The 72,089-nt window shown below is 40.2% G+C and overlaps 1 protein-coding gene across 1 annotated transcript; it reads left to right on the top strand.

Moving 5' to 3' along the window:
• Window positions 1–41,480: 41,480 nt before the first annotated feature.
• Window positions 41,481–43,622, top strand: LOC142162137 (uncharacterized). Its single transcript, XM_075218453.1, has 4 exons — window positions 41,481–42,289; window positions 42,336–42,630; window positions 42,679–42,939; window positions 43,482–43,622. The coding sequence occupies exons 1-4, from the start codon at window positions 41,481–41,483 to the stop codon at window positions 43,620–43,622; spliced, it is 1,506 nt and encodes a 501-aa protein (XP_075074554.1).
• The last annotated feature ends 28,467 nt before the right edge of the window (window positions 43,623–72,089 follow it).

Raw genomic sequence — 72,089 nt, 5'->3', positions numbered from 1 at the left:
TGACCTTCAAAACTCAAATATATATCTACTCAATTCCATAATCAATTTTGTGGCCTAATCCCATTATTACAAAAATCTATATTTTTCAACATAATACCATAATGTCTACAATTATTATGTTAAATCTACCCATGATCTATGTATTAAACTCATATTATGTAGAAATGACTTACGGCAAGATGCTAGGTGAAAATCCTCTCCAAGAACTCCAAAATCGGCCAAGAGGTGTGAGAAATGAAGAAAATGGCCTAAGTCCCGGTTTTAAATCAAGCTACTGCCTAGGTATCCTTTCTTCACGATCGCGGAGGCAAAAATCTGCCACGCCCAGAAGAAATCTTCGTGAACGTGTCCTTGTCCTCGTGATTGTGAAGGCTAGCCCATCCTAAGCTTCGCGAATGCGTTCCACCCTTCGCGAAAGCAAAGTGTAGTGACCAACTATCCCCCAGACCAAGTTCCTTCTATGCGAACGAGAAGGCCATTGCTCCCAAGACTTCACGAACATGACCCAATCATTGCAAACACGAAGCACAAGATGACCTAACTCCCAATTCTTCATTGCGAATGCGAGACCACCTCCGCGTTCGCGAAAAAGGAAACCAGCACCAGGAATTTCTGCAATTTGGACTAAACTTTGTGTGGCTCAAAATACACCCGAGCCACATGGGACCGCATCCAAATGCACCAACAAGTTCATAAACACGATACGGATCTGCTCGAAGACTTAGAACACATAAAACAACATTAAAACCAAGAATCGCACCCTAAAATAAAATTAATAAACTTATGAACTTCAAACTATTTCAACTAGCTCTGAATGTGATGAATTGTACTTAGTTAACTTAGAACAATGCCAAATTTTACACACAAGCCACAAATCACCATTCGAACCTATTCTTAGGCTCGGTATTGGAACAGACATCGATAAACTGGAAAATCTTCAAGATGCCAACATTCAATATTAAGCATTGAAATGCTTCTAGATCACCCAAAATTTGATTTAAATATATGCCCAAGTCCAAAATTATTATACTAACCTATTGTAACTATTAAATCTAGGTTCTGATATCGTTTACTCAAAATTTTGACTCAAGTCAAACTTATCCACCTTAGGCCACTAATAAGGAACTAAGTGTTCAAATTTAACTCGAACTTTCCCAAAACAAAATTAATCATCCCTACAAGTAATAAAATAGTAAAAGCACATACATGAAGTCTTAAACTGGGAAACAAGGATCTAGAAAGCAAAACAACTGATCGAGCCATTACATAAGGTCTACAAATGAAATTAGCAACTACCTCGATATCTTCAATGATCTGGTACAGGTGCCTCCAGCTAACAATTAACTCTCTCAGAAGTATTTGGATCTGCACATAAAATGTAGTGTGTAGTATGAGTACTATAGACATCATGTATTCAATAAGTAACAAGCCTAACCGCTATGGGTGGAAGCTTATGCTATAAGAGATTATCAAGGTTTGAATTTTATGTAAATGTCCTCAACATAGTAATTTTATGGTTCCAATAGGTTTGTATATTGATTTTGGACTTAGGTGTATGTCTAAATTGGATTTGGAGGTTCCTATGTTGATTTAGTTCTATTTGGTGAAAGTTAGAAATTTGATGGCTTGTATGGTTCGTAGGATTGACCATGAGTTGAATTTGAAACTATTGGGGTCGGATTATAGTTCCCAGACTTGAAACATGTTCATTATTTCATATGATACTTGCGAGCGAAATTTGGTGTTATTCCGAGTTTGTTAGACGTGGTTCGTCATGAGTTTTAAAAGTTTGAAAGTTGACTAATTCATTAAGCTTGAATTGCGGAGTGATTTATAGTTTTAATGTTACTTTATATGATTTAAAACCTTGAGTGAGTTCGTGTTATGTTTTGGTAGTGGTTGGTATGTTTGCATGAGGTTTTTCGGGTGAATTTTGGATCATTTAAGCTTGGCTGGATAGCTGAAGTCTGCTGGTGTCTGATGTGCTTCACTATCATGAAGGCTTATTTGAGGAAATATTAATTTATTCAACGCGTTTGTGATTGGTGTGTCGCATTCGTGAAGCTTTGTGAGCAGTGGCCTTCGCGTTCTCGACTAAGGCATCGCGTTGGCATAGAGTAACCCGGGTTTGGTATTGGTCAGGTATTTGGCCTTCGCATTCCCAGGTGGGAGACCGTGTTCGTGTAGGCCACTGGAGCTCTGTTCATCACGTTCGCAGGCTGGGAACCACATTCGCGAACAGTTACTTTGGTGTGGAGCTGTTTTGTACTTTGTGAACACGAGGCTTGGGTCTCATTTGTGAAGGGTATCACTTGGCAGAATTATAAGTTGTCTAATTTCGGGACTTAGACCCATTATTTCATATTTTGAGCCATAGACATAGAGAGTGGTGGACAATTGAATTCCAATTCGGAGTCGAATTTCGATAGTAACTTGTATATTTGGACTCGTACTACAATGGGTAGTTAGAATAATGACTTTTGTCGGCTTTTGGAAAGCGGTCCCCAGTCGACTTTTGACTTTTTATAATTTGTTAAATATTAGAAATTTACTAATTAGAATCGGTTCCTATATTTGTGTTTGACGTTAATGAGCTATTTTTTAATAGATTCGATCCATTTGGAGGTCGATTCGTATGGGAAAGACTTTTTGGAGTATTGACTATTGCACTTTGAGGTAAGTAACTTGTACAAACATGGTTTGAGGGTAATATTCCCATTCGCTATGTTATTTGAGATATATTGGGGTGACACACGTGCTAGGTAAAAGGAGTATGCACGTACATCGGTGTTATTCATGATTCGAGTAGACCTTAGGCTATTATGTGCCTTGTTTTGCTATCATGCCCCATTATTTTTGTGTTTTCTCTACTTGTATGACAACTTGAGCTATTATTGATGCTAGAAATCATGTCTATGCTAGGTGCTTATCCATTTGAAATATGATAGGGCTATTCTTGCTATATTGAGCTCTTTGCCTTGATTGTAGTCATATTCTCAGTCAAGTTATTACACCTGCATATTATATCTCTTTCTATATGTCACGACCCTGGTTCGTCCTTCATGAACAATTCGTGATGGCACATAATCTCTACGACTAGGTAAGTCTAAAAATGCTGAAGATAAACCAAATTTGCGGAAGAAAAACAATTTAAAACCAAAATAGTGAAATAAAACAGCGTTTAAAAGTGCCGCTCGGCATACACAATATCAACTCTCAAAAACTAATACATTTCCCAAAACCTGGAATCTCATGATCACAAGCCTTTGAAAGTCTACAACATCTAACTCTAGAATATCTAACAAAGACACAAAGTACAGAAGGGCAAATACAAAAGGGAGAGTAGAAAGGGAATCGTTGGTCTGCGGACGTGGCAGATATACCTCGGAGTCTCTACGAATGCCTCGCCTCAAGTGTGATAAGTCTGAGTGGAGGTACCTGGATCTGCACATAAAAAACATGTACAGAAAGGGCATGAGTACACCACAGTAGTACTAAGTAAGTGACAAGCCTAACCTCGGTCGGATAGTGACGAGGAAGGTCAGGGCCCTACTGAGATTAAATAAAATATACGGTATGACAGAATGAGATAAGAAGTATAGTTGAAAGCTAACAGTAAGAATCTAATACAAGATAATAAGGAAGACAGTAACTGGAATAGAGACAAAAACAGTCACCAGGAAATACCACTCTTCACAAGGATAATAACCGGGGATATCTCAGTATTCCGAGGATCTCTTAGTACCCTCAATATATGCCTGGGATCTCTTGGTATTCCGAGGATTTCTTGGTACCCTCAATACATGATAGGGATCTCTTGGTATCCCGAGGATCTCTTGGTATCCCGCACCTCAGCTCAATTCATAATTACGTGCAGGGGATCTCCCGAGATGCCGTCCCATAGTCCCAAAGTAAAACACACAGCAACAACACAAAGAATACTCAATTAAGCTCAATTCTGTACCAACTAAAACAAGTAATTAGAACCTATCATGCTTCACATAATACAACTAAGGCATTTTAAGCAAATAAGCAATTAAGTCGATTAAACACGCTTTTTCTAAGCTAACAGCAAATATCAAGTAGAGTAAGCAGGAAAGGAAAACACAATTAAAGCTACTTTAGTGAAAACAGGTTTTTCAACAATTAGCACAAGTACGCACTTGTCACCTCACGTATCAGGCATCTTAATTACCACAATACCAAATCCTAAGGGGAATGTCCCTCACACAAGGATAGGAAAGCCACTTACCTCGAACCAGCTCAAATCAATTCGAAACCACGCTCTTGCCACGAGTACTCGACTCCAAATCGCCCAAATCTATTCAATTCAATGTCATAATGTTAACACTTCAAGTAACTGATTCTACAAAGAAATTCTAAGCTAATACGCGAAATTAGGTAAAATGACCAAAACGCCCCTCGGGCTCACATCTCGGAATTGGGTAAAATTTACATTTTCAGAATCCTCACACTCCCACGAGTTCAGTCATACAAAAAGTACAAAAATCTAAGGTCAGATTCCCAATCAAAAGCCAAATTCTAGGTCTAAGAACTTTCTTCCAACTTTTCCCCCAATTTTCATCTCCAGTCCAAAATTAAATGATAAAACTAATAATAGATTGATGGAATATAACTAGAAAGGGTTAAAGAATTGTTACCCAATGATTTCCTCTTCAACTTCCTCCCAAAATCGCCCTCTCCCGAGCTCCAATTTGATTTTTTCAAGTTTCGAAACTAAACCCTCGAAATCCCTATTTTCTGACCAGTGAAACTGCATCTGCGGTCCTGGGATGGCACCTGCGGTCCCACTTCTACGGATCCAAGGTTGCATCTGCGACTTTTCATTAAAGGAGGATTTTTCGCACCTGCGACTACCTTACCGCAAATGCGAAGCCGCTTCTGTGGTGCCCTGACCCCATCTGCGGTCAACTCTCTTTGTCTTAAACCGCTTTTGCGGTTGCTCGACCGCTTCTGTGGCCTTGCAAGTGCGGTTATGACAGCAGACTTAAAGCTTCAACTGCAACTTTCAACTCCAAACCTTTCCGTCAAACATCCAAAATCATCCCGAGGCCCCCGGGACCTCAACCAAAAGCACGAATAAGTCATATACCACTATCAAAACTTATACCAATCCTTAGAACACCTAAAACAACATCGAAATGACGAATCAACCACGGATTCAAGCCTAAGAACTCCAAAACTCAAATTTACGCTTTCGATCAAAAAGTCTATCAACCTCGTCCGAATGACCTGAAATTTTTCACACACGTCACGTTCAACACTATGAAGCTAATCCAACTTCCGGAATTCCATTCCAACCCTCGGATCAAATCTCACTAACAAACCGGAAACTTCGAAATTCGACTTTCGGTATTTCAAGCCTAAATTAGCTACGGACCTCCAATACACAATCCGAACACGCCCCTAAGCCCGAAATCACCCAACGGAGCTAACAGAACCATCAGAAGTCCATTCCAAATCCGTCTTCACACTATTCCAACTACGGTCAAATTTTCCAAAATTTAAGCTCTCATTTAGGGACTAAGTGTCCCAAAACTCTCCGAAACTCAAAATCGAATATCTCGGCAAATCAAAATAGCAAAAATAAACACAGGGAAAGCAGTTAATAGGAGATCGGGGCATTAATTCTTAAGACGACTGGCCGGGTCATCACATCCTCCTACACTTAAACATTCGTTCATCCTCGAATGAGCATAGAGACATACCTAAAGTAGTGAAAAGATGAGGGTAACGGTTGCGCATATCCTGCTCGGTCTCCCAGGTCACCTCCTCGTCCGGCTGACCCCGCCACTGAACCTTTACAGACGCAATGTTCTTTGACCTCAGCTTTCTAACCTACCTATCCAATATTGCCATTGGCTCCTCAACATAGGATAGATCCTTGTCTAACTGGACTGAACTAAAATTTAACATGTGCGACGGATCACCGTGATACCTCTGGAGCATTGAAACATGAAATACCGGATGAACTCCTGCTAAGCTGGGAGGTAGGGCAAGCTCATAAGCAACCTCCCGAACACACCTCAATATCTCAAAAAGGCCAATAAACCTCGGACTCAACTTTCCTTTCTTCCCGAATCTCATAATGCCCTTCATAGGTGATACCCGAAGCAGAACAGGCTCTCCAACCATATAGGAAACCTCACAAACCATCCGGTCCGCGTAACTCTTCTATCTGGACTAGGCTGTACGGAGTCTATCCTGAATCACCTTAACCTTCTCCAAAGCATCCTAAACCAAGTCTGTGCCCAATAATCTGGCCTCACCCGGATCAAACCAACCCACAGGAGATCTACACCGTCTACCGTATAAAGCCTCATACGGTGCCATCTGAATGCTGGACTAATATCTGTTATTGTAGGCAAACTCCGCCAATGGCAAGAACTGATCCCAAGACCCTCCAAACTCAATCACACACGCACGGAGCATATCCTCAAGAATCTAAATAGTGCACTCGGATTGTCCGTCCGTTTGAGGGTGAAATGTTGTACTCAACTCCACCCGAGTACCCAACTCATGTTGAACGGCCCTCCATAACCGTGATGTGAATTGAGTACCTCTATCTGAAATGATGGAAACTGGAATACCATGCAGACGAACAATCCCTGGATATAAATCTCCACTAGACGCTCCGAAGAATAGGTAGTACACACAGGAACGAAGTGCGCGGACTTGGTTAGCCGATCCACAATCACCCAAGTAGCATTGAACTTTCTCAAAGTCCATGGAAGCCCAACTACAATGTCCATGGTGATCCGCTCCCACTTCTACTCCGGAATCTCTATCTGCTAAAACAACCCACCCGATCTCTGGTACTCATATTTCACCTACTGATAGTTGAGGCACCGAGCTACAAATCCAACTATATCTGTCTTCATCCGCCTCCACTAGTAGTGCTACCTTAACTCTTGATACATCTACGCGGCACCCGGATGAAAGGAATACTGCGAACTATAGGCCTCCTCCAGAATCAACTCCCGAAGCCCATCAACATTGGGTACACAAATTCGACCCTGCATCCTCAATACCCCATCATCACCAATAGTCACATCCCTGGCATCATCATGATGAACCTTTTCCTTGAGGACAAGCAAATGAGGGTCATCATACTGACGCTCCCTGATACGATCAAATAAGGAAGACTGAGAAACCACGCAAGCTAGAACCCGACTATGCTCCGAAAGATCCAATCTCACAAGCTGGCTGGCTAAGGCCTGAACATCCATCGCCATATGCCTTTCCAATGCTGGTAAATAAGTCAAACTCCCCAAACTCTCTACTCGGCGACTCAAGGCATCAGCCAACATATTGGCCTTGCTTGGGTGGTACAAAAAAGTGGTATAATAGTTCTTCAGCAACTCTAACCACCTCCTCTGGCGCAAGTTTAGATCCTTTTGCTTGAATAGGTGCTGCAAGCTCTGATGATCGGTATAAATCTCATAAGGAACCCCGTACAAATAATGAAGCTAGATCTTCAGGGCGTGAACAATGGCAGCTAACTCAAGGTTGGGGACCGGATAATTCTTCTCGTGAACCTTCAATTGTCTGGACGCATAGGCAACCACCCTACCATCCTGCAGCAAAACTGCTCCAAGGTCAATTCTTGAGGCATCACAATAGACCGTGTAAGACCCCAAACCAGTAGGCAATATCAAAATTGGGGTTGTAGTCAGAGCTGTCTTGAGCTTCTGAAAGCTTGCCTCACACTCTTCCGTCCACTGGAACGGAGCACCCTTCTGGGCCAACCTGGTCATAGGGGCTGCAATCGATGAAAACCCCTCCACAAACGACGGTAATACCCCGCCAAGCCAAGAAAATTGCGGATCTCTATAGCTGAGGATGGTCTGGGCCAACTCTACACTGCCATTATTTTCTTCGGATCCACCTGAATACCCTCACTTGACACCACGTGGCCTAAGAATGCCACAGAATCCAACCAAAACTCATATTTCAAGAACTTAGCATATAACTTCTTTTCTCTCAAGGTCTGAAGCACTATTCTCAGGTGCTGCTAATAATCTTCCTGACTCCGGGAATACACCAGAATATCATCAATAAAGACAATGACGAACGAGTCAAGATACGGCGGAAACACACTGTACATCAAATCCATCAAGGTTGTTAGGGCATTGGTTAGCCCAAATAACATAACAAGGAACTCGTAATGACCATACCGCGTCCTGAAAGCAGTCTTCAGGATATCTGGCTCTCGAATCTTCAACTGATGGTAACCTGAGCGCAACTCAGTCTTAGAAAACACATGTGCACCCTGAAGCTGTTCAAACAGATCATCAATACGAGGCAAATAATAATGGTTCATCATTGTAACTTTGTTCAACTGGCGATAATCAATACACATATGCATAGAACCATCCTTTTTTCTTCATAAACAAGATAGGAGCACCTTAAGATGATACACTGGGCCTAATAAAACCCTTATCAAGAAATTCCTGTAACTGGTCCTGCAACTCAAGAGGAGCCATACGATACAAAAGAATAGAAATGGGCTGAGTGTCTGGCCACAGATCAATGCCAAAATCAATATCTCTGTCAGGCAGCATGCTCGAAAGATTAGCTGGAAACACATCAGGAAAATACTGTACTACTGGGACTGAATCAAGTGAAGGTGTATCAATACTAACATCTCTCACATAAGCTAAATACGCGTCGCACCCCTTCTCAACCATTCGCTGAGCCTTAAGGAAAGAAATAACTCTACTGGAGTGTGATCTAAGGTACCCCTCCACTTAACACGCGGTACACCTGGCATAGCCGGTATCACAGTTTTGGCGTAGCGACAACCAGTCCATATCCAAGATAATATCAAAATCTACCATACTGAGTAACAATAAATTTGCTCTGGTCTCAAAACTACTAAAAGCAACCAAACACGACCGATAAACGCAGTCCACAACAAGAAAATCTCCCACAGGAGTAGAAACATAAACGGGGGAACTCAAAGAATCCCGAGATACACCCAAATGCGGAGAAAAATAAGAAGACACATAAAAATAAGTGGAGCCTGGATCGAATAAAACCGATGCATCTTTGTGACAAACCAATACAATACATGTGATGACAGAATCGAAGGCAACAGCCTTGGTACGGGGTGGAAGGGAATAGTATCGGGCCTGGCCTCCCCCTCTAGGGTGACCTCTACCTCCCCGACCTCCACCTCTAGCTAGCTAAGCAGGTGGGGTAGCAACTGGAGTTCTAACCATAGCCTGAGAACTCTACGGGGCGCGTTGTGGCTAAAATGTCTATAGAGGCACACTCCTCCCAAGTCTAGGGAAATCCCTCACCACATGACATGTGTCAACACACTCAAAACAAGCTTTGGGAGGACGTGGCAGCTGAGAAACTCGGTCCAGGTCTACTGGACTGACTTCTGAAAGCACCCCGCGCAGGAGGTGCGCTAGAAACCGGAAGTGCATAATAAGGCTCCTGAGGCCTAGGAGGAGCTAGAATACCACTGGTTACTGGAAGAGCTGAATAAATAGGGAGACTCATATAACCCCTAACATGATAACCTGCAGCTGGGGCACGGGCACCAGAATAATGGCTTGACTCTCGAGACCTCTTGGCCTCCCTGTCCTCTCTCTCCCTAGTATGCATACCCTTAATTCTCCTAGCAATGCTCACCACCTACTGATAAGAAATATCCACCTCCAACTCACGAGCCATGCTAAACCTTATGCTAGGAATAAGCCCCTCAATAAACCGGTGAACCCTCTCGCGAACAGTAGAAACCAAGGTTGGGGCATGTCTAGCAAAACTAGTGTAACAGATAGCATACTCCGAGACAGTCATGGCACCCTGGCACAAATGCTCAAACTCTATGCGCCATGCATCCCTGAGGCTCTGAGGAACAAACTCCCTCTGAAACATATCTGAAAACCAAGTCCAAGTCAGTGAAGCTGCCTCATCCGGACTGTCTAACTTATAGGTGCGCCACCACTCATAGGTGCGCCACATAGGCGGCTCAACTGGAAGGCAGTGAAAGAAACCTCACTCGATCCTGATATACCCATAGTGCGGAGGATACGGTAACACTCCTCTAGAAATCCCAAGGCATCATCGGAGGCTAACCCACTGAATACAGGAGGATCATACTTCTTGAACCTCTCAAGTCTCCGTTGCTCATCCTCTAAAGCCGTTTCTCTGCCCTCGGGCTGACCTAGGGCTACAGGCTGTATAGGAATAATCTCTGGGACCTGATCAACATGCACTAGGTGCTCAGGAGTGCGGGAGGTGGGAGTTTGTGCTCCTCTCCTAGCCTGAGATGTGGCTGCAGCAAGGGGGAGCAACCCTGCCTGAGCCAAAGTGGTGTACATGCTCATGAACTGTGCAAGAGTCTCCTGGAGAGCTGGAGTAGTAGTAGCAGTAGGTGTATCAGGTGCCTGGACTCCAGCTAGAACTACTGGTGGTACCTCAGCGGCAGCTCGCGCGGGTGCTCTGGCTATACAACGTGCGTGTCCTCGACCTCTACCCCGGCCCCGGCCTCTGACGGCTGCAGTAGGGGGTGCAGGTGCCTGATCATCTCGGGTAGAACATGTCCTCACCATCTGTAAGAGAATAAAAGATAGAAGTTTAGAATTGTGACATCAAAATCTTGCACGACAAGGAAATCAGATGAAGTGTAATTTTCCTAACAATTACATAGCCTCTCGTCGATAAGTACAGACGTCTCCATACCGATTAGCAAGACTCTAATAAATCAGCTTGTGATTCATAACTCCTATGAACCTATAGCTCTGATACCAACTTGTCACGACTTCGGTTCGCCCTCTATGAACTATCGTGACGATACCTAGTCTCTACGACAAGGTAAGCCTAAAAATGCAGAAGATAAACCAAATTTGTGGAAGAAAAATAATTTAAAACCAAAATAGTGAAATAAACAGCGTTTAAAAGTGCCGCTCGGCATACAAAATATCAACTCTCAAAAACTAATATATTTCCAAAACCTGGAATCTCATGATCACAAGCCTTTGAAAGTCTACAACATCTAACTCTAGAATATCTAACAAAGACACAAAGTACAAAAGGACTAATACAAAAGGGAGAGTAAAAAGGGACTCTTCGGTATGCGGACGCTGTAGATATACCTTGGAGTCATTACAAACACCTCGCCTCAAGCCTGATAAGTCTGAGTGGAGGTACCTAGATATACACATAAAAAACATGTACAGAAAGGGCATGAGTACACTGTCTCGCCCCCTGAGCGAAATCGGGTTTATGACATTTGGAGGGATAACTCATTCCTTTTGGGAATTGGGTTTGCATTTGAAGAGTGGCCACCTAATGATTTAAAGTGCATTAGGACACCAAAAGAGTTTGATTTTGAATAACTAGAGTGTTGGCCCAAGTAAAGGTTAGTTTTGAAGACTGACAAAGGAACTCAGGATGAACTAGGTCCATCCCTCAGGTTCATAAAAACTGGCAGATTCGAGTATGTGGGATGCACGTGAAGGAGATAAGATTAACTTGATGTATTTAATATCTCCTGATCGAAAAGGTTGCATAATTGATAAGGAGAGGGAATCCTTAATCAAAGGGAACACTATCCAATATAGGAAAGGAGTTAGAAGTTGAAATCAACTAGAACTCTTCCACCAAGGAAGAGTTGCATCAGAACTCTAGTTATTTCTTCATCTACTAACTCTGTAAATTGCAGGATGTTCTCACATTACAGTGTTGCACAAAAACGCAGAAGCTAAATGTGAATTGAGACCAAAATAGCAAGGCTTTTTGCAAGCAGTTCATGTGTGATTCAAGTGTGCAAACCTGAAGCTACAAGAACGAGATAGAAGAACCAGCACCATAAAGAGTTTTATGTGTCTTTCTTTATTTCTAGTTCAATTGTAGTAGGTGTTTTCATATTGCACTTTTTAGCTTTATCTGGAATCAATTGTAATAGGTACTTTGAGTATTCAAGTTAGAGTTAACTTGAAGTTGTTGCAACAATTAGAGGCTGGTTGCTACAATGGGACTAGAGGTAATCTTTAGGTTTACAAAGAGTTTTGTAAATGCTGTTTTGGCTCAGTGATTTAGTGAAGTGTTGGGAAAAATCCTACTAAGTAGTAGGTCGTGGTTTTTTAACCTTTTGAGCCGGGTGTTTTTCACGTAAAAATACTTGTGTTCTTTACTTTTTATATTTATTATTCCGCAACAGTAGTAGTTGGAACACATAGAAGAACCAGGTCCTTCCATAAATAGTTTAAGCAAAAAATTGGTCACCACACAAATCACCCCCCCCCCCCCTTGTGTGGTATTGACGTATAAAACATCAGTTGTTATCAGAGCAGGTTATCCTTAAAGAGACTAACACCTTAGGAACAGATCAAGATGAGCGCACCACCTAAAAACAAGGAAGGGAAATCCACTGATAGGCCTCCACTCTTTAATGGCCACTACTACTCTTGGTGGAAAAATAGGATGAGAGATCACATCATTGGAGAAGACTATTAGCTATGGGACATTCTCACTGATGGTCCCCTGGCTACCATAAAGAAGAATGCTAAAGGAGTAGATGTGCCAAAAACAAGAGCTGACTACAATACTGAGGACTTGAGGAAATGGGAAAACAATGCTAAGGCCAAGAAATAGCTTGTGTGTGGACTTGATCCAGACGAATACAGTAGAATTCAAAGTTGTACCACTGCTAAGGAAATTTGGGACACATTGCAAGTGGCTCATGAAGGAACACCTCAAGTGAAGAGGTCCAGAGGAACATTATTGTATTGTCAATATGAGAATTTCATCATGAAGGAAGGGGAAACCATCCAAGAGATGTATACAAGGTTCATCAAACTAACAAATAAACTTAAGTCTCTTGGAAGGGTTATTCTTGAAGAGGACAAAGTTGAGAAAATTTTGACAAGGGTTCTGCTAGTCACTTGGGAAAGCAAAATCACTACCATTCAGGAATCAAAGAACATTGTCACTCTTAAGTTGGATGAGCTAATTGGAAATCTCACTGCCTATGAACTTAGAAGGCAAACCATGAAGATGGATGCACCCAAGAAGGAAAGGATCCTGGCATTTAGAATCACTGAAGGTGCTAATCTAGAGGAGGATGAAATGACCATGATCACAAAGGACTTCAAGAAGTACCTAATGAGAGGAAAGGGTCCTTCAAGAAGTGGAAGCTACAACAAACCAAGGGTTCCTAAAAAACAAACCAATAAGGGTGTTACAAGTGTGAGAAGGCTGATCACCACATAAAAAACTGCCCTCAATGGGAAATAGAATGGAAAAAGGAAAGAGCTGAACGAAGGAACAGGTTCAACCCAAGAAGAACAAAGGATCAACAAAGGCTATGGTTGCTGCCTGGGGAGAAAGATCAGATAAGGACTCAGAGGGTGAAGATGGAGATGAACAAGCACTTATGGAAATTAGAGAATCTGATGAGGAATCTGAGGTAAGTATAATTCATCTCAAAGACAAGATTAAATTTTTGTCTAAAGAAAGGCTATCTGAGTTACTCCTGGATTTCATTGATGAATTCGAGGATCTAAACAATGAAAAGGAACAACTGTCTAAGGAGTGTATGATTTTGAAAGCTAAGTGCAAAAATCTGGAACTTAGGGCTAGCGTAAGTGAAAGTAAAAATGCTGAGTTAAAGAACCAGGTTCATGAACTTGACACCACTGTCCTAGAGCTTAGATCTGAAAATCTAAAATTGAAATTAGGAACTGGTAAAAAGAAAGTTGATCACACACAACTCACTTTAGAAGAAAATGTAGGAAAAATGAAAGATGAGTTGAACAAAAGAGATGAGCAGATAAACGTTCTTAAGGAGGAACTAAACAAGGTTAAGCACGAGCTAGACAGAACCTGTAAATGGAATAGGTCCTCCGATGCACTTTCATGGATACATGAACACCATGGTAGCAATAAGAGGGGACTTGGCTACGGGACCCCTGCACCTAAGTGGGATCTCAAAAGAAAGTACCTCACACTTTCTGAGAACATAATTTGCACACACTATGGTAAAACTGGTCACTATAAATTTGAATGTATTGCAAAAAAAAAGCCTAGTCAAAAGAATGAAGAATTTGTTCAAGGGAAAAATAGGCTGCCATGTTGGGATAAAAAGAATTTGATTCACCTTTTTGCCTCTAGAAAGGGACCCAAACTAGTTTGGGTTCCTAAGACTAACCCCTGATTTCCTTTTGCGAGTCCAAGTGAAGGGGAGTAGCCAAATATGGTACATGTATAGTGGCTGCTCAAAGCATACGATAGGAAGCAATAACCAATTCCTTTCACTTAAGGACCTCAAAGGAGGTAATGTCTCCTTTGGAAATGGGAAGAAAGGTGAGATCATTGGGGTTGGAAAGGTAGGTAAGACTGATTCTCACTCTATTGAGAATGTCTACTTGATAGATGGCCTAAAATACAGCCTAATAAGACAATCACTATTGTGTGATAGATGTAACTTGGTAGCATTCATCTCTACCAAATGTTTTGTAATTAATCTTACCACTAACAAGATTGTTTTGCAGGGAAAAAGAGTAAACAATACATACATTACAGATTTGTCCACACTTTTAGAAAATGAACTCACTTGCTTAAGTTTGTTGGACAATGATCCCCTCCTTTGGCACAAGAGACTTGGACATGCAAGTCCGAGTCAACTCAACAAATTAATCTCCAAGGATCTGGTGATAGGGATGCCTAACATCAAGTTTAAGGAAGACAAAGTTTGTGAGGCTTGTGTAAGAGGGAAGCAGGTAAGATCCTCTTTTAAATGCAAGAAAGTGGTAAGCACCACTAGAACGATGGAACTGGTCCATATGGATCTCTATGGTCCCATGAGAACATTAAGTAAAGGTGGTAAAATATATGTGATGGTGATTGTTGATGATTACTCTAGGTTTTCTTGGACATTGTTTTTAATATTTAAAGATGAAGGATTTGACATGTTTACTTCTTTTGTTAGAAAAAACTCAGAAACAACTAGGTAATCAACTGGCATCAATTAGGTCTGATCATGGAACTGAATTTGAAAATGCTAAGTTTGCTGAATTTTTACATGCACCATCATAAATAGTTGCATGACTAGACCTCTTGTTAAGATGATTCCCTATGAGTCACTTAAAGGGAGAAAGCTAAATATATCCCATCTTAGGGCATTTAGATGCAAGTGCTTTGTGCACAACAATGGCAAAGACTCCCTAGGTAAGTGTGATCCCAAAAGTGATGAGGGAGTATTCTTGGGATACTTTTCACATAGTAAAGCTTATAAGATATACAGTAAAGAACTATGTGTGTAAAAATGTATATGTTATTTTATTGAAAACCTAACATTCTTTTCTAAGAGGCAGGAACAAGATAATGAAGAGATTGGGCTGATAAGAAATTCAAATGGTGAAACCACAGTCCATCCTGAATATGCATCACAAGAAGGAACAGGTGATGGAATAGGTCCTTCCACCTAGGGCAACATGACAGAGGGAACTAACTAGAGAGGAACTGATCCTCAAACCTCGAGGGAATCTGTCCATGAACCTATTCCTCAGTAACAAAACCAGTAGGAACATCCAAAGAAATTGACACTCCTATTGCAATATCCACGAAATTGGATATAGATGAATCTGGTTCATCTGTTGATCAGAAGTTGTATAGGGGAATGATTGGTTCTCTTTTGTATCTTACTGCTAGCAGACCTGACATTGTTTTCAGTGTAGGGCTTTGTGCTCAATTTCAAGCAACTCCAAAGGTGGCGATCTTTCAGCCATGCAAATGTAAATAAGGTGGCGATCTTTCAGCCATGCAAATGTAAATAAGGTGGCGATCTTTCAGCCATGCAGATGAGGGTAGAGCTTAACCTCGGAAGGCAGAATGGTAGCCTTATGCAACGCAAGCATGCAGATGGAGATAGAGCTTAGTCTCGGAAGGCAGAATGGTAGCCTTATGTAATGCAAAAATGCAGATGGAGATAGAGCTTAGTCTCGGAAGGCAGAATGGTAGCCTTATGCAATGCAGAAATGCAGATGGAGATAGAGCTTAGTCTCGGAAGGCAGAATAGTAGCCTTATGCAATGTAGAAATGCAGATGGAGATAGAGCTTAGTCTCGGAAGGCAGAACAGTAGCCTTATGCAATATAGAAATGCAGATGGAGATAGAGCTTAGTCTTGGAAGGCAGAATGGTAGCCTTATGCAATGCAGAAATGCAGATGGAGACAGAGCATAGTCTCAGAAGGCAGAATGGTAGCCTTATCCAAGAAGTAAAAGGGCAAAAGTGAAAATATAATTTCTTAGCTGATAGCAGATTGCGATATTGCGACTGCTGGGGATACTGTGTCTGTTGTGGACACTGCGTGCGGACAACAGCTGTGAGTAAGTGCAACAGTTCTAAGAGTTGTATTTCTGAGCAATGTAAGTCTCGTGAGTGTATAGTATATTTGATGATTTTGCAACTCAAGTGCCTACATCCAAAGAAAAATCATGAGTTTTGTAAAGGGGGAAGGTTAGTTCGTATCCCCGCTGGCTCTGCTTGACCTGCTGGGCTTTGATCTGCTGACGTTGTACGTATCGTTGGGGGTAGTGTTGCTAAACATAGCGATTTCAGAAATAAACATGCATGATTCAGTAAGGAAAATGTAACAATAAACACATAATTAAGAATAGCTTTCTTTATATAAACCAACAATTGTGACGTGGTCCAAGACATTGCAACCATCCTTGTTATGGAATTTTGAGGGTCCTCCTCAAAATTCTACCCTAGTTTACTAGGTTGCCGCTTCTGACTGCTGCTAGCAATAATTAGCTGAAATTAACTTTGGAATTTTGAGGGTCCTCCTCAAAATTCTGCCCCAGTTTCCAATTGCGGGGGGGAATAAAAGTTTTATTGAATTGTGACCAAACCCATAGGGCTGCCTACGTATCCCCTCTTAAACGGGACTCAGGTCAGGCATAGTTCAATTTGCATCATATAGGAAATCATAAAGATTACACATAGTAATGTTTGACTGCATCTGAATTGATCAGCTTTGGCCAAACTTCTCCGTCCATTTCTGCAAGTATGAGGGCTCCTCCTGTTAGAACCCAGTGAACCATGTACGGACCCTGCCAGTTGGGAGAGAATTTCCCTTTGGCTTCATTTTGATATGGAAAGATTTTCTTTATTTCCAGCTACCCCGGTGTGAACTGTATAGGCTTGACTCTTTTGTTGAAGGCTCTGGACATTCTGTTCTGATAAAGTTGACCATGGCAAACTGCATTCATTCTCTTTCCATCGATAAGAGCCAGCTGCTCGTAACGACTCTTTACCCACTCTGCATCGTCGAGCTCAGCTTCCTGTATGATCCTTAGGGAGGGAATTTCTACCTCAGCGGGAATGACGGCCTCTGTACCGTAAACTAGCATATAAGAGGTTGCCACAAATGATGTGCGAACTGTGGTGCGATATACCAGTAAAGCAAATGATAACTTCTCGTGCCACTGTTTATGCTTCTCTATCATTTTTCTCAATATCTTCTTGATATTCTTATTGGCGGCTTCTACTGCTTCGTTCATCTGAGGTATGTAGGTTGTAGAATTCTTGTGTCTAATCATGAAGGTTTCACACATGGCTTTCATCATGTCATTGTTAAGGTTGGAGCCATTATCGGTAATAATTGACTCTGGAATCCCGAATCGGCAAACAATGCGGTCGCAGACAAAGTCTGCCATGTCCTTCTTGGTTACTACTTTGTAAGATGCTACTTCAACCCATTTGGTGAAATAGTCGATTGCTACTAGGATAAACTTGTGCCCGTTGGAGGAGGCAGGCTCGATTGGTCCAATAACATCCATTCCCCAAGCGGCGAACGACCATGGTGAGCATGTTGCATTAAGCTCGCTTGGAGGTACCTTTATCATGTCGGCATGTATCTGGCAACAGTGGCATTTCCATACATACTGGATGCAGTCTGTATCCATAGTCATCAAAAAGTAACCAGCTCGAAGTATCTTCTATGCTAAGACGAAGCCATTCATATGCGGACCGCAGGTCCCAGCATGAATTTACTCTAGTAGCCTGGATGCCTCCTTTGCGTCGACACATCTTAGAAATCCTAAATCAGGAGTCCTCCTATATAGGATTCCTCCACTGTGAAAGAAATTGTTGGACAACCTCCGAAGTGTGCATTTCTGAGTAGGATTTGCAAGTTTTGGGTATTCTTCTTTCGTCAAATACTCCTTGATATCATGAAACCAAGGTTTTCTGTCTGCTTCTTCCTCAATATGAGAACAATAAGTTGGCTGATCGTGGATCTTTACCGGAATGGGATCAATGAAGTTCTTGTCTGAATGTTGTATCATAGATGATAGGGTAGCCAATGCATCGGCGAACTCATTCTAGACTCTGGGAACATGTTGGAATTTTGTCTTTGTGAACCTTTTCCTCAATTCCTGTACATAATGCAGATATGGGAGTATCTTGGAGTTCTTTGCCCATTCCTCTCAGACCTGATATATAAATAGGTCTGAATCTCCTATCACTAGCAACTCTTGAATGTCCATGTCAATAGCCATCTTGAGCCCTAAGATGCAGGCCTCGTACTTGGACATGATGTTGGTACACGGGAACCTGAGTTTGGCGGACACCGGATAATGCTGACCGGTTTCTAATACCAAGATGGCTCCTATGCCAACTCCCTTGAAGTTTGCTGCTCCGTCGAAAAACATTCTCCAACCGTCATAGGATTCTGCCATATCTTCCTCTATGAATGACACCTCTTCGTCAGGAAAATACATTTTTAGGGGTTCGTATTCTCCGTCCACGGGATTTTCAGCAAGGTGGTCTGCTAGTGCTTGTCCCTTGATTGCTTTCTGAGTCACATAGACAATGTCGAACTCACTCAACAGGATTTGCCACTTGGCTAGATTTCCAATGTGCATGGGCTTCTGGAAGATGTACTTTAAAGGATCCATCCTTGATATGAGATATGTAGTATAGGCACAAAAGTAGTGCCTCAACTTCGGAGCTACCCAAGTCAAAGCACAGCACGTGCGCTCTAATAGAGAATACCGGGCCTCGTACGAAGTGAACTTCTTACTGAGGTAATAAATGGCCTGCTCCTTCCTTCCCGTTTCATCATGCTACCCCAGAACACAACCAAATGTTCCATCCAATACTGCGAGGTAGAGTAATAAGGGTCTACCTGGCTCAGGCAGAACTAAGACTGGTGGTGTTGACAGGTATTCCTTGATTTTGTCTAAAGCTTTTTGGCAATCATTAGTCCATTTGGTAGCGGTGTCCTTCTTCAGCATCTTAAATATCGGCTCATAGATAACTGTAGATTGTGATATGAACCGGCTGACGTAGTTAAGTCTCCCCAAGAAACTCATCATGTCCTTCTTATTCTTTGGCGGTGGCAATTCTTGAATAGCTTTGACCTTTGATGGATCCAGTTCTCCTCGGCGACTCACAATAAACCCAAGTAGTTTTCCGGTAGGAACCCCAAATGCACACTTTGCGGGATTCAGTTTAGGTTGTACCTCTATTGAAGAACTTCCTCAAATCTTCCATGTGGTCAGTGGCTTTCTTGGACTTGATAATAATATCATCTACGTACACCTCTATCTCCTTGTGTATCATATCGTGGAAGATGGTAGTCATGGCCCTCATGTAGGTGGCCCCTGCATTCTTCAGGCCGAACGACATCATCTTGTAACAGTACATTCCCCACAGCGTAATGAAAGCCGTTTTCTTAGCATCTTCTTCATCCATCCAGATCTAATGATACCCGGCGAAACAATCCACAAATGTCTGCAATTAATGCTTGGCACAATTGTCGATCAGGGTGTGTATGTTTGGCAAGGGGAAGTCATCTTTCGGACTGGCCTGGTTGAGATCCCAGTAGTCGACACAGACTCTGACCTTCCTGTCCTTCTTTGGTACTGGCACAATGTTGGCTAACCATGTTGGGTATTCTACTACCCTGAGAACCTTGGCTTTGACTTGCTTAGTGACTTCTTTCTTGATTTTCAAACTCATGCCAGGCTTAAATTTTCTGAGCTTTGCTTTACCGGCAGACCTGTTGGATCGGTTGGTAGTTTGTGAGCCACAATGGATGTACTCAGACCAGTCATGTCATCATACGACCAAGCGAATATGTCTTTATATTCCCTTAGAAATTCTGTGTATTTCTTCTTTTCTGATGGCGATAAATGGACACTGATTCTCGTTTCTTTGACATTCTCTGCATCTCCTAGGTTAACAATCTCGGTCTCGTCCAGGTTGGACTTAGGTCTGTTCTCAAAATTCTCAATTTCCTTAACAACCTCTTCTGGTATTTCATCTTCCACTAAATCTGTATCTGTTTGTTGCATTGTCCCATTGCACGTTACAGCCATCGGTTCATCAAGATAGGTAATAGTAATGTTGTATAAGTAAAGTAATAAGAGAAAATAATAGTAATAAGTGTTGATTCATAAGGAAAGTAAAAATGCTTTGATAAATTGCATGATTGTTTTGAACACTGGAGATCTTATTGCGGGAATTAAAATGCGAAAGGAAAATCATTTAGTAAATAAAAAAAGTGCATGATTCTTTGTTTTAGCCTTACTATCCCAAGGCTCGTCGGGCTCTTGTTGTCTTGATGGTCCAGTTATTGAGGCGTGCCCCTCTGCTTACAACCGGTATGGAAGGGCCTTCCTCCCCCTCCTCCTCGAGAACAACACAACAGTCCATGTAATTGTCTTCTAGGAACAAATTCTTCACCGCTGCAAGTTCTTCTTCTTCTTCTGACCCATAAATAACATTGGCCGGTTGGAAATTCTGCTTCAAATGTGGTATTGGCTGCTCTAGCGGATAGTAAGGATCGCGCCATTGTGGCGACTAGTTGTTGAATTCTTCTCAAGTATACTCATATCTCAGACCGAAAATGGTGCCGTATTTCTTGAGTTTTATGGGCTTAGCGATTCCTTGGAGATTCTTTCCGAGTCCTTTGCCAGGTTCGTACCCACTCCAATTTAGTATACTTTCGATCTTGTTATCCCACCATTTATCTTTGTCAACAGCATTTACCCGTTCAATGTGATGGTAGGTCTCTCCACCCAGCTTCCTTTTTCCTTCGATTGATGGAATGGTCTGGCGACTATATAGGGTTGCTACCATCGGCGTGAATGATCACCTCCTGGTGATTCCATTCAAACTTTACTGTCTGATGCAGTGTTGATGCTACGGCACCTACAGCATAAATCCATGGCCGTCCTAACAGTAAATTGTAAGATGCTGGTATGTCTATCACTTGGAAATCAACATCGAACCAAGTTGGCCCCATCTATAAGCATAGACTAATTTCCCCAATGGTGGACCTTTGGGAACCGTCGAAAGCTTTCACGGTTTGATGGCTCCATCTTTTATCTCATGCAGTCCCTTACCCAACTTCTTGAGCGTTACCAATGGACAAATATTGAGACTGGAACCCCCATCGATCAGGATACTGGTGATGAAGTAGTCTTCACATTGCACTATGATGTGTAGTGCTTTGCTATGTCCCAGCCCTTTAGGTGGTAGCTCGTCCTCATGAAATGTGATCTTATAACTTTCCAGCACTTGTTGTACCATGTTAACCATTTCTCTGCCAATGATGTTGCTTGGCACGTACACTTCACTCAGCACCCTCAACAGAGCATTCTTGTGTGCCTCAAAATTTTGTAGCAAAGCAAGGATGGAGATTTGCGCCGGTGTTTTGTTCAACAGGTCGATGACCGAGTATTACTTGGCCTGTATCTTTCTCCAAAGATCATTTGGACCCGTTTCAATTATGGGTGACCAATTAGAGGCCTGCTTGCTTGACTCAGCTAGGTGTTTAGGGGTATAAACTCTACCAGTTCTCGTCATACCCTGTGCGGCAACAGTTTCTTCAAACCTAACCTTGCCTTTCTCCTTGCTTCGGCTGTATAGTCCCAGGGTACAGTCTTTGTATGGAATGGCATCACGGCTGAAATTACCACTAGGATTGGCATGGCTATCTTCACCCCGAATGGAGCATGTCCTTTGGGTGGTAAAACTGCAACTTCGAATGGTGTAGGTGCATTTGACGGAGACACGAATTTGACCTCAATTGGTGCTAGTGTCTTTGCATATGACATTGCTTCAAACTCAAGTGGCACAAACATATTTACCTCAACATCCCCAAATGGCTGAATCTGGACTATGATTGGATTAAGAGTAACTATTGGCTTCTTTGGGTCATTGCCTTTTGCGATCAACCCGATGGATCTCTCGGGATCCCAATCATCCTCTATTTTAATCATATGAACATCTCCACCCTTGTGGTCTGGCAGCGGGTTATTGCAGACATTCGGAGCGGGCTCCTTTGTCACAATAATTTTGTTGTCAATCAAAGCCTGGATCTTTAACCCACTGAGAAAGGTTCTTAGGAGTTGCAGTAGGGATAGGGGTTACATAACCAGCGGCTTTGAGTCTCTCGTACATCTGGTCAATAGGTTCATCAATGGTTGTATATTGTTTAGGAGGTCTGCGGTCAAAATTTGGTCGAGGTCTAGGGAAGTTTTGGAGTGCAGGAGGTGATTGATAGTGGGATAGTTGAGTATTGTAGGCTTGGTAAACATGTGCGAGTTGGGAATATCTGGGCAAAGTAAGCTGATATGTGGGAGGTGGAGATGACTGATAAGTGGGTGGTGGAGTTTGGTAAGAGGGTGATGGTGTTTGGTAGTTTGGAGTAGGCTGATATGCGAGTGGAGTCGTTGGGTAGGTTTGGTATTTGATGGGAGATTTGGTTCTCTGTACCACCATGACGGCTCCTGCATCCCTTTTCTTAAATACACCACCGGACTATAAGGCCTTATTTGTGGCTTGTAGGGCCTCAAAGTTTGTAACCATACCGCTTTTGATGCCCTCTTCAATCCTTTTTCCCAGCTTGATAATGTCGAAAAATTTATGGCTCTCGATCATCATTAGTCGTTCATAATACTGTGGGTCCTGAACCCGAACAAAGAATTTGTTCATTTGTTCCTCTTCTAAGGCAGGCCTGACCTTAGCAGCTGCGAACCTCCAGTGAGTAGCATAGTCGTGAAATGTTTCTGTAGGTTTCTTCTTTAGATTCTGAATGTAGAACATATCCGGCACAATTTCTGTGTTGAACCTGAAGCTGTCCATAATGTCGGATGCCATGCTTACCCATCTTGACCACTTCTTTGGATCTTGGTTGATGTACCAAGACAAAGCATCTGCTTTCAAACTTCTCATGGAAATCTTCATGTGGATTCTCTCGTCTTTCCCTACTCCAACCAGTTTATCACAGTATGTTCTCAGATGGACCCTTGAATCTCCTATACCATCGAACATTTCGAACTTCGGAGGTTTGTACCCCTCAAGAAGTTCAACATCGGGTTGTATGCAGAGATCTTCATAGTTCAGCCCTCAATTCCTTTGCTTCATTCGATGCCTTGAATCCGGCTAGTCAATTTCTTAAGTTTTTCAGCCAGATTCCTGATGAGCAAGTCCTTATCATCAGACCCAGGTGTGCTTGAGATGGTTTGGGTGGAGTGTGTCATGGTCTCCACGTATATGAGGGTGTTGTGATGGGTGTGGAAGTGGTCATTTGTGGAGTTTTGGGGTTCCGAGATGAGCAGTGGGATATTGTTGGAAGTATGACAGGTGTGGCAGTGGTGGTGAGGAGCGAGATGGTTCTGCGGCTTCATGATATTTTGTGGAGGTGTGGGGTTCTGAGCATTGGGGAAATTGACATCTGGAGTGGTGAGGGAAAATGACAGATTTGCCAGATTCCGAACATGCTCAAGTTCTTCTTGGAATTTTAGTAGCTTTTGTTTGAGTTGGAATGCATTTTCTTTGGAAACCTGAGTACCATGACCGTGAGTGACCTCTACCTGTTCAGTTAAGTTCTCTTTTCTTGCATTGTTCAAATCTTCCATCTTCTCTTTGTTCTTGTTTTTGACAGGACTAAGAAGAGGAGTGGGTGGAGGGCCCCTGGATCTCGTTGAATAAGATGATGTTGCTAGAGTGCACGAACTAACCTTTGAGGAGGGGAATAAATAAACAAAAAGTAAAAACAAAAAGGTAACAAGTCGGTGAGGATTATAAGAAAATGTTGCGATTTTTAAACACATAGTGCAAGAATGTAAATCGTGTCCTATTTGGGAACCTCTATGTGCCCGAAGTAGGCCTAGTGACAAGTTGATTTGGAGAAATTAGAATGCTAAATGCCTCATTTTATTGATAAAAAGTAGATGAAATCCAAATCGACAATAAATAACAGGAAATAAAATATCACTAGTGGCCGAAAAACAAAAAAGTAAATTCCTATTACATTCATAAAATGAAAAGGTAAATTCCTATCTACTTGATCCCAGAAGGACCTTCCTTAGGTTGAATGCTCTCGTTGATCAAATCCTCCAGCTCGCGTAGGTTCACCAGTAAAAATGCCTTTGCCAGTTGTTCTCCTTCACTTCCTTCAGCGTTCTGGCAGTCGGTGACTCTCTTCCTCACTTTTCCTTCCAATTCCAGTAGACTGTATTCCAGATATTCCACCTTTTCGCTAGCTTTGGCGACCCTCTCTTTCCACTCATTGATCTGGTCATCTGATGGAAGACTCCTCCACTAGTCTAGCAAGAGTGGAAGTTGGGGACCTCGTTCTTCATTTTCTGCAAGACAAACAAGGTTAGGCCCTTACCCCCGCCAGACTCGACTATTTAACATCAGCAATTAGCATAAAGCATTTAGTTCTCCAAATAAATACATAGAACGTGATGGTGTCCGTTTGGGTTTTAGGGAAACCTAGTGGACTTCGGACAAGGATATCTTAAAGAGTCATTATGCGGACAACATAACCGACTCGTCTAGGTTTGACCATGATGCATGCACAGTTTAAACAGAGTAAGGTTTCTATAGGGTTTTAGACTGGTGCCCTTGAGCAGACAACTCAAGGGGGAAAGGCATGGAATCGTCGACTACACCGTTGATCGACTGGTTTTACCACAAATATGCCTTTTTCGGATTTAGGGGTGATAATATCAGAAGAGCGCAACCACTCATTATAAGCGTTGATATGGTATTTTGTTTGGTACGAGTTGAATATGATATTGAGCATGATTATGCAACAATTAAAGCAGGTTGTCACATATTTGCACATTAGGAAAGCAGTAAATACAACAGTTCTTCATAATTTAAAGCGGTAGTAAAGGAAAGCAGTAAAGAAAAGAAACAAAAAGACAAGTCAGTTTTGCAATCGAAAAAAAAAATTGAATGCTTATAAATAGATAATTGCGCATAAAGAAGCATAAATTCACAATAATAGTCTGAAATGATAAAAGCCTAAAAATCCCCAGCAGAGTCGCCAAGCTATCGTGCCCCATTTTTCTCTCTAGAGCGAAATCGGGTTTATGACATTTGGAGGGACAACTCATTCCATTTGGGAATTGAGTTTGCATTTAAAGAGTCACCACCTAATGATTTAAGGTGCATTAGGACACCAAAAGAGTTTGATTTTGAATAACCAAAGACTAGGGTAAGGGCTTGAAATTATTCCAAGGGGAAGGTGTTAGGCACCCCTCAGAATCCACCAGTGTGGTTCCCGGCTAGACAATTATTATGAATTTGGGGTGCAATTATCATGTGACAAATAGGGCTCAAATAAAAGGGGGGGTTCATACAATAGATTGCAAACAAACAAAGCTTGGAAGAGCCAAGGAAGCTAATTTTAAAAAAGGAGTTGAAATGATAAAAGAATAAAGAATAAAGGAAAGGGGGTCCTAGGTTTATAAAAAATATATGGATTACCCCACACAATGTCCGATAATCACTCCTCAATGAGGGACTACACGTGACATTATCGCGTGGTCAGCATATCCATATCTACCCTTCCCACCCCGTTAAGGTATTTAAAGCGTGGATTGGTCTCGTTTACTTATTGCTTGATATTACCCGTCCTATTCCAATCAGTCCCGGAGGCATTTAGGACTACTAATCCTAAAGGGGAAGGATGTTGGGCTTATTTGGAGTTTCAAAGGTAAAACTCTAGGCGACATACAAAACACATATTGCAAATTGGGGAAAACATATAACAAGCAGAGGATCAGATATACCTCCTTAAACAAAGATGCACGTAATTAGCATGACTTACACATACTATTTAGGTCTAATTTTAAAGGTATTAAGGATGAGATAGAGGAAATTGTTGAGACAGTTTCAGCTTATCGCATAACTCAGATAAGAAGTCTGAGTCAGGCCTGCCTGCTAGTTTTAATTATTAACAGAAGCATATTCAGTTTACATTTATTACCCTAAGGCTTGCCTAAGTGTTTGGACAGGGGGTCCTATAGGCATGGTATCTACTGGATTCAGAAAGCAATGAAACAATAAGGCTCGAAATGAACTTTTTGAAATCCTATATGGTAACTTCTAAGTGAGGGACTCCGACTATTAAAAGAGAGGCAAAATTGAATCGATTGTGAGTTCTGCAATGATAACAGCTATTACTACTGGTTTAATATCTAACACTGAGTGAGGCGAATCGGATTTTTATTAGAAACTCCTATAGGCATGCTTTTTAGGCGTTACTGACGTGGTGTCTAAATGCGGACCTTGTTTTAAACCTTATGCAGAATTCAGAACATCTTATAGGCATAATTTCTATATGAAGTTAAATATGCAGAACTCTATAGACATGATTTCTAGATGAAGTTTGAACATGCAGAATTCAGAACATCCTATAGGCATAATCTCTACATGAAGTTAAATATGCAAAACCCTATAGACATTATTTCTAGATGAAGTTGAATATGCAGAATCCTATAGACATGGTTTCTATATGAGATTGAATATGCAGGAATATAGCAGAGTTCTAAAGGGGTGAAGGAGAGGGAAACAGCTACAAACAAGTACACAAAAGGGGTTTAGGGGAATAGGGAAATTGCAAAGAGCCTATGTGCTTAGGCAAGGGTAAGCTTTGGGCATGCACAGCAATAGACAATGATGGCATGCCTATAAGCCTACCAGGACATACAATATTAGAGAAACATAGAAGTAGGGGATCAAGCTTGAGTCATGGGAAGTAATATTCAGTATTGTCATGTCTCAAGCAAACCATAGCATCAAACACATTGGGGTGGGGGTTTGGGATTCATAATAGATTCAGAACAGGCAGAAGGAAATTATAGAATGCTAAAATAAGTACTAAACTAAACACAAGCAGTAGACAGACAAGAAGGTAAAAGTATTAAGTAAACATATTGTTGTGATGCTGGAAATTTAATCAAAACATACCAGTTCAAAGAAGCAAAATACAGCAATAGCAGTACTTGAAAGAAAACAGTCCACAGTACAAGTAACAAAAGAGAAAGTGCTTTTTGAATGTGAGTGTGAGTTCAGAAAACTAAGAGTGTTCGTGTCTTTTTGTGTCAATGAAAGAGCATGGTATTTATAGTTTGAAAACAGGCAGAGAATAAGGCAAGAAAATAACCATGTACCAATTAAAATCAATTAGTAGAAGAACTTCCTTTAATTAAGGAGTTCAAACTTAAACGGTAATGAGCAAAAATTATTTAAGGAAAGAGATCAAGTAAGCATCTTGTGTAAAGTAGGCAATTAGGGGTAAATATATAAGAGTTTAATTAAGGGAAGGATCTTTGAAATACACGATTAAACAAATATGGCAAGAATCAATTAGTACATAGTAAATTAAGGAGTCAGAGATTTGAAATTACTGGTTCATGAATAAACCAAATCAGAAAGGCTAAGGAAAGTTTTCGACTCAAACCAAGTAACAGGGAAATTAGCAAAACAAGGAAAGAAATCAATCAGAGTTACACAAAAGGAAGTATGAAATCAGTCAAAAATTGAAAGTTATTTTAGAGGGGAACTTAAGCACATATAAAGAGTACATAAGTATTAGGCATGCGAGGATGAATTTAGGACAATGAAAAGTGTCATGCAATTGCAAAATCAATAAGCAGTAGACTATAGGATCATGGTAGTCACATAGTAACTCAGCAATGGAGAAAAGAGAGAGTATCAAATGGCATACGAAGGGTCCAGTAGAAAGACCTTAGAAGAGTTTAGCAGGGAATCAGAATCATATAAAGAAACAGAGGTCGAAACAAAGATTTCGAAGCTCCAACGAGCAATAGATAAAATAACTTCAGAAACCCGAAAAGGTCCAAAACAGTTAGGGTTTTGACATTAAACAAGTCCAGAGATGAAGAACAAGCAAATCACATAGCAAATGGTCTCAAAACTCAAATGAATCCCCAAATTTTAGGGTTTTGCCATCAATCGAGTGTAGAGATGAAAGGACAAGTAATTAAGGCAAAAGATACTAATGAAATAAGTTCAAAAATCTCAGAAAGGAACTGAGGTTTTTAACATGCATTCTCCAGTAGAAGAACAACATAAGAAACACAGTAGAAGAAACACATAAAGAAACACAATAGAAGAACAACATAAAGAAACGCAGTAGAAGAAACTCATAAAGAATCGCAGTAGAAGAACATCGTGAGAAACACAGTAGAAGAAACACATAAGAAACACAGTAAAATAAAATCATAAGAAACACAGTAGACCATGCTAAAGATCAGAAAAACCCTAAATCAGAAAAGATAAAGATCTTGAAAGCAGAGTTTTTGAAAGAAACTTTGAGAAAACGTTTAAAAGCTTAGAGAGAACACAGATCTACAACGGATCTAAAAGAATCAGAAGAACCTCAAAGGTTAGGGCTTCAGAAGAAACTCAGAGGGTGAGAAAGCTTGGAAATCATCAATCTAAGCAGGAGAGGTCGAGATCAGTCCTGAATGGCTATAGCTGACCGGAGCAAGGTCGAAGATGGCCGGAGACAGCCATAGCACTGAAAACATTCCAGGGTCTGGACCAAGTCTCTTCAAGGTCTGGCCTTGAAGCCATGATAATCGAGCATGTAGGAGTCGTAGAGGTAGATATAGGCCTTTAATGGCTTCAAAAGCCATGGATTCAGACGATTTTAGGGTGGAAGTTGAGGGAAGCAGCTAGGGTTTGAGAGGAGAGTTGAGAGAGAACTGAGAGAGGTGGGAGTTTGAAGGCGGCTATAGGTGTAAATGACTAGGGTTTGGGGGTAGGTTGGGATTAATTTAGAAAAGGTTAAATGGTGGTCGTTGATCATTTTGATCAACGGCCTGAATTGAATGGGGATCCGAGCGGGTTATTTAAATGGGTTATGGGTCGGGTAGATTTAGGATTTGGGATGGGTAATTGGGCTTGAGATTTGGTTTAATTGGGGTGCCAAATCTGGCTAAAATTGAAATGCAATGGGCTAACATTTAAATAGCTACTTTTCCCTTGTTTATTTTATAAAAAATAGTAAAATAATTTTTGAAAATAAATTAAAGATGCTAAAATGATTAATAGTACATAATTATCAAATTAAAAATACTGGAGTTAGTTTTATAAATATAAACACAATTAAATCTTAAAAGAGACTAATATTGCAATTATATGCAATTTAGCTTTAAAAATACTAAATAAATCTGTAAAAATATAAAAAATTTATGTTAGCTATATTTTAGCATAAATATGAGAATCCATTAAATGAGTTACCAAAAGGATAATTTTAGAAATAATTATTGAGTTTTTTCTTGATAAAATAGGGCAATAAATTGATTTAAAAAATCTTCAAAAATTAAGTGAAAATAATAAAACCTTGGAACATACTTATATATGCATATACATGCTATTTTGAAAGTGGTTTTCATATAAAAAATATACAGGAAAAATTGGATATCAACATACACCACAGCGGTACTTAGTAAGTGTCAAGCCTAACCTCGGTCGAGTAGTGACGAGGAAGGTCAGCGCCCTACAGAGATTAAATAAAATATACGGTATGGGAGAATAAGATAAGTAGTACAATTGAAAGCTAACAGTAAGAATCTAATACAGGATAATAAGGAAGACAGTAACTGGAACAGAGACAAAAATAGTCACCAGGAAATACCACTCTTCACAAGGATAATAATCGGGGATCTCTCAGTATCACAAGGATCTCTTACTACCCTCAATATATGCCAGGGATCTTTTGGTATACCGACGATTTCTTGGTATCCTCAATATACGTGTTAGGGATCTCTCGGTATCTTGCACCTCAGCTCAATTCATAAATACGTGCAGGGGATCTCCTAGGATGCCGTCCCGCAATCCCAAAGTAAAAAACACAGCAACAACACAAAGAATACTCAATTAAGCTCAATTTCGTACCAAGTAAAACAAGTAATTCTAACCTATCATGCTTCACATAATACAACTAAGGCAGTTTAAGCAAATAAGCTATTAAGTCGATTAAACACGCTTTTTCTAAGCTAACAGCAGGCTTAAATATTAAGTAGAGTAAGCAGGAAAGGAAAACACAATTAAAGCTACTTTAGTGAAAATAGGTTTTTCAACAATTAGCAAAAGTACGCACTCGTCACCTTACATACCAGGCATTTCAATTACCACAATACCAAATCCTAAAGGGAATGTCCCCCACACAAGGTTAGGCAAGCCACTTACCTCGAACTAGCTCAAATCAATCTGAAACCACGCTCTTGCCACGAGTACTCGACTCCAAATGGCCCAAATCTATTCAATTCAATTTCATAATGTAAATAACACTTCAAGTAACTGATACTACAAAGAAATTCTAAGCTAATACGCAAAATTAGGTAAAATAACCAAAACTCTCCTCGGGAGAAATCGGGTAATATTTACATTTTCAGAATCCTCACTCTCCCACGAACTCAGCCATACCAAAAGTACCAAAATCCAAGGTCATATTCCTAATCAAAAGCCGAATTTTAGGTCTAAGAACTTTCTTCCAACTTTTCCCCCAATTTTCATCTCCAGTCCAAAATTAAATGATAAAACTAATAATAGATTGATGGAATATAACTAGAAAGGGTTAAAGAATTATTACCCAATGATTTCTCTTCAACTTCCTCCCAAAATCGCCCTCTCCCAAGCTCCAATTTGATTTTTCTATGTTTTAAAACTAAACCCTCGAAATCCCTATTTTCTTACCAGTGAACCGCATTTGCGGTCCTGGAACCGCACCTGTGGTCCCGTTTCTGCGGAGTCAAGTTCGCATATACGACTTTTCATTAAAGGAGGATTTTCCACACCTGTGACTACCTTACCGCAAATGCGGAGCCGCTTCTGTGGTGCCCTGACTGCATCTGCGGTCAACTCCCTTTTTACCTTAAACCACTTATGCGGTTGCTCGACCACTTCTGCGGCCTCGCACTTGTGGTACCCAAGCCACAGGTGCGGTTATGACAATAGACTTAAAGTTTTAGCTGAAACTTTCAACTCCAAACCTTTCCGTCAAACATCCAAAATCATCCCGAGGCCCCTGGGACCTCAACCAAAAGCACGATCAAGTCATATACCACTATACAAACTTATACCAATCCTTAGAACACCTAAAATAACATCAAAACGATGAATCAACCATGAAATCAAGCCTAAGAACTCCAAAACTCTAAATTTACGCTTTCGATCAAAAAGTCTATGAACCTCGTTCGAATGACATAAAATTTTGCACACACATCACATTCAACACTATGGAGCTACTCTAACTTCCGGAATTTAATCACGACCCTTGGATCAAAATCTCACTAACGAACCGGAAACTTCGAAATTCGACTTTTGGCATTTCAAGCCTAAATTAGCTACGGACCTCCAATACACAATCCGAACATGCCCCTAAGTCTGAAATCACCCAACGGAGCTAATGGAACTATCGAAAGTCCATTCTGAGTTTGTCTTCATACTGTTCTGACTACGTTCAAATTTTCCAAAACTTAAGTTCTCATTAACGGACCAAGTATCCCAAAACTCTCCGAAATTCAAAATTGAACATCCTGGCAAATCAAAATAGCAGAAATAAATACGGGGAAAGCAGTTAATAGGGGATCGGGGCATTAATTCTTAAGACGACCGGCCGGGTCGTCATACTATATGTATTCCTTATATGTTATCCCACTTCTTGTTGATGCCCTTATATGTGTGACACGGTTTGATCTGAGTACTAGGAGATGTGAATATTTGAGACATGAGTGGTTAATGACTATGTTTGGGCCATAGAGTCTGATTAGTATTGATTATGAGGTGATGCGTATGTCAGGCCCCATATTGTACTGAGTGGTATTGATTGCGAGGTGGTGCGTGCTCCAGGCCCCATATTGCGCCAAGTAATATTGATTGTTGGCTTATAACCGATCAGTGCTTGGGCAAGGACCCGCCCCTCCGGATTCAGGAATTAACCGTGGGCACATGCACAGGGTCATGTATGTGATTGGGTGAGGGATTTATATTAGGCACCCGTACAATACTGAGTATTGTTATGCGTGGGATTAAAGAAAATTTTGCCATGCACTATACATGTATTGAGATTCGATATACTTGATTTTAACTACGATATTGTTGATTTTGACATGTATACTTGTCATGCAGGTGATTGTATTCTTCCCTCATGTTTATACGTACTTAATGCATCTATTTAATGCGTTGAACTTGAAAACACAATTAAATTGTTAAAACCATATTTAGATGATATCTGTGGAGAATCTATGTTTTAACAGATATTCTTGAAAAGTATGCTCATTTCTTCTCTTAATTTCAAAAGGTCTGAACTTGATATTATGTAAGATATCTTTCCTTTTGCCATTATTATATTATTATTTGCTATTGGTATTAAATATTGGACATTGTCAAGCTCGTCACTACTTTCAGTTCGAGGTTAGGCTTATTACTTATTGAGTATATGGGATCGGTTATATTCATACTGTACTCTACACTTTATGTACATATTCTGGTACTATTGAGAGGGGTGACTACTAGAGTGGGGCACCGATATCAGCTTTGAACGATTTCGAGGTAGTTGTTGTTCCATTCAGGCTTTGAAGCCCCTTTTCTCTTTGTTTATGTTATTATTGTTCTATCTTTTAGACAATTCTATAGTTAGGAATTAGATTTTGTATTTTTAATATTGTTGTGCTCATATACTCGTTGACACCAAATCATCATGTGATGCTTTTAGTTGTATTATTGCTTTGACTTCAGTTGCTTATGATTATTCAACTGTTGAAACTATTTATTTATGTTATTTATGTTTGTACCTGCTTCTGAATGTTGGATTGCCTAACAAGTAGTGTTAGACGTCATCACAGCTTTGGTGGGATTTGGGATCGTGACAGGTAGTACTTTACAAAGTTGAGCTTATTTTACTCTTAATGATTCCATAGACTTAATGTAGTTTATGTGCAGATAAACTTGATGAAATTACCTACATGAGTGTAAAGGTGTTATTGCCTTTTAGGAAACACTTGGGACGCCTTTCTAGAGCGCTCGTAAGACTTAAGGTGTATGCATGATCATAAAAGCACTTTTATGAGTATTGCAGAGTTTGCATAAAATTAATTAAGGCTATAATATGTGTTGTGGTGTCTCAACTAAAGTCTATTCAATGCAATAGCACGTTACTTTGTAGACGTTGGTTGATGTCTCACTTCACTACGTGTCAATTAAAATAGAATATATTGACGCTTAAGTAGATATTCCTTCATCTACCCAGAATTGTTTCTATTCTGATCTTTTCTTTTGGATTAGTGGGGGTTGTTGGTATTATTACAAATAGTTGGTAATGCAAAGTCAAAGATTTCTTTGTGGGTCTTTTTTTTCCTTTCTTGTTTGTCTTATTTGAAAGACAAGCATCACATATGGATTAGTATCACATATGGATTAGGAAGAACTCTCTTTTCCTCTTTATATTAAGTTGTTTTTTATTGGGCTTGTAAAGAGCTAGTAAAATAGAGTGGTCTTGCACACATGAGAAATTGAGCTTGAAGGTAAAATTGGATGATTTGTCCCCCCCCCCCACCCACCCACCCACCCCACACACACATGAGATATACATGAGGCCCAATTCAAATCTGATTTTACTAAAATTACTTTGAACATTTTGAGCCTACCAGAAATATGTTTAAATATATGCTTACCAAAATATATCTCTGTTAATTTTCCTTGAATAAATTTTACAATAGTTGGAGTTTAATTTTTATAACAGCTGAGTTTATTGCTACATATTAGTCCCCTGATTAATCTTATCTTCGGTAATAGTCCAGCAACTTGGATATATAAGCTTCCCTCTTTAGGGATTAGCAGCGTATCAAATGAAAGACAAACATATTCCTCTCATCCTCTCTAAAGTTGTTCTTATCAATTTTATTTTTCTGGGCAATTTTGTTTATGCAAACTTCAAATTTCCAGTCACAAGTGCACGTGTTTGCAAGTGTTGTAAAATCTTTGGGAGCGATCGATTTTAACGATTTACACCCTAATCGGATCGAAATCACTTTCAAAATAGTGGCTTGTGCGACGACGCAACGTTAATGCGATACGTTATTTTCTATTTTCCTTATTCGTGTCAATATTGTCATATATTTTACCAACAGTTTTCTGCCATTTGATATGAGATATTTTCTTTTAGAAAAAATTACTATATTTAGTAGTTTAAGATCATTTGATGACTACATCTAAATATGAGAGGATAGTGATCATCTAACTTTCTATCTAACTTTCTATTCGCATAGTGTTCATTTGATTACTACATCTATTCGCACTGTGTTAATTGGACAGAACAACAACAACAACAACAACAACAATAACAACGACCCAGTATAATTTCACAAGTGGGGTCTGGGGAGGGTAATATGTACGCAGACCTTACCCCTACCCCGAAGGGTAGAGAGGCTGTTTCCAGGAGACCCTCGGCTCAAAAAAGCAATAGGAGATGATATATTAGTACCATAAAAATGCATAATAAATATAACAACAATATATAAGAGATATGAAATACAGAATATGAAATACGAAATACGAAATAGATGGCTGGTATAGCACAACTAGAAGGTAAAGCCCTGCATCAATAGAAGACCAATGACATTCCTAGTCTAACTCCTAACTGGATAGTCTCACTCTATTGTGCTGTAGAAATATTCACACTCTCCCATAACCTACAACCTTAATGCTCGACCTCCATAATTCCCTATCAAGGGCCATGTCCTCAGTAATCCTAAGTCGCGCCATGTCCTGTCTGATCACCTCTCCCCAATACTTCTTAGGTCGTCCTCTACCTCTCCGCGTGCCCACTACAGCCAGTCGCTCACACCTCCTCACCGGTGAATCAGTGCTCCTCCTCTGAATGTTCCCGAACCATCTGAGTCTTACTTCCCGCATCTTGTCCTCCATGGAGGCCACACCCACCTTCTCTCGAATATCTTCATTCCTAATCTTATCCATCCTTGTATGCCCGCACATCCACCTCAACATCATCATCTCTGCTACTTTCATCTTCTGGATGTGTGAGTTCTTTACCGGCCAACATTCAGTTCCATATAACATGGCAGGCCTAACCACTGCTCTATAAAACTTACCTTTCATGCCTTCTTAGTTTCTTGTCACACAAGACTACCAATGCTAACCTCCACTTCATCCACCCCACCCCTATACGGTGTGTGACATCCTCGTCAATCTCCCCGATCCCCTGAATAACCGATCCAAGGTACTTGAAACTACCTCTCTTGGGAATGACTTGAGAGTCAAGCCTCACTTCAACTCCCGCTTCCATCGGCTCAAATCCAAATTTGCACTCGAGGTATTCCGTCTTCGTCCTACTCAACTTGAAACCTTTAGACTCAAGAGCATGTCTCCAAATCTCTAGCCTCTCGTTGACGCCGCCTCTTGTCTCGTCAATTAGAATAATGTCATCAGCAAATAGCATGCACCATGGAACCTCCCCTTGAATATGATGAGTCAGTGCATCCATCACCAGGGCAAATAGGAATGGGCTGAGCGCAGACCCTTGGTGCAACCCCGTAATAACTGGAAAGTGTTCAGAGTCGCCTCCTACTATCCTAACCCGAGTCTTAGCTCCATCATACATGTCTTTAATCACCCTAATATAGTTACTCGGGACCCCTTTATCCTCTAAGCAGCTCCATAAGACCTTCCTAGGAACCTTATCGTACGCTTTCTCCAGATCAATAAACACCATGTGGAGATCCTTCTTCCTATCTCTATACTGTTCCACCATCCTCCTAATAAGGTGGATAGCTTCTGTGGTAGATCATCCCGACATGAACCCGAACTGGTTGTCTGAAATAGACACCGTCCTTCGCACTCTCATTTCTACCACTCTCTCCCAAACTTTCATGGTATGACTTAGTAATTTGATGCCCCTATAGTTGTTACAGCTCTAGACATCACCTTTGTTCTTATACAACGGGACCATTGTACTCCACCTCCACTCTTCAGGCATCCTATTAGTCTTGAATATAACACTAAACAATGCAGTAAGCCATTCCAAGCCTGCTCTACCCACACACCTCCACAGTTCAACCGAAATTTCGTCTGGCCCGGTAGCTCTGCCCCTTCTCATCTTATGCATTGCCTCCATGACTTCATCGATCTCAATGTCCCTACAATTACTTAATTCATGGTGACTGTTGGCATTCCTCGATTCCCCAAGTATAATATCTTGATCCCCTTCTTCACTTAGAAGTTTATGAAAGTAGGTCTGCCACCTCCTCTTAATCTGGTCATCTCCCATCAAAACTTTGCCGTCATCATCTTTTATGCACCTCACTTGGTCCAGATCCCGAGTTGTCCTCTCTCTCGCCTTAGCGAGTCGGAATAACTTCTTCTCCCCACATTTGTTACTTAGTTCCTCATACAGACGAGCAAAAGCTGTCCTCTTAGCCTCCGTCACTGCCATCTTCGCCTCCTTCCTAGCTACCTTATACCTCTGACTGTTCTCTCTCTTCTCCTCCTCGTTAGTGCTCCCTACTAACCGTAGGTAAGCCACCTTCTTTGCTTCCACTTTACCTTGGACAACTGCATTCCACCACCAATCTCCTTTGTGGCCACCATTGTGGCCCGTAGATATCCCTAACACCTCTCTCGCCACCTTTCTTATACAGTCCACCGTCGTCGACCATATTGTGTTTGCGTCCCCACTACTTCTCCAAGCTCCCATTGCCGATAACCTTCCTTCCAACTCTTTAGCTTTATCCTTAGTTAAGGCACCCCACCTAATCCCGGGGCGTCCTTGTACTGACCTCTTCTTCCTCCTTATCCTAATACAAATGTCCATCACCAAAAGCCTATGCTGCTTTGAGAGGGTCTCACCTGGGATAACCTTGCAGTCCTCGCACAACCTTCTGTCGCATCTCCTGAGGAGGAGATAGTCAATCTGAGTCTTCGCCACCGAACTTTGGTAAGTAACCAAATGTTCATCCCGCTTCGTAAAACTCGAGTTTGCAATGACTAGATCGAAAGCCTTGGCAAAGTCCAACAGCGCAATGCCCCCTCCATTCCGCTCTCCGAAACCAAATCTGCCATGCACCTCAGTGTACCCACCTGCAGATAACCCAATATGACCATTGAAATCTCCTCCTATGAATAACCTCTCAGAAGGCGGTATACTACGAACAATCTCATCCAACCCCTCCCAAAAGTGCCTTTTAATATCCTCATCCAAGCCTGTTTGTGGTGCGTACGCGCTAACGACATTTAAAGTGCCCTCACCCACCACCAACTATTAATTGGACAGAACCTTACAAGAAATTCCCTTTTCGAATGACCAATTGAACAACCACAAGTAATTTAACTATTTGTTTGCCACTTAAAACGGATAATAATTAAATTTGTACGTGATTTAAAGGATACGTGATTTAATTTAACACAAATAATCAAAAAGCAGTAAGTAATTAAAATAAAATGAGATAAAATGATCAAACCAAATATGGCGAAGTAATTAAGCCTTGCGTTAGGCTTAAATGCTAACAATCGGTTTCAGTCGAGCCCTCGAGATAGAGCTCGGTTCCAACTAAATGGATGAACAACTGAAGAATACTTAAACAATTGCTAAAAGCCAAAGTCTACTTTATTGCTTTGATATGGATGCCAACAGTCTATAAAAAAAAGAGTTCTCCTCTTTATATAGTAGAGGAGTTTTAACGCTAATACAAATCTAAATAAGGTAAAAATCTTTTCTTCCGTTTCTCCCACGAAAATATGATATGTAGCCAACATCGAGCATGATCCGTGATGCAATATCCGAGTGATGGAGCATATTTTGGCCCCCCAATTTGTCTCATTTAACCATCTTTCTTTTGCCCTCAATTATTCATCTCACTCGAGCTTGACTTTTTTCGGGTTTGGCCATGCACGAGACCCGTTGTATCGTCCGTCTGTCCGTCCTTGGTTCCGATCCATTGGTACCTTCAGTTTCACTCGAGCTAGTGACAAGTAATGTCGTTTCTCATTCTACAACGGGAAATCGAGGGTAACTCTATCCCCGATTTTACCTGTAAATAGATAATCCTTTCACTTCTCGGAGAGTACATTATAGGAGCGATAAGAAGTGACTAATTGAACCTGGCTCCTTCACTGGCACATCATGAGCAAGCTGACAAACCCAAACATCACATTAGTCATGTTTCTCTGATTTTGAACACACATCAGTCGTCGGTTGATCACCCCCGACAGTTACCAAAATTGAAACGTCTCGCAATCATTACTCTTTCCCTATAAAAGCTCCAGTTTTCTATTTTCACCTTTTTACTTTCTGACCGCGAACTTCCTTAAGTTACTCTCAAGTTTCTCATATCTTCATCCGTTCATCTATCCTTCAAATCTTCATAACATGTTCTTAATATCTTCATATTGTTACATCCCATACTTTTGTATGTTGGATTTGTTGTAAGATAATTGACATAAGTTTAAGGAAAAGATTATTTTCGAGGTTATCAGCAATTATGCTTTTTGTAACGAGTGATAAGTAAAGTTGTGGAGGTCAGAGGGTAAACGAATCGAAGCAAATGAGTTTCGTAGAAGTTTGACATTTTGGGATAAAAAAAAGGGTCCAAGCTATAATTTCCCACATTTATATACTAATTCTATACCACATGACCATGATAGTAGCTAGGGTATATGAAGTAGGTTAAAAGTGATTAGTATTTAAGTGAAATGAGATCCATAAATCAATTATATGCGTAGATGGCTAAACGGAAGATTGTAGTGTAAGACTAAAAATTAATTAGGATTATTGAACAAGTAGTATGTGGACATAAGTCATGTGGGATGTGGGCAAGTGGAAGTAAGTATTATACAACCATATATGCAAAAAATATGTAGTATCATCATGTAATGAAAGGTTGACCTAGGGATGACACGTGTAAAGAGAAAAAGGTTACTTTAGACTTTATACCACTTTCTTGGCTTTAATGAAGGCAAACAACTATGTTGAAATGGTAACTTATATTTATATAGCTGCAACGTAAGATAATTTATTGATATAGAAGCAAGGACACTTGCCTTTTTAAGGAAGTAAAATGCAATTTTTCACAAGATCAATATACGGGTTTTGCGCACCACCTCAATCTCGTTATTCTATTTTAATGCGTTGGTTAATCTGTGCTTTCTTCAATGTGAAGTAAGGTGGAATAAGAGTATTTCTTGGAAAATAAAGTAAGAATTTTCCTCTCCTTGGTATTTAAATTCATCTAGGCCATAGCTAAATTATGGAATGGGAATTATGGAGTTAATAGCGAGAAATCATATTTTGATGTTGTTGTTGTTCTATCGATTATCCGGTAATTTTCTAAGTTTTATTGTGACTGGAAATTGTTGGAGTAACTTGAGTATACAATTGGTGTAGGTATTGATATGTATTTTGAAGGAAAGAAAAGATTGTAGAAGTATGGTTGATAATCATAGCCGAGCTTTCCACTCGTTGTATCATTATTTGGTTGTAAAATGTGTCATAGGAATTCCTATTTGTGTTGTTGTATTATCTTGCCTATGGCATGCTTGAGGGAATGATAAAAATAGGGGAAATACTATCCATTTCATTGTAGGATATGTTATCTTCTATTATGTGATTAAGAGAATTGTTCATACGATTGACAATAGTATTATTCTTGTTATCGTATAGATCGTGAAGTGGATTCGAGGTGAGATCTTGGGCCAGTGGGCTAAGATATGTTAAGGCTAATCCTTCATTCTTTTGGCACGATCCAAGTAATAAAACATAAACGTAATGCTATTTCATAAGTGGTTCTACTCTTAGTAGTTAAGGATGTCTTTGTTATTCCTTATTTTAAAATGATATTCAAAGCATGCCTAAGTATATTCCTAAGTTTCTATTGAGGCATTCAATAAAGATGTTTATATTCATAATGTAGTGTTATATGCAACTCCATTTATCATCGAGCGACAGCCGGTTGGGCCGTTATGCATTTATCACCGTGCTACAGCCAGTCTGGCAGCCATGCATTTAACGTCGTACTACGGTCGGTCGGACAGTCATGCATTTACCATCAATCTACGAGTGGTTGGGCAGTCATATATTTACCATCGTGCTACGGCCGGTCGGGCAGTTACTACTAATAAATGGGGCAGTCATGGTACGGTATTGATAATAGTTCCAATGAGAGGCACTAAATATATAAGTATAATTAGTGTGCATATACGGTGACACTTCAGAGGGATCATGTTGTTTTTTATAGCTCTATCATTAATGTTGACTTATTGATAGGTTACAAGTACTCTGGTTACAAGTACTTTACTTTATATTTTGATTATCTAACAAACTTACTATACATAACCAGATAAAAACCTGTTACACATTTACAAGACCTCAAGATCACAAGATCCCAGGATGGGATTCAGCGGAGAATATGATTTAACTCTTCAGAAGTGGAAGGAACAACTGAGGGACCAGGTCCCTATCAGTTTCTTAGGAGACTACACAAAGTCAACTTTCCAGCTGGAAAATTGTTGTCTGCACACGCTACTGTGCAGAACAGTTTTGTAGTCAACTTTCCAGGGAAGACTTTTTACCTACCTTGCTTGCATAATTGTAAGTGAGGTCACACATGTATATATGCATGCAATGGAGGCAAAACAAACACTTGAACATTTGACAAGCTCATTAACGTGACTATCCAGCAAGCAATTTTCAAGTGCTTCAAGAATAAAAAACAAAACAACTACGGACCAGTTCCCACATAAAGTAATTGTATGTCCTTAAACCAGTATGTTTGAGTCTTGGCTAGAGTTAGTGTTGTAAAATCTTTGTAATAGAGTTATTACAAAGTGGCTTGTAATAGAGTATTACAAGTTAGTGAGGGAATAAGAGGTGAATTCCTAGGTTGCATAGATTGTAATCTAAAAGCTGCTGAGTAGTGAAGTTGATATCCTACAAGGGTAGGTTGTGGCTTTTAATCCCGTTGAGCAGGTAATTTTCTACGTAAAATTCCTCTTACCATTTAATTATAGCTCTCTGTGTGTGTACTGTTAGACCTGATAGAGAACATGGTTCTCTATAGAGTTTGGTGGACCCTTATATTATATTAATTGGTATTAGAGCCTGTTATTTCAATTAGGTTAATAATTAGAAAGGATCATCATGGCTACTCCTCCAAACGACGAAAAAGGCCAGTCTACGTACAGACCACCTAGGTTCAATGGACAGTATTATGGATGGTGGAAAACTAGAATGCATGACTTTATCATGGCTAAAGATTCTGAGATATGGGATGTCATAAGTGATGGACCATTTATTCCTACCAAAAACCTTGGCGACCCACTAGTAGCCATTCCCAAGACATGGAAAGAATTCAATGATGCTGATAGAAAGGCCATAAAGAAGAACTTTCGTGCTGAGAAAATTCTGGTATGTGGTATTGGACCGGATGAATATAATAGGAGATCAGCATGTCAGTCAGCCAAAGAAATTTTGGAAACCCTACAGACAGCTCATGAAGGAACAACACAGGTCAAGCAATCCAAAATCGACATGCTCACAATTGAATACGAGCTCTTCAGGATGCTACACAATGAATCTGTCCAAGAAATGCATACCCAGTTCACCTCCATCATCAATGAGATTCACTCCCTTGATGAAACTATTCCAAGAAACAAGCTGGTTAGAAAGATCCTAAGCGTGCTACCCAGTTCTTGGGGAAGACAAGTGAATGCCATTACAAAGGCAAAGGACTTGCAGGAGCTAAATTTTGATGAACTTGTTAGCAATCTAACAACATATGAGATGAAAAAGAAGAAAGACAGTGAAATAAGAGAGCCCAAGAAGGAGAAGAACCTGGTCCTCAAAATAGAAAACTATGAGTCAAGTGGTGAAGATGGTGATATGGCATACCTAACAAGAATATTCCAGAAAATGGTTCACAAGAATGGAGGCATTCCAAAAAAAGGGAAGTTCTAGCAAGCCAAAGAATTATGATCTCTATCATAAATGTGGTAGGCCAGGACATTTCATCAAGGACTGCCCTCTCCTAAAGCAGGATCAGTACAAGATCCACTCAAACAAAGCAGCCAAAAGGAACCTGGTTCTTGACATACGCTTCAATAGAAAAAATGTCGCTGACAATGTTGTGAGACAAGCTCTTGCTATATGGGGAGATTTATCAATCGAATCTGCAGAAGATGATGAACCAGGAAATAGCTCTATGATGGCAGTAGAAAGTGAATCAACCGAGTACGATTCAAGTTTTGCTTTGATGGCCCAGTCTGATGATGAAGATGACGATGATGATGAGGTAAATTTTCTGGATGTTCAAAGAAATCTGAAATCTTATTCTCCTAAGAAACTCATGTCTTTGGAAAATGTGCTAATCGATGCTTATCATAGTCTTGTAAATGACAGATATGTCTTAACAGTTGAATTAGGAGAAGCAGAACAGTCAAGAGATGACCTAGTAATAATTGCAGTCGATCTGAGAGAGTCAATTGAGAACCCGAATAAAGAAAGAAATGTCTTAAAGAAAAGGATTGAAAATGTAGAACAAGAAAGAGATGATCTTCTAGTGGTAGTAATGGACTTGAAGTTGGGAAACCCACAATGGAAAGTAGGGATGAAAATTATCATAAAGGAAAGGGAGTTTCAAGCGAGGCACAAACTAAGCTTGAAAATGAGCTAAAGATAGTGCAGTTTAGTCTGTGTGTTGAACTTGAGAAAAACAAACAACTTCAGGAAGACCTAGTAGAGTGAAGAGTGATCTTGATAAATCACTCAAGTGGACCTGGTCCTCTGATTCTATCACTGCCATGTACTCCAACAATGGGGGAAACAGGTAGGGGATTGGGTTTCAAAGGGAAAAGATCCCTTACAACCCTTATAGGAAGTACACTACTATACCTGACAATTGGCTTTGCACCCACTGCGGTAACAATGGACAACTTAAAGAAAACTGTAAGGCCATATGTCAGTCATAGTAGAAAAACAAAGCCTTTGCTGAAAAAGTAACTACTAGTAGAGAACCTGGTCCCTCATTTAAAAAACACATAATGCCTGCATGGACCAAAAGATCCCTTATTCACCCCTTTACTCATTACAAAGGACCCAAATTGGCTTGGGTCCGTAAAGCTAACTCCTAATCTTCTTGTGCAGGGAATAGTGAAAGGAAGTAGCCTACAATGGTACATGGATAGTGGCTGCTCAAAGTATATGATTGCAAGTACAAATGATTTCCTTTCACTAAAGGCCCTGCAAGGAGGAAATGTATCCTTTGGGAATGACAAGAAGGGATAGATTCTGGGAGTTGGAAGGATTGAGAAGTCTCTCTCTCACTCAATCGAAAATATGTACTACGTGAACAGCTTGAAGTACAGCTTACTAAGCATTTTCCAAATCTGTGACAAGGGAAACAAGGCTGAGTTTGTGTCAAAAATATGCACAGTGACGAACCTGGTCACAGGTGAGGTGGTGCTAGTGGCAAAAAGATACTAGAATATCTATGTAGCTGATTTTGAGTCGTTGAAGAATGGAGATTTAAGTTCTTAAGCGTTGTTGGCGATGATACTAAGCTATGGAACAAGAGGCTAGGTCACGCAAGCTTCACGTTGTTGAACAAATTAGTAAGGAAGGACCTGGTTCGTTGTCTGCAAAAATCAAGCTTCAAGGATCACAAAGTGTGTGATGCATATATAAAAGGGAAGCAAGTCAGATCTTTGTTCAATCCCAAAAAGGAAGTCAGCACTGCAAGGCCACTTGATCTCCTTCATATGGATCTATTTAGACCTATGAGGGTGCCAAGCGGAGGAGGAAAGAAGTATATCTTTGTAATAGTCGATGACTATTCCAGATTCACATGGACCTTGTTCCTTAGGACCAAAGATGAAACTTGTGAAGTGTTTGTTGCCTTTGTCAAAAAGATCCAAGTGAAGATGGGTAATAAAGTAGCCTGCATCAGATTTGATCATGGGACGGAGTTTGACACTGCCAAGTTCGATGAATTCTGCACTGAAAATGGCATCACTCACAATTGTTTTACTCCAAGAACACCTCAACAAAATGGTGTTGTGGAGAGGGAGAATAGAACTCTTGAAGACATTGCAAGAACAATGCTAATTGATAGTGGGATCGCAAAAACATTTTGGGCAAAAGCTATCAACACTGTGTGCTACTTGGTAAAAAGGTGCATGATCTGGTCCCTTCTGAACAAAACTCCATATGAACTGCTAAATGGAAGGAAGCCCAAGCTGACACATCTAAGAACTTTTGGGTGTAAATACTTTGTTCTTAACAATGGAAAGGAAGCTCTTGGGAAGTTCGACGCCAAAAGTGATGAAGGAATCTTCCTGGGATACTCATCTCAAAGCAAAGCTTACAAGGTCTACAACAAAAAGACTCAATATGTAGAAGAAAGCATTCGCGTGATCTTTGGTGAAGCTCACCTCTCCTTTCAAAAGGACAGATATGTTGATCAAGATGGAGAGCCCTTATCTGTGCCAGGTGAAGTAATTGACATAGCAAATGGAAAGGCAGACATAGTGAGCCATGTCAAGGAATTCGGTGAAGATTATGCGAATACATCTCCATCAATGGAGAGGAACCTGGTCCCCCAATTACAACAACTAAAGCTGAAAACATAGTTGTTGATGCAGTCCAAGGAACCCCGCTCGGTGAAGCAAGAAACTCGCAAAAATCCAAGTCAGAAGTGCCTGGTGCCTCTACCAATGAGACCCAGGCACCAAATTGAAAGTTCAAAAGCTCACATCCTCTTGACAACATCATCACTCATGTTGACTCAAGAGTTCAAACCAGATCAAAATCAAGGAACTCACTTGCCTTCTCAGCTTTTCTTTCCCAAATAGATCCCAAAAATATAAAGGAAGCGCTAAAAGATGCAGACTGGATCACAACCATGCAAAAGGAGCTTCATCAATTTGAGAGGAATATGGCACCTGATTCCTTGGCCTGCTGATAAAACCATTATAGGAACCAGGTGGGTATTCAGAAACAAGCTTGTTGAGTTTGAAATACCACAAGAAACAAGAAATGACTTGTGGTTCAAGGCTATAATCAGGAAGAAGGGATTGATTATGATGTAACTTTTTCCTCCTGTAGCTCGAATGGAAGCCATTAGAATTCTGATTGCCTTTGCATCTCATATGGAGTTCACCCTATTCCAAATGGAAGTCAAAAGTGTATTTCTAAATGGCTATCTAAGGGAGGAAGTCTATGTCAAGCAGCCTCCTGGTTTTGAGTGTCACGAACACCTTAATCATGTGTTTAAACTAGATAAGGCATTATACGGTTTAAAACAGGCTCCCAGGGCTTGGTATGAAAGATTGTCAAAATTACTTTTGGAAAATGTCTTTGCAAGAAGGAAGATTAACAAAACTCTTTTCTTAAATAAATGAGGGAGGAACCTACTCATTGTTCAGGTGCATGTCAATGATATCATCTTTGGAGCCACAACGGACTTTCTCTGCGAAGAATTTGCTAAAATCATGGGGAGTGAATTTGAGATGAGTATGATGGGTGGATTGAATTTCTTCCTAAGACTTCAAGTGATGCAATCTAAGAAGGGAACATTCATAAGTCAGCAAAAGTACATCAAGGAGCTGCTGAAAAGGTATGATATGGATGCCTCAAAAGTTATCAACACGCGCATTGCAACAGCTACTCATCTAGACATGGATGAACCTGGTTCCCCTGTAAACCAGACCATGTATAGAGGAGTCATAGGGTCACTATTGTATCTCACTACAAGCCGACCAAACAATATTTTTAGCATGGGTCTCTGTGCAAGGTTTCAATCTAATCCAAAGGAATATCATCTGAAGGCTGCCAAGAGAATACTGAGATATATCTCAAAGGAACACAGGACCTAGCCCTCTATTATCCTTCAGGAGACAGTTTTGATCTTATTGGGTATGCTGACACTGATTATGTTAGATATCTGGTAGACAGGAAAAGAATTTCTGGGATGGCACACTTCTTGGGTTCCTGCTTAATCTCATTAGGTACAAGGAAGTAAAATTCTGTGGCACTTTCAACTAAAGTTGTTAAATGGGTTGGCCGGGCCGGGCAGGGTCCTTTTTTTTTACCTGTCCGAGTTTCGGGCCGGTTCCGGGTTGGTACAGTAACGGGTTTAGCGGGCTGGGTTAATCCGGGTAAAAATTGAACCATAAGGGTTACGGGTTGAGGGGGTCGTGCCGGGCCGGGTTTAGTGTATTTTTAATTTTTTTTTGGAATTTTGTATAACTATTGTAAGTTATATTAATACTGTGTATTAATTAAAAGAATACAAGTAAGATGGGAGAAAATTGCACTTATTGCAAGTGCTACTTTATTTCTTAATTTCAAGTTTCAACTTTCAAACTTACAAAATGAAATGTTTACATTTTTTTCAACAAGTAAACTAGTAAAGTAGTAATTTCAAATGTTTTGCATCGCCCTAGCAAGTTCATCATAATCAATATGAACCAATTGACCTTCTTCTGGCGTGTTAAATTCGGATGGATTTCCATGTGTTAATATATCTCCAAGTTCCTCGTCTTTTGGGCTATCAACATCTTCCTTTCCTTGATTTCTTCGTTTTGATCTAATCCAATCTCTGAAACATACTAAAACTTCCAAAGCATTGCTTCCCAATGAGTGGCGGGTGTCTCCAAGTTGTTGTCTTGCTTGGCTAAATGCACTCTCCGATGCAACAGTAGAAATTGGCACATTAAGCACGTCCCGAGCCATAGCGAAAAGAACAGGAAATTGCTTTCCATTTTCATGCCACCATCCCAACGGTGAAAATTCCTTTGTGCGAGGCTCATTTTGCTTCTGCAAGTAGAATTGAAGTTCATCAATATTCCTTCTACTGGTTTGAGTGTTAGAAAATGTAGAAAAAATATTAAAACTATCAAGGCCTTCTTCATCATCCACAGTAGCAGAAGTGCTACATTGCATAGCAGGATTAACATTGCCAGAAGCACGAGCAGCATTATCACATTCATTTGCATAATAATTATATAGTTGTTGTAAATATTCATTTAGCTTGTTCATAGAAACATATAAATTTGGGGTTTCAGTTTCTCCAATCTCCATATAAGTATATAAAGCATTCATTAATTGGTGACAATCAGACATTTTAATAGAAGGATTTAAAACTGCACCAATTAAGTAAATCGGAGGAATTGGAAAGAAATATTTTTTAAATTTTGCTTGCATTTTTTCAACAACATCCTTATATTTTTCTTTCTTCTTAAATTCAGATAGTAGAAAAGAAATTTCAGTTATATGTACTAAAGCCATAGTAACAGTGGGGTAATATGCTCCAGAAAACTCAACAGTAGCTGTATAAAATTTATGTAAAAATTTAACAACATCATTAATGACCTCCCAAGTATCACTTGTTAACATACGCCTTGGATCAGTACAATGTGCATTAGCAACTTCAGTTATTGGGAATCTATATTTGTAGCAACATTTTAAAAATTATATATGTATAATTCCATCTAGTAACAATTTCGTCTGGCATGAATCTAGGTTTAAGGTTATACTGGATACACTTAGTCTTAAATTCTTTTATTCTAGATTGTCTATTATTTCCTTGAATAACACCAACTGCTCTTCTAACATGAGTAATCTCAACTGAAAATAAATCAAGGCCACTTTTAACAATTAAATTATAAACATGACATGCACACCTAACATGAAAAATATCATCAAGAGGTGGTTGCAAATGCATTTTTAAAATTGAAATTGCGGCATTATTGTTAGAATCATTATCAAAAGACATACACAATACTTTTTTGTTTAGATTATAAAATTCAACAACTTCAACAATAGTACTACTTATAAACGCAACAGTATGACTATGATTTTCATCATATTTAAAAGCGATAATATGTTTTTGCATACAAGTACTATCATCTATCCAATGGCATGTAATTGTCAAATAATCATTTCCATTAACAGCATGGCCAATATCAAAAGTTAGACATACTCTAGAAGGAAGGTGGCTAAACAAATAACGTATGTATGTTTGATATTGTCCATGAAGTCTAAAGATATCTGCTCTACAAGTACTTCTAGGGATACCTTTAAATAAAGGATTGTAAATCCTTTGAATATACATAATAAGATACGATGAAGAAGCAAAAGAAAAAGGTAGACAACCTAAAGTAATCATTTTTGCTAATTCCTCACGATCCCTCATTTTATCATATTTTACTAGACCTCCAGTAGTAGGGTTAATAATTGTTTGATTTCCATCCCCATCAGCGCCCCATTCTATGGGACGGTCAACTCTCATATGTCTACTAAGCGTCTCAGTCCCACCTAAATTTCCTCCAGTCAAATGTTTAAAAGTATCATTACAAATTGTGCACCTAACTCTATCAGTACCTTCTACTATTTCAAAAAAATTCCAAACCTTACTTATTTTTCTACGAGTAGAAGTCGGAGCCACAGGTGGTCTACTAGGAGTGGTGCCACGACCACCACCCCTTGTAGCACTAGCAACTCCAACTCCAATACTACCAACTCCACCACTAGTAGGTGTAGGTGGTATCTCATCTTCTATTTCAATTTCATTATTTTCTATTCCAAAATCTTCTTGTAATTGTTCATAATCTATATCTACATTATCATTAGGTGATGATTCAGAAACATGTGTTAATGGGTCATTACTATTACTATCAGAAGCTCCAGGACTACCTCTTTTTTTATTTCCACCCCTACTAGTAACTTTTCTACACGCTCTTTTAGCAGCACTAAACATATTGTAAAAATTAAAGTATAAGCTCAAATTAAATATGCAATTAAAATATTAAATAAGAGAAAGAGTTGGAGGGAGTGCACCGAATTCAACAATAAATTGAGCACTTGATTACGCAATTCTGGTGTTACTACGAACAAACGTCAAGCAAGTATATCAATTTTGAACTTCAAACTTCAAATTTTCGAATGACAACTTCCGATAAATTAAATTCAAGAAAAGAGAGCCAAATAAAAATTATAAAATTAGAAGATGAAATCTTGCAAATTGAAGGGAAGAGAGAAATTGAGAATTTAAGAATTGAGATTGAGATAAGAATTTTGAGTGAAAAAATGAAGAAGAGGGGGGATGTATTTATAGATTTTTAAAAGGGTTAATTTTGTAAAGTATTAAATACAAAAAATTAAAAAAATGGCCATTTATGCAACAAATCCATTGTCCAACGGATATGTGATGAAAAATCTGATTTTCCAACGGATAGTGGGCCCCACGCTGTAGGAAAGTACAAAAAAAAATCTGATAGTTAACCGGTTCGGGCACTGTTCATGCCAATTGGGTTACCCGGGCCCGGTTAACTGCTTGCCCAAACGAACCCCTCCGTCCACGGCCTAACCCCCCTACCCAGCCCCCTATGAACCGGTCTGGTTCCGGTTTACCGGTCTGGGCCGATCCGGTTCCGGTCCAACCCGGCCCGTTAGCCACCTTTACTTTCAACTGCAGAAGCTGAATATGTAGCAGCTGCCTCTTGTTGTGCTCAACTTCTATGGATCAAGCAACAATTGAAATATTTTAGAGTATTCTCAGACTGTGTTCCTCTCTTATCTGATAATACTAGTGCACTCAACATGGGCAAAAAATCCAGTTCAACACAAGAGGACAAAGCACATTGATGTACGTCACCATTTTCTTAGAGACAATATTGAGAAAGGGCTTATATGCATGAAATTCTGCAGCACTGAAGACCAAATTGTTGATATATTCACCAAAGCCCTGAGTAGAGAACAATTCGAGCAAAATTGTCTAGCATTGGGGTTGATAAAACCCAATTGAGAACCTGGTCCCTCAATGATTGGCTATGAAATAACGATTAAGGCAAACTTAGCTAAAAGGTATTTCTGGTAAAGTCTAACTTATCTCTGTACCGTTACCGATAGACACGCTTGATGATTACTGAGCAAATAAGAATTTGAAGTTGTACACTGGTAAAAAAGGTAAAGCTTACAGAAAAGAGATCAGTCAGGGAACCTGGTTCTCCTGACACAAGTTAGTAGTTTCTATATTCTCTCATGCACAATTCTGAAAAATCAAAACAAGTGCCACATAATCCGCTTGTCAGCATTTAGTTTGCATCTTTTAAACCCAAACGCCTCACCAGTTATAAGATCGACCCATCTCCCTAATACTTGCCGCCCTTTTTCTAACCAATCCCGTTATCATCATAAATACATCTATCTCTGTCACCGCACTTCATACATCATCACTTCCAAATCTGTTCCCTGTTCACTCTCTCTTTAGGTCACCAAATCTTCTCCTCCTCTCACCATGGCTGAAGATCAATCAATCTCTAGCACTATCGAGTCCTCACAATTGAAATACCAACACCAGTCTCTCATCCTCACACTACTGATGACCAAAACACTAGAATTGAGTCACCCCCACCCTTCATCTCCTCTCTTACCCATTCAAGTTCTTGCTCTCTCAAGAGTTACCCAGCATCACCTCTTGCAGAAGGTGTTTCCCATATCTCATCTCTCACCTCTCTAGAAAAGAGGGATGTCACAAATATTGCTGAGAATGAAGGAAATCAAAAACTCAAGAGTTCTCCTATAGGAGAAAAGTCAAAAAGTAGACCAAGTTGTGGGAAGTAAAGTCATCCACTCAACACAGACTACTCCCGTACCTCAGTACACAGGTTCCTCTCCTAATTCTCCTGAGCCTCTCATGAATCTACAAGAAAAGAAAGCAATTGAAAATATGTTGTCCATCGAAAATAAAGGGGGTTTTATCGGAGGAAGTGAGGATGGTCTTAAGACTCAGGGGAGAAACATCTGAACCTGATGAGGAGGATAGTGAGCATGTGCCTGTTGATCCTTTGGCACATGTAGGTATTACTGGGGAGCCTGTTGAAGGACCTGATCTGCCTTCACTTCAGGAACCCATGTCAGTACTGACCCTGCTCCCTCTCCACATTTAGACGTTGAACCTCTGAATGTAATCATGCTTGAGATAGGTCATGTGTCTGTCAATCAAAAGAAGAATAGTGAAGAAGATTCTGATGATTTACCAATCGCAAGTCTGCCTAGGCGAAGAGTAGCTGTTGGTGAAGTGCCCACTTCTAAGCGACCCACAACAAGGTTGCAAAAGAAGGAGGCTCTTGAGTCTGCTATTAAGAACAGTCAGTCAAAATCAAGGAGGAGACAATTAGTGAAAGATGGCAAAGTTATAAATGAGGAGTTAGTTCCTGTTGTGAGTCTGGATGAAGAAGAAGAGGAGGAACCTAGTACATTAACTAGGAAGTTATCAGAAAAGCACGGTCTTCACAAACCAAAAAGGGGATCTTCTGTGTCTTTGAAATGTCGGACTAGGCTTGTTGATGTTGATGCTGATGTTGCTGCTACTGAGGGCATGGAGAAAGACTCAGGTGACAAATCTATGAAGTTTGATAAAAAGAAGAAAAGTGTCTGCAAGACTGCTAAGAGAAAGGTTGATACTGTTGATGAACCTGGTTCCTCAAAGAAGGCCAAGGTTGATGGTCTAGGGAGTGCTTGTACAGAAAGATCGAGAAGTCAAAAGGTACTATGGGGGCATACATTTACCTTTGATGTCTTGGAGGAGGCAAGTATGAGATAGTTGGTTGAAATCTATGATTTTCAACAATGGACACATTTGTTCACATGTGATACTGCTAGGGTATATGAGGAGGAAGTTCAAAGCTTTTATGCCAACTTGTACAAGGTTGAGGATGGTCACATTTGCACCTTGGTAAATGGCATTGATATGGTATTATATATTGCTTTGCTGGGATCTATTCATGGTGTGCCCACTGAAGGGTTATGTAGTGTTCAAGGAGTTTGTACTCAGAACTTCAAAAATGCAATCTTAAAGGATAGAGTGGTTCAGTTGGGGGAACAAGTTCAGAAGAATGCCCTCCTGGGTGTGCGGGCATGCACCATGTGAATTGTGACTCGGTTATTTTTGTGGTATTGTGTAGTTACCTAATCTCATTTGTATCTATGATATCTCTATGTGCTAGAGTAATTGAGCTGTGATCCATGTTAAAAACCATGTCTAGTCTATATGCTTATGCTGTTGGAACCCACTGAGGTCATTTCTGCTGTTGAGTTATTTTCTTATATTGCAAATACATACTCAGTCATACACATTCATTTGCATATCATATCTCAGACTCTGTTACCATTTATTGATACATCACATCATCATTTTTGGGCTGATTTCATGCCATTATGAGCCCGAGAGACTAGAGAGATTGATGACTGAGTGAGGCTGAGGGCATGATTGTGAGGTTATTGATGGGATCGGGCTGCATGCCTCAGCATGTAATATTGATTCATGATGGGATCGGGATGCATGCCACATCAGGTATTATTAATTCATGCCATGATTGGCTTATTATAGCACTTGGGTTGGATCTCCCTCTCCGTAGTCTGCACACCTACAGTAAGCGCAGGTACCTAATGAGTGCGAGTATGAGTACGAATTTCGAGAGCGAGTGTCGAGTGATTGGGAGGACTAGGTGACGGTGACGACTGAGTGACAGGGAGGACTGAGTGACTTGATACTTTGAGAGTATGGATATGGTTTTATCACTGTGTTGCATTGCATTCGACATGCATCAATATTTGACGAGCTCAAAACACCACTTAAAATTATGCTCTTTAATCAAGTATAGTATAGTATAATATCGTATCCATAGGGATTGGAGTTAAATAGTATTTTCGTAGTTTCTAGTATGATTGCTATCCAAGATGATCAATAGTTGAGAATTATATGATTTCTAACTAAAATTAATTGAGACTCTAAACTATTGACTAGTGACAATCGAAACAAGGAATATGAAAAGAAAGATATCAATTAAAGAGGATAGGGTTTTTATAGGATAGGTGCAAGATAATTAATTGAGATCTAACTCTAGGTAATTCACTTCTAATGTTCAAGTGGATCTCTCGGATTCACTTAATTAATAGTTCAAACGTTTAGTAGAAATTACTCTCACGATTAAGTCACAACCTCACAAGATGAACCAATTTAATCTTGGTGAAGATATGCAAGAATGCGTAGTGGATTTGTCATACGGAGAACCTCTCTCGATTATCCTCCTAACTAGGTTTAATGAATGATTCAACTGGCCTCTTTCGATTACTAAAAAGAATTAATGAACTCAACCAACAATATAATGCAAAGATATCACAAGTTATGCCTCTCTCGATTACATGAACAAGTGAATATAGATGCAACAATTAAATCATCCAAAAATGCTTCAATACATAAAACTGGAATTATAATCCACAAACAAATATCAATACACCAAATCAATCAAATCCTAAAGGTAACTATTCCTTACACATGGAGCAATTCATCACAATATGTTTAAAGTATAGAAAACATAAAACAATCCAAACTCGTGTCTTGAGTGGGGATTAAATGATGAATTCCTTGTGCTTTTGCTTCTCCAACATCTCCTTAGTTTCCTTAGGTCTAAGATGTGTCAAAAGTCCAAAAAAATAATATTTTCCATGTATTTATATCAAGTAGGGTTGGTCCCAGACAAAATCACCCTTTCCTAGCCGAAATAGGAAAATTTCTCTAGAAAACAATTGCACAAGCGCACTGCATGGGGCGATGCGCCATGCCACATGCTAGTGGAGATCTTCAGGAAGCTCAACAATTCAACATGTAGCAAATATACACTATTGCGTCGCACTATGCCTCACACCCTGCTAGCAATAGTGAAAATTTCTCAGCGTACGGCTCAAATCTTGCATTTTGACGTCCAGACTTGGTCCTCGACCACCGATCATGATCCCAACTTAATCCCTTGGTCTTTTACTTAGACTTCAAAGCTCCAAATAGCTTGAATTAGCATCTACATAGCTCGGAATAAATCCTACAAAGCATAAAACACACAATAAGTGCAAAACACTACCGTTAAAGCTCAACACAAAGAACGTGCAGTGAATTAGAGTGAAATAAGCGACTAAAATACGTAATTATAGCCTTCAACACCCCATCCTTAAACCATTACTCGTCCTCGAGCAATCAAGCCACACTTTACACAGACCCGGCTTTTTTAAACAACTATCCTTACTCATCACACCATGAATATTTAAAATAGAGTAAGCACAATAGTGTAACATCTTCACCTCAAGATTTGACTCACAAGTACCATGCATTATTCACAACTCGATCACTTACTCTAACAAAGAGGTCAATGACATTACCTTTCCTTCATGAATCAAGTGCCATCACACAACAATAGAGAGTAGTTCTAAACACAATAAAATTGAAGAACACTTAGGAACTCAAGATAGAAAGAATTCGCTCACTCTCAGAAACAACAATCATGTGCCACAAAAGACGTACCATAGGCTTGCCCTTAGTGCACTACTCTACTAATTAAGATCATTCAGTCAAGAATCAAGTAGGACTTTATTTGGTTGTAATGTAGGCTGCGATTTAGGTAGGATACATTTAGATATAAGAGTAACTATACATCCCTAGGCACTTTAATACATACAATTCATTGTTCAAAACCCCACACTTATTTCAAACCATAACTCCACCTTCACATCAATATAAATTAACTCCCTACTTCTTTAAGCATAATTACAGCAAGAGTACCACTATCAAGGAATATTTTTAACAATAACAACTATTTTTTCTTTTCTTTTTTTTCAATTGAGTGGCTCTTACTTTTTCAAAACAGTGCACCTATCTCCTTATTTTATTAGTAACACTCAAAATCCAAACCAACACTCCAAACTTTAACTTTTACAAAGTTCATAAATAATTCAAGTGCTCACGAGAGGTAAAAGGTTCAACTAGACGGTCACTTCAAAAAAATGGATAAGGCTTGTAATGTGGTTACCAAAGAATCAGTATTACAGGCTCAAAGGAGTTAACTAAGATACACAACAATTAGGTGAGTAAAAGTATATAACTGGCTCAACAAAGAAACGTCTATATCACTTCAAAGACTAAATAAAACTACTATTTCGCTTTGCACACAAGGGGGGCAAGTTCGAGACATCAAATGCAATACAATGAATAATACACAACCTCACACACACATGGCACATAACTCACTTAGGATCAGACTCATCAAGATACTCTAGTCAAAGCAGTTAAGAACAGTTAAGGTCAAATACATTATTATCCTCATACAAAAGTCAAAAATAGAGCCTAAGCGTCATAGCTAAAGCAATTACTATTCTCAAGAAATTATAAAGTCATGAGAAATTGCCTTCAATTCAAATCATAGCACAGGTTTCCTTCTTCCAAAAAACAAAAACTAACTACACCCGGTTCAAAGATAACCCTTGGAAAAGAATCGCGAAACAAAGGAAAACTAAAGGGACCTCTTACACTACCTTACAAAAGAAATTTTTCTTGTCTTTTTCTTTCGACTTTAATCTCTCAAGAAACCTTTCGATGATAATCCATCTTCGGGAAAAATCAAAAATTTTAAATTTTTTATGTTTTTTTTCCATTTCCAAAATTTTTCTATCTCTAACTACTACAACTAACAAAAAGAAAACTAAAACTAATATACACACATACAACATATCCCCTACCCCACACTTTAAGTTGTGGCATGTCCCCATGACACATAATTAAAAAGCATAAGGTATGAGAAACTTCTCTGAATATCTAGTCGAGGTCTGAGTCAAAGTCGCGCTCCATTCCACGCGCCCAAACTAATGCACAAATCCATGCAGACAACTTCTTCTAAGCCTTCATGGGGTACACCCCACACTTAACTTTCTCACTCATTGCGGCCTTCTCTTTCGAGTTCTTCACTTTCCACTCAATACTTGCAGCTAGTTTCTCCTTTCTCACCCCAGTTGCTACGTTCATCTCAAAAGTCACAGTCTCCTCACCCACTCTAAGCATGAGTTTTCTCTCGTGTATATCTAAGATAGCCCTACCCATTGCTAAGAATGGTCTTCCTCATATGAGGGGAACCTCCTTGTTTCCTTCCATCTTTACCACTATAAAATTTACAGGAAAGATGAACTTATCTACCCGAACCAAAATATTTTCCACTATCCCCTCGGGTATTAGAGTCATTTGGTCTGCCAACTGCAAAGATATTGGAGCAGACTTTATATCTCCAATCTCATGCTCCAGTTTCCTATATATAGACACGGGCATTAAGTTAATTGAGACACTAGAATCACATAAAGACTTATCAAAATTAATAGTGCCTAAAGAACAAGGTATCGTAAAACTCCCTGGATCTCCACACTTTTGTGGGAGTTTGTTATGCAATATTGCACTACAATGCTATGTGAGCTTGACTACTAAGGCCTCTTTTATCTTCCTCTTCTTTGACAGGATCTCCTTCAAGAATTTGGCATAAGCTGGCATTTGTGAGAGCACTTCCATGAATGGTAAGTTCACATGAACCTGTTTCAGCATATCTAAATATTTCTCAAACTACTTGTCCAGCTTTTCTCCATATAGCTTTTGGGGGAAAGGTAAAGTAGGCATATGCTTGGTCTCTTCTAGTTCCTCCCTTCTTGAATTCTTTTCCTTCTTCTTTTTCTCATCTCCATTCTTGCCTTTCATCTTCTTATCAACTTTAATTTTAAGTTGCTCCCTACTTTCGTTTTTAGGATCCACCTCTTTTTAGACTGGGTAGGATTTTTCAACACTTGCCCACTTCTCAAGGTTACAACATTCACTATTTATTTGGGGTTTCTCTTATGATCTGCAGCGAGAGTACCTGGGAGTCTCTCAGATAATATTGTGGCTAGCTTCCCAACCTGTCTTCCCAGGTTCCAAAAAATCGTACCCAGTTCTTTGATAGCTGAGCTATGAGCTTCAAACCTCTCATCAGTTTTCAGAATGAAGGCCTTCATGAGATCTTCTATGCCAGACTGAATGGGCTATTGAGGCTGCAATTGCTACCTCTACTGATTTTGGAAGACTTGAGATCCTTGTCCTTGGGGTCTGGGGTTGTTTTGTTGCCATGCATCCGCAGTTCCCCCAGATGAACTCCATGAAAAACTAGGAGTGTTTCTGACCCATTGCATTAAAGTTGTAATTTCCTACAGCACTCACTTCCTCAGTTGAGGCTTGACACCCATGAGCATGGTGTCCTCTTCCACATATGTCACAAGCTGCATGAGGTTCACTCTGTATGGTGGCTAAGGTCAGCTTACCTATTTCTTTAGCCATAGCATCAAGCTGTACTTGCACAGAAGTATTAGCATCAACTTGGTGAACACCAATTTATCTTCTTCTTTCAGCACTCTTAGTGGGCCACTGATTCGCATATTCAAAAAACTCATCAAGAATTGGAACTATCTCCGCTGGAGTCTTCTTAATCAATGGGCCTCCAGCTGCATTGCTCAATGTTCTATGTGAGGTCGTCGTCAATCCATCCCAAAAATTATGGAGTTGCATCCAGAGTTCAATTCCGCTATGTTGACACTTTCTCCCTATCTCCTTAAACCTCTCCCATGAAACACAATTTCAGTCTCTTTTTGGTAGAATTTATTGATTTCTCTTCTAAACTTTCCCATTTTAGCTGATAAGAAATATTTATCAAGAAATGTTTTGTTCATATAATCTCATGTTCTAATTGATCCCGTAGGCAAGCTTCAAAGCCACTGCTTTGCATCATCTTTGAGTGTGAAGGGGAAAGCCCTTAAGTAAACTACATCTTGTGACACACCATTGTATTGAAAGGTGTTCATAATCTCATCAAAGTACATCAGATGTGTGTTAGGATCTTCGTTCATCTTTCCTTTTAAGACACAATAGTTCTAAAGGGTTTGAAGCAACCCTTGCTTCAACTCGAAATTATTAGCTTCAATTGGAGATGGTCTGACACTTGATAAGCCTTGATTATAGACTAGTCTAGCATAATCTCTACGTGGTCTACCAGGTCTGGTAGCTATATTTCCGAACTGGTCCGCATTCGAGGGTTGATTTTGAGCAATTCTCTGACCCCTCTCTTCTTCATAGATAATCTGTGCATCTCTACTAGTTGCTTTCTCAACATCCCGTGCAGATTTTTCTCATTGTTGGGTTGCCTCTCTGTCACGACCCCAGTTCGCCCTCCGTAAACCATCGTGGAGGTACCTAGTCTCTACGACTAAGTAAGCCTAACAATGCGGACAATGAACCAATTTGCAAAAGAAATAATAGAAACGAAATAGTGAAATAAAATAGTGTTTAAAAGTGTCGCTCGGCATACACAACAACAACTCTTGAAATCTAAATACTTTTCCCAAAACCCGGAATCTCATGATCACAAGCCTTTGAATGTCTACAAGCATCTAACTCCAGAATATCTAACAAAGGAAAGGAAAATACATAAGGGCTAATGCTAAAAAGGGGGAATAGAAAGGGACTCTTCGGTCTGCGGATGCGACAGATATACCTCGAAGTCTCTACAAGTGCCTCGTCTCAAGCGTGATGAGTCTGATTAGAGGTACCTGGATCTATACATGAAAAACATGTACAGAAAGGGCATGACTATACCACAGCGGTACTCAGTAAGTGTCAAGCCTAACCTCAGTCGAGTAGTGACGAGGAGCATCCGGGCCCTACTAAGATTGAATGAAATATAAGGTGCGACAGTATAAGATAAAATAGTACAATTGAAAGATAACAATAATAATCAATACAGGATAATAAGATAACTACAACTGAAACAGAAACAGAACAATTACCAGGAATACCACTCTTCTCAAAGATAATAACCAGGGATCTCTCAGTATCTCGAGGATCTCTTGGTACCATCAATACATGCCAGGGATCTCTTGGTATCTCGAGGATCTCTTGGTATCCTCAATATACGTTCTAGGGATCTCTCGGTATCCCGCCCCTCAACTCAAATCATAAATACATACAGGGGATCTCCCGGGATGCCGTCCCGTAGTCCCAAAGTAAAACACACGGCAACAACACAAGGAATACTCAATTAAGCTAAATTTCGTACCTAGTAAAATAGGTAATTCTAACCTAACATGCTTCACATAGTACAATTATGATAGTTAAGTAATAAAGCAATTAAGGAAATTAAACATGCTTTTCTAGACTAACAACATATTTGAATTTCAAGTAGAGTAAGCAGGAAAGGAAAACACAATTAAAGCTACTTAAGTGAAAATAGAATTTTCAACAATTAGCACAAGTACGCACTCGTCACCTCATGTACAAGGCATTTCAATTACCACAATACCAAATCCTAAGGGGAATGTCCCCCACACAAGGTTAGGCAAACCACTTACCTCGAACCAGCTCAAAATGAACCCGAAACTATGCTCTTGCCACTAGTACTCGACTCCAAATGGCCCAAATCTATTCAGTTCAATTGAATAATGTAATTAACACTTCAAGTAACAGATTCTACAAATAAATTCTAAGCTAATACGCGAAATCAGGTAAAATGACCAAAATGCCCCTCACGCCCATGTCTTAGAATCGGGTGAAAGTTACATTTTTAGAATCCTCATACTCTCACGAGTCTATACATAACAAGAACACTGAAATCGGAGTTCAATTGGTCCCTCAAATACCCATTTTAAGGTCTCATAATTTCAAGACCTAATTACCCATATTTCCCAAATCTTTCACCACTAGTTAGACCTTTAATCACATATAAACGAGTTATGAAGTCAAAAATGTTACCTCCAAGTGATTCCCCTTTTGTTTCCTCAAAAATCACCCTCAAAAGCTTCAATCCCGTTCAAAAATGGTGGAAAAATGAAGAAGGGTCGCGGATGGGCTATTTAAATACTACCCAGATATCCCTTCTTCGCGACCGCGGAAGGCCCCTCGCGTTCGCGAAGTACAAATTTGCTTGGGTCCATATTCCTTCAACGCGAACACGATACATAGGTCACGAACGCGATGCAAAGCCTCTTCCTCCTACGAGAACACGGGAACACCATTGCGAACACGTAGGCATAAAAACTTCCAGCTTCGCGAACGCGAAGCACAAAAACTTCCCCAGCCCCAGCTCCTCTTCGTGAACGCGAGACCCTACTCACAAACGTGAAGAAGGAAATCAGAATTGGGCTGCTACAGTTTTTCTACAATTCCAACAAGTTCCAAAATGCCCCGTTGAGCATCCGAAACACAACCGAGGCCCTCGAGACCTCAACCAAACATGCCAACCAATCCTAAAACATCATTCAAACTTGTTCCAATCTTCGGAATGCTCAAAACAACATCAAAGCACCAATTTAGCATCGGATTCAAGCCTAAGAACTTCAAAAACTCTAAAAAAATACGCTTTCGATCAAAAAGTCTATCAAACCTCGTCTGAATGATCTGAAATTTTGCACACACGTCACATTCAACACTACGGAGCTACTCCAACTTCCGGGATTCCATTCCGACCCTCGGATCAAAATCTCACTGTCAAACCGGAAACTTCAAAAATTCAATTTTCGGCATTCCAAGCCTAAATTAGCTACGAACCTTGAAAACACAATCCGAACACGCTCCAATTCCTGAAATCACCCAACGGAACTAACGGAACCATCGGAATTCCATTCCGAGGCAATCTTCACACTATTCCGACTACAATTAAATTTCTAGAACTTAAGCTCTCATTTAGGGACGAAGTGTCCCTAAACTCTCCGAAACTCCAAATAATTCCTCCCGGCAATTCACAATAGCATAAACAAACACGGGGAAATCAATAAACAGAGACATACCTAAAGTAGTGAAAAGATGAGGGTAACGGCTGTGCGTATCCTGCTTGGTCTCCCAGGTCGCCTCCTCGACTGGCTGACCCCGCCACTGAACCTTCACTGATGCAATGTTGTTTGACCTCAGCTTTCTAACCTGTCTATCCAATATTGCCACCGGCTCCTCAACATAAGATAGATCCTTGTCTAGCTGTACTGAACTGAAATCCAACACGTGCAACGGATCCCCGTGATACCTCCGGAGCATAGAAACATGAAATACCGGATGAACTCCTGGCAAGCTGGAAGGTAAGGCAAGCTCATAAGCAACCTCCCCAACACGCCTCAATATCTCAAAAGGGACAATAAACCTCAGACTTAACTTCCCCTTCTTCCTAAATCTCATAACGCCTTTCATAGGTGAAACCCGAAGCAGAACCTGCTCTCCGACCATATAGGAAACATCACGAACCTTTAGGTTCGCGTAGCTTTTCTATTTGGACTGGGCTGTACGGAGTCAATCCTGAATCACCTTAACCTTCTCCAAAGCATCCTAAACCAAGTCTGTGCCCAATAATCTGCCCTCACCCGGCTCTAACCAACCCACCGGGGACCTACACCGCCTACCATATAGAGCCTCATACGGTGCCATCTGAATGCTGGACTGATAGCTGTTATTGTAGGCAAACTCTGCAAATGGTAAGAATTGATCCCAAGACCCTCAAAACTTAATCACACATGCACAGAGCATATCCTTAAGAATCTGAATAGTGCTCTTGGACTGTCTGTCCGTCTGAGTGTGAAATGCTATACTTAACTCCACCCGAGTACCCAACTCATGTTGAACAACCCTCCAGAATCGTGATGTAAACTGAGTACCCCTATCAAAAATGATAGAAACTAGAATACCATGCATATGAACAATCTCTCGGATATAAATCTTCGCCAACCGCTCCGAAGTATAAGTAGTACACACAGGAACGAAGTGCGCAGACTTGGTCAGCCGATCCACAATCACCTAAATAGCATCAAACTTTCTCAAAGTCTGTGGGAGCCCAACTACAAAGTCCATGGTGATCCCGCTCCCACTTCTACTCCGGGATCTCTATCTGCTGAAGCAACCCACCCGGTCTCTAGCTCATACTTCACCTGCTGATAGTTGAGGCACCAAGCTACAAATCCAACTATATCTTTTTTCATCTGCCTCCATCGGTAGTGCTACCTCAAATTCTGATACATCTTCGCGGCACCCAGATGAATGTAATACCGCGAACTATATAAAATCCGACCCTGCATCCTCAATACCCCATCATCACTAATGGTCACATCTCGGGCATCACCATGCTGAACCTTGTCCTTGAGGATAAGAAAATGAGGGTCATTATATTGACGCTCCCTGATACGCTAAAATAAGAAAGATCGACAAACCATGCAAGCTAGAACCCGACTGGGCTCCGAAAGATCCAATCTCACAAACTGGCTGGCTAAGGCCTAAACATCCATCGCCATAAGCCTCTCCGATACTGGTAAATAAGCCAAACTCCCCAAACTCTCTGCCCGGCAACTCAAGGCATCGGCCACTACATTGGCCTTGCCCGGGTGATACGAAATAGTGATATCATAGTCCTTCAGCAACTCTAACCATCTCTTATGGCGCAAATTTAGATCCTTTTTGTTTAACAGGTGGTGCAAGCTCCGATGATCAGTATAAATCTCACAAGGGACCCCGTACAAATAATAACGCCAAATCTTTAGGGCGTGAACAATGGCAGCTTGCTCAAGGTCGTGTACAGGATAATTCTTCTCGTGAACCTTCAACTGTCTGGAGGCGTAGGCAATCACTCTACCACCCTGCATCAAAACTGCTCCAAGGCCAATCCTTGAGGCATCACAATAGACCGTGTAAGACCCCAAACCTGTAGGCAATATCAAAATTGGGGTTGTAGTCAGAGTTGTCTTGAGATTCTGAAAGCTCGCCTCACACTCTTCCGTCCACTAGAATGGAGCACCCTTCTGGGTCAACCTGGTCATAAGGGCTGCAATCGATGAAAACTCCTCAACAAAATGATGGTAATAACCTGCCAAGTCAAGAAAACTGCGGATCTATGTAGCTGAGGATGGTCTGGGCCAACTCTGCACTACCTCTACTTTCTTTCGATCCACCTGAATACCCTCACTCGACACCACTTGGCCTAAGAATGCCACGAAATCCAACCAAAACTCACATTTCGAGTACTTAGCATATAACTTCTTTTCTCTCAAGGTCTGAAGCACTGTCCTCAGGTGCTGCTCATGATCTTCCCAACTCCGGAGATACACAAGAATATCATCAATAAAAACAATGAAGAATAAGTCAAGATATGACCGGAACACACTGTGCATCAAATGTATAAAGGCTACTGGGGCATTGGTCAGCCTAAATGACATAACAAGGAACTCGTAATGACCATACCGAGTCCTTAAAGCAGTCTTCGGGATATCTAGCTCCCAAATCTTCAACTGATGGTAACTTGAGCGCAAGTCAATCTTAGAAAACACCCGTGCGCCTTGAAGCTGGTCAAACAGATTATCAATACAAGGCAAAGGATAACGGTTCTTCATTGTAACTTTGTTCAAGTGGCGATAATCAATACGCATAGAACCATCCTTTTTCTTTACAAACAAGACAGAAGCACCCCAAGGTGATACATTGCGCCTAATAAAACCCTTATCAAGAAATTCCTATAACTGATCCTTCAATCAGGAGGAGCCATACGATACGAAGGAATAGAAATTCCTTGAGTGCCCGGTAACAGATCAATGCCAAAATCAATATCTCTATCAGGCGACATGCCCAAAAGATAAACTGGAAACACATCAGGAAAATCTTGTACTGCTGGGACTGAATCAACTGAAGGGGTATCAATACTGACATCTCTCACATAAGCTAAATACGTGTCACACCTCTTCTCAATCATTCGTTAAGCCTTAAGGAAAGAAATAACTCTATTGAGAGTGTGATCTAAAGTACTCCTCCACTCAACACGTGGTACACCTGGCAAATCTAGAGTCACGATTTTGGCGTGTCAATCAAGAATAGCATAATGGGACGACAACCAGTCCATGCCCAAGATAATATCAAAATCTACCATGCTGAGTAACAATAAATCAGCTCTGGTCTCAAAACCACTAAAAGCAACCAAACATGACCGATAAACATGGTCTATAACAAGAGAATCTCCCATAGGAGTAGAAACACAAAGCAAAATAAGAAGACATACAAGAGTAAGTGGAGTCTGGATCGAATAGAACCGATGCATCTCTATGACAGACCAGTATAATACCTATGATGATAAAATCAGAGGCAACAGCCTCAGTACGGGCAGGAAGGGCATAGTATCAAGCCTGGCCTCCCCCTCTAGGGTGACCTCTACCTCCCCGACCTCCCCCTTTAGCTGGCTGAGTAGGTGGGGTAGCAACTGGTGCTGTGATCATAGCCTGAGAACTCTGCGAGGTACGCTATGGCTGAGAAGTCTGTGGAGGTGCACTCCTCCCAAGTCTAGGGCAATACCTAACCACATGATGTATGTCGCCACACTCAAAACAATCTCGCGGAGACATGGCAGTGGAATCTGTGTGGTACGGGTACTCTGAGACCCCTGAACACCTAAAACACCGTGTGAAGCCTGAGATGCAAACTGAGCTGGCTGACCCACAAAACCTCTACCATGTTGTACTCTTCCTCCAACATAAGGACCAATGGGTCTCTCTAGTCTACAAGGTCTCCTCGCTTCCCTATACTCTCTCTCTTGACCTCATCGGTCCTCTCTCTCCTGGACCCACCTATCCTTTACACGGAGAGAGGTCCCCACCACCCGCTGAATTGGGACCACAAGCTGTGTCACCATGGTACCTGGAACCTGACCAATGAGAACTCGCTGCTCTGGAGTGGGGGTGGCATAATTCTAGGTCCCTTTCCCGATCTGTAAAGTAGTTGGTACAACCTAAATTAATCCCACCTGAACCAATGTACCAAACAGGCTTAGGAACTGTGTTAAGGTCTCCTGAAGTGCTGGAGTAGTAGTAGCAGTAGGCATGTCAGGTGCCTGGACTCCGGCTGGAACTGCTGGTGGTACCTCGGTGGCAGCTCGCGCAGGTGCTCTGGCTGCACCACATGCGCGTCCTCGGCCTCTACCCCGACCCTGGCCTTTAACGGCTGTAGTAGGGGGCACGAGTGAGTGATCACCTCGGGTAGCGCATGTCCTCACCATCTGTGAGAGAATGGAAGACAGAGGTTTTGGATTGTTATGTCAAAAATCTCGCATGACAAGGAAATCAAATAAAGTATAATTTCCCTAACGTTTACATAGCCTCTCGTAGATAAGTATAGACATCTCCGTACCGATTCACGAGACTCTAATAAACTGACTTGTGATTCATGACTCCTATGAACCTAGAGCTCTGATACCAACTGGTCACGACCCCGGTTCACCCTCCGTGAACCATCGTGATGGCACCTAGTCTCTACGACTAGGTAAGCCTAACAATGCGGACAATGAACCAATTTGCGAAAGAAATAATAAAAATGAAATAGTGAAATAAAATAGTGTTTAAAAGTGTCGCTCGGCATACACAACAACAACTCTCGAAATTTGAATACTTTTCCTAAAACCCGGAATCTCATGATCACAAGCCTTTGAATGTCTACAAGCATCTAACTCCAGAATATCTAACAAAGAAAAGGAAAATACATAAGGGCTAATGCTAAAAAGGGGAGTAAAAAGGGACTCTTCGGTCTGCGGATGCGACAGATATATCTCGGAGTCTCTACAAGCACCTCGTCTCAAGTGTGATGAGTCTAAGTGGAGGTACCTGGATCTGCACATGAAAATCATGCATAGAAAGGGAATGAGTACACCACAACAGTACTCAGTAAGTGCCAAGCCTAACCTCGATCGGGTGGTGATGAGGAAGGTCCGGGCCCTACTGAGATTAAAAGAAATATAAGGTGCGACAGTATAAGATAAAGCAATGCAGTTGAAAGATAACAATAATAATCAATACGGGATAATACGGATAAATACAACTGAAATAGAAATAGAACAATCACCAGGAATACCACTCTTCTCAAAGATAATAACCGGGGATCTCTCAGTATCCCGAGGATCTCTTGGTACCCTCAATACATGCCATGGATCTCTTGGTATCCCGAGGATCTCTTGTTATCCTCAATATATGTTAGGGATCTCTTGGTATCCAGAGGATCTCTTGGTATCCTCAATATACGTGCTAAGGATCTCTCAGTATCCCGCACCTCAACTTAAATCATAAATACGTACAGTGGATCTCCCGGAATGTCGTCCCATAGTCCCAAAGTAAAACACACGGCAACAACACAAGGAATACTCAATTAAGATAAATTTCGTACCAAGTAAAACAGGTAATTCTAACATAACATGCTTCACATATTATAATTACGGCAGTTAAGCAATAAAGCAATTAAGAAAATTAAACATGCTTTTCTAGACTAACAGCAGATTTAAATTTCAAGTAGAGTAAGCAAGAAAGGAAAACACAATTAAAGCTACTTAAGTGAAAATAGGATTTTCAACAATTAGAACAAGTATGCACTCATCACCTCACGTACAAGGCATTTCAATTACCACAATACCAAATCCCAAGGGGAATGTCCCCCACACACGGTTAGGCAAGCCACTTACCTCGAACCAGCTCAAAATCAACCTGAAACCACGCTCTTGCCACGGGTACTCGACTCCAAATGGCCCAAATCTATTCAATTCAATTTCATAATGTAAATAACACTTCAAGTAACTGATTCTACAAATAAATTCTTAGCTAATACGCGAAACTGGGTAAAATGACCAAAATGCCCTTCGGGACCACATCTTGGAATCGAGTGAAATTTACATTTTTACAATCCTCATACTCTTACGAGTCTATACATAACAAGAACACTGAAATCGAAGTTCAATTGACCCCTCAAGTACCCATTTTAAGGTCTCTTAATTACCCATTTTTCCCAAATTTTTTACCATTAATTAGACCTTTAATCGCATATAAATGAGTTATGAAGTCAAGAATGTTACCTCCAAGTGATTCCCCTTTTATTTCCTCAAAAATCACCCACAAAGCTTCAATCTCGTTCAAAAATGGTGGGAAAATGTAGAAGGGTCGCGGATGGGCTATTTAATTACTGCCCAGATATCCCTTCTTCGCGAACGCGGAAGGTCCCTCGCGTTCGCGAAGTACAAATTTGCTTGGGTCCATATTCCTTCAACGCGAACACGATACATAGGTCACGAACGCGATGCAAAGCCTCTTCCTCCTACGCGAACGCGTAGGTATAAAACCTCCCAGCTTCACAAATGCGAGAGACTCTTCGCGAACACGAAGCACAAAAACTCCCCCTGCGAGAGACTCTTGCTGTAGTTTTTCTGCAATTCCAACAAGTTCCAAAATGCCCCGTTGAGCATCTAAAACACACTCGAGGCCCCCCGGTACCTCAACCAAACATGCCAACCAATCCTAAAACATCATTCAAACTTGTTCCAATCTTTAGAACGATCAAAACACCAATTTAGCATCGGATTCAAGCCTAAGAACTTCAAAAACTCTAAAAAATATGCTTTCGATCAAAAAATCCATCAACATTGTCAGAATGATCTGAAATTTTGCAAACATGTCACATTCAACACTACAGAGCTATTCCAACTTCCGAAATTCCATTCCGACCCTCGAATCAAAATCTCACTATCGATCCGAAAACTTCAAAAATTCAATTTTCGGCATTCCAAGCCTAAATTAGCTATGGACCTTCAAAACGCAAACCGAACACGCTCCTAAACCTGAAATAACCCAACGGAGCTAACGGAACCATCAGAATTCCATTTCAAGGTTGTCTTCACTCTGTTCCGACTACGATCAAATTTCTAGAACTTAAGCTCTCATTTAGGGACTAAGTGTCCCAAAACTCTCTGAAACTCAAAATAATTCCTCCCGGCAACTCACAATAGCATAAACAAACACGGGGAAAGCAGTTAATAGGGGATCAGCCAGGTCGTTACACTCTCTTGCAGCCAAATCTATATTATCATCATCAACTCCAACCATAGTTTCTTTGGTTGAAGACTACCTAACCTCTTCTAACTTCTCGGTGATATTTCTTTCCTTTCTCAGCTGATGCAATTATTTTTCTATCTCTGGCTCGTATGGTAGCACTTCTTTTACAGAAGCTCGAGTCATGCACCAATCTGAACATGTAACCTGCACACAGCCAAAGAAAACAAAACGTAAAAAGAGAAAATAGAAATAAAAAGAAAAGAAAAAAAATTCTTGAATTAGTAATACGAACTATTTCAAACACTATTGATTGTCAATCCCCGGCAACATCGGCAAAATTTGACGAACATAAAACACAACTTAAAATTATGCTAGCTAATAAAAGATAGTATATTATAATATCGTATCCACAGGGATTGGACGTAAATAGTATTTTCGTAGTTTATAGTATGATTGCTATCCAAGATGATCAACAATTGAGAATTATATAATTTCTAACTAAAATTACCTAAGTCTCTAAACTATTGACTAGTGACAATCGAAGCAAGGAATATGCAAAGAAAGATATCAATGGGAGAGGATATGGTTTTGATTGGATAGGTGCAAGATAATTGTTTGGGATCTAACTCTAAATAATTCACTTCAAATGTTCAAGTGAGACTCTCGAATTCACTCAATTATTAGTTCAAACATTTATTAGAACTCCTCTCTCGATTAAGTCTCAACCTCGCAAGATTAACAAATTTATTCTTGGTGAATAAATGCAAGAATGTGTAGTGGATTGGTCTTTAGGAGAACCTCTCTTGATTATCCTCCTAACTAGGTTTAATTAATGATTCATATAGCCTCTTTTGATTACTAAGAAGAATTAGTGAACTCCACCAACAATATAATGCAAAGATATTACAAGTTATGTCTCTCTCGAATACATAAACAACTGAATATAGATGCAACAATTAAATCATACAAAGACTCTTTAATACATCAAACTAGAGTGATAATCAACAAAAAAATATCAATACACCAAATCCATCAAACCCTAAAGGTAATGACTCCATACACATGGAATAATTCATCACAAATATGTTTAAAGTATAGAAAAACATAAAACGATCCAAATCGTGCCTTGAGTGGGGACTGAATGATGAGTTCCTTGTGCTTTTTCTTCTCCAACTCCTCCTTAGACTCCTTAGGGTTATGATGTGTCAAAATTCCATAAGATAACATATTTCCATGTATTTATACCAAGTAGGATCGGGCCTAGACGAAATTACCCTTTCCTAGCCTAAACTCTGGAAGAAATACACAAGCACGTCGCATGGAGCAACACGCCATCCCACGTGCTAGTAGGGATCTTCAGGAAGCTCAAAAATTCAACAAGCAGAAAAAATACACAATTGCGTCGCACTATGCCTCACACCCTGTGTCTCACTAGTGCAAATTTCTCAAAGTATAGCTCAAATCTTGCGTTTTGACTTCCAGACATGGTCCTCGACCTCCGAACACGATCCTGGCTTAATCCCTTGGGCGTGTACTCATATTTCAAATCTCCAAATAGCTTGAAACAGCTCCACAACATCTAAATTGCTCGAAATGACTCCTACAAAGCATAAAACACACAATAAGTGCAAAACGCTACCAGTTAAAGCTCAACACAAAGAAAGTGCTATGAATTAGAGTGCAATTAGAGACTAAAATTCGTAATTAGAGCCTACCATCAATGGACACTTGACATACAGACATAGAGATGCATTTTTCTCAAGTTGTACGGTATCACGTCATTCATGACTTCTCATACACATTGACATGTAGGCATGGAGATGTACTTTCCTTATGCCATCTAATAATTAAACACTTACTTGTTGAAAGATATTGGGAAAAAAACACAATTTTACAAACATACTCATATTTTGATGATTTCGGTAAAAGATTTGGGTTTTACTGTTAAACTTGAAAAGCATGCCTATTTTTCGAAACTGTGAACGAGCTGAGTATTATATCTTTGATTTATTACTTGTATTGCTTTAGTTATATTGTTATGAGTTGTTCCGAGCTATCGGTTAGGTTTGATACTTATTGAGTATATGGGGTCGGTTGTACACATACTACACTTCTGCATCTTGCGTGTAGATGTTGGATGTTGATGTTGTTGTGTATGCGGGAGCTAGATTTGAAGATTTACTTACGTTTCAGTCATAGCTGCCTCTTGGTCTTTGTAGCTTTAGTATTTAAAATATTTTCATGTAAAATTTGAACATACGATGTATTTTATTTCATACCAGCTTTGCAAATTCTAAATCATAGAAGCTCATGATTTGTACTTCTAGTTCTTGGAAAATGTATAAAGATTCATCTATTTTATTAGTTACTTGTCTCAATAAATCTCATTAAATTGTATAGTTGTTAATTGGCTTACCTAGCGGGCTGGGTTAGGCGTCATCACGACTAGTTGGATTTTGGGTTGTGATAAGTTGGTATCAGAGCTCTAGGTTTATAGGTTCTACGAGTCATGAGCAAGTATCTAGTAGATTCTTGCGGATCGGTATGATGACGTCCATACCTATTTTTGAGAGGCTACAGGGCATTCAAGATAAACTTCCCATCTTTCTTTCTTTATCGTGTGGCATTGATTCAGCTTGAAGCATATCTCTTTGAATTCCTTCCACTTGCTCATATGTGTACGTGAGCGCTTGGTATCAGTTGTGCATTTACAGCTTGTGATTCTATGGATGAGGTACGAGATGTGTTTCTAGTGTTTGGTGATGTGCCAGTTTGGAGTACTTGAGGCCAGGTTTAGACTGCAGCTTAGGCTCAGTAATTTCAGCTGTGTGAGTATATGCTTTTTGACTTACATATCCGATAGTGTCCCTATGAGTGGGATTTCTGGCTTGATAAGTGGTTGGATGGCTATATGATGAGTATGATGTGACGGTAGGATATTTTTAAATAGTTTGAATGTGATGAGAAGAGTTTGCTTGAGATGTAAAAAGGACCATTGGGTGCTTGATTTCTGTCTTGATGTTACGTATAGTCTTGAGTTATAAGTGTATTGAAGGATCTTTCATGTTGTTTAATTGTGTAACGAATTAGATTCACATGTCTTATTGATGAGTTCAGACTAAGGAAGATTAAGTGATTGTGTAGTAGTTGTGGTTGTGAAAGGGTATAGGGAGATGTCAGTTTGAGGCTAAGCATGTGGGTTATAACCTGTAGGCTAATCTACGTATGTGTGATCCTTATGATGCTGTGTGAAGGCTTTCGTTTCTACCAGTGGGTTATATTTGTGTGATTTGAGTTAGGATCAGTTGTAATAGTTGACCTGACCATCACGAGGATAAATGAGAACTTAGTAGATTATTTTAGGTACTATATGGTTTGTGCTATAAGAGTTTATGAAGGATTTAGTTGAATCTCACTACGGTATTATGGCAGTTATAAAGTATGAGCATTCTGAGCTATTGAGCGTTTTGATCTATGGCTTTGAGCCAAGTGGGGGAGTCTACTGTCGACGGTTTGATTGCATGGTTACATGATGTGTTGGTTTCAGTTTGAGGCAAACTTTTGAATCAGTTATGACTTGCTGAGGTTGAGATCGAGGATGACTTGAGTAAAGGAATTTCTAGATATAGGTTATGTTACACTTTATGGGTATGTAGGAATCATGGAATGATTGAGTTGTTATTCTGGAAGATGTAGTGCGTATGGAGTAGGAATTTGTTTGGTTCTGTTAAGCGGGGTGACTTATTTGGGTATTGTCGTGTTAATAAGGCACAGTTTGTTTGGTCCGTTTGGGCGGTGCAATTGAGATTTGATTAAAGTGGACGACTCTCGAGAAGGTTCTAATAGATGCAAGATTTATGTATAGCAATTGAGAACCTATTCGGATTTGTATATGGTCAGAATCTGAGATTTGTGTAGGATGGTATCGGGACTCGCGGTATTTGTGTATCACTATGGATTCTACATTTTAGTATCATAAAGGTAAAGGAAATAGTATTAGGTTCACATAAGGTCTCTTCAGAGTAGGTGTCTCAGTTGTGGTACTTT

This window comes from Nicotiana tabacum, chromosome 7 (assembly GCF_000715075.1).
Source record: "Nicotiana tabacum cultivar K326 chromosome 7, ASM71507v2, whole genome shotgun sequence".
Taxonomy (NCBI): Eukaryota; Viridiplantae; Streptophyta; class Magnoliopsida; order Solanales; family Solanaceae; genus Nicotiana; species Nicotiana tabacum.
Note: the sequence above shows the minus strand (reverse complement) of the source record. Positions and strands in the feature narration are given on the sequence as shown.

Bases quoted from the DNA above. Each gene is read 5' to 3' on its own strand.
- LOC142162137 (XM_075218453.1), top strand. From the start codon at position 41,481: ATGGCTACTCCTCCAAACGACGAAAAAGGCCAGTCTACGTACAGACCA. The intron at 42,631-42,678 runs GTAAATTTTCTG...TATTCTCCTAAG, and splicing joins AAGATGACGATGATGATGAG to AAACTCATGTCTTTGGAAAA. The intron at 42,940-43,481 runs GTAGGGATGAAA...CTTCTTGTGCAG, and splicing joins TGGGAAACCCACAATGGAAA to GGAATAGTGAAAGGAAGTAG.